Raw genomic sequence first — 70292 nt, 5'->3', positions numbered from 1 at the left:
CACGTAACGTTCAAGGTGACTGTCAGGGGTCTCTGGATGAATGACACAACTCCTGGTGCTAAAAGGGATCGCACAGCTTGTCAGGGCTGTCACCTTCTCCTTGGCATGAGCCCCAAAGATTTAAGATGGATTCTTGTCCTATGGAATTGCTTTTCCAAAGTATGATGAAGGATAAAAAAGATCACCTTGAAACAGGTTAAAGGCAATAAACAATGTCCACTGGCCTTGCAGAGCAGGAACTTCACGGGTTGCATCAAAACAAAGACTGTGAGTTTAGAAATGTAAATTATATGTTCCTTGTAAGATAACCTTCATTTGTAATACTTCTTTTTAAGTTGCATGCTAATTTAAAGTGAGTGTCAAGCTCAGGAATGGTGCTGGACTGACCATTTGGGAACTACACCCCTTTTTTAGCCCTGTAGCACATTTAGCAGAGGCCCAGGCCAGCTTCCACCCTTTGAGATTCTCTGTTGGCCACAAAGCACCTGCACCTCCCCATCCAGTGAAACAGCTCTCGGTGTAAAGAGTTTAACTTAGAGGTGCATAATGATAATTGGGACTTGCATGCCTGGGCTCATATTCCATAACACATGGAATCCCATCACTCCACGTGTTCCCAGAGTGGCACAGAGGTGGTGAATAAGCAGTGCAGAGCTGTGTGTTAGGCTGGGGAAAGGGTTCAGCAGCAGCTCTGCCCCACACAGCCTTGGCTGTCCCAGCTTGTCCCACTCCCTCTGCTGGCTCACACTGGTGCTCAGGCAGCCCAAAGGCCTCCTGCTCCGAGAGAATCACCTTCTCCTGACGTGCAGGAGCCCCCATCCATGGGTGTGGCTCGGGTGAGCTGCTGGGAGTGCTTGGCGAGGGGAAGAGATGGGTTGGCTGAGGCGTGGAGAGGGAGGGACAGCTGGGAATCCACAGGGTTCTGTCTGTCACTTGGCAAGAGCGTCACTTGTCCTGTGGCTTAAGTCAGGTTGTGTTTCAGTTTGTGTCACTTGCCCTGTTGGTTTAAGCCTGGCTGTGTTTCAGTTGCTGTTACCTGTACTGTTTAAGTCTGCCTGTGTTTCAGTCACCTTTCCAGTGAGCAGTTTTCTCCCCTGCCAGCTGCCACCCAGAGTTTGTCAGCAGGGTCTGGATTTGGCAAGAGCTAATGCTGCAAGGTAGTGCTAGAGAGGAATGGGGAGAATTTGAGTGTTTTGCAGAAGGCACTGACAATTGCAGATATCTCTCCTGAGAATTCACCCTAACTGGCTTGCTGAGCCACAGGTTTCCTCCAGCTAAAGTCCAGTTTCTTCCAGAGAGGATCATGTTCAAGAACGAGTCCAATCTATGAGCTTTGCACACTGCTCCTGTTTATAGTTTCATATTTATCAAGGAAATGCTTTCTTCTTTTAGGTTCAGATTTTAAAAGCTCTTTTAGCATCTAAATCCCTCTTCTAGACCTTCATCTGAGACCTACTTGCAATCACTTAGATCTGAAATCCCAACCATGACCTTAAGTTATGATCCCTAATGCAGGAAACAACAGTTTGCATTTAGTCAAGAAAGTGTTTAAGTACCTGCAAGTGATTAAATGTTGTCCTAAACTGGAGTGTGTAATTATAATCACCTATTCTGACTTCATATTCCAGATTCATATTCCTGCAATCTGTATGACTTGAACATGAACTTTTTCTGCGTGCACAGGTTCCTGTGCCAGGGTTTGAACTGCCCCTGTGACATCACTGGCTTCCTAAACCAGCCTAGTTGACCAAATAGTTCATAATTCTTTTCTTCAGGTGCCCATCCTGATCTTCCTACTCTGATGAATGTCTCAGGTTTCTGTCTGGACTATCTTTCAGTTTTTCTTTTTGAAGCCCCGTCAAGTTAGTGAGTCAGCTCAACTTTAAGGGTAAATCTCAATAAATTCCTTCCTGGAAAGCTTGAGTTCAGTTCAATTCAGAGGAAAAAGCCATCACAAGAAATTGTATACTTACCATGGGTATTGTATCAAAAGGGTGTAATTGCCAGTGCCTGATGACAGGAGAGTTTAGGAAGTCAGGCAAGTCCCATTTGTATGCAGTGCCCAGGGAGCTATTCCCAGAGGACAAATCATTAACCACTATTCCCTAAACTCCCTTTTTTCCCCCACTAAGTTCAGATGCAGCAGAAGGTGACCCCATCCATGTATTCTAATAAAATCTCATGATTTCTAAGCATTATTTCTAAAAATACCGCACATTAAAATATTACTACAGTAAAAATGTCACATCTACTGCTTCTTTCAGCCATTGAGCCATTTGCTCTGTCAGAAAAGGAAATTGGATTGGTTTGACATGAAATTGTTCTTGCCAAATATGAGTTGGCTTTGTTTTCTATACTAGATTGGAGGTGGCTTAGAAATTGATTACCTAATAAAGTGTCCATATTCTTTTTAAGAGCACTGGAGGTGTCTTGGTTTGAAAAGACAGGTATTTGCTAAGGGAAGCAGGAGCCTTCCTTGAAATGGAAATGTCGACCCCTCCCTTTGAATTATTATAATTTTGAAATTAAAAGGCTCTCAGGTAAAAATATGGGAATAGGAATAACAGTTCTTTACTGGGAAAAATAAAAATTCAAATGTAATAGTACATTACAAAAATCCAAAACCCACTGCCAGAGTCAGACCATGCCCTGACCCCTGTGTGTCAGGGAGGTGGCACAGCCCCATCCCATGGGGGCTCAGCCCTCCTGCAGTGCCAGCTGTGGCTCTGCTGGAGCAGGGATCCTGCACAAGGGGGGAGTTTTCCTCTGCAGCTCCAGGGCTGCTGGAGATGGGCCTGGGCTCCCTCTGGCAATGCAGTGGAGAAGAAAGCTGCTCCTCTGGGAATGCAGTTGGAAAAAGGCTGCTATGCTGTTCCTAATCTCTGATTCTATATGGATAGGAATGCTTGGCTCCTCCCCTGGGCAGAGCTTCTCCCTATGGGATGATGGAATTTGATCAGCCATGAAGGGACACTCACTGGCCCATGAACAGAAAATATCTCCTGGAAGAGATAAAGAAAACTGCCCCATGAACAGCAGATACCTGCCCCACCTCTGACAGATGGCAAATAGAATACCCACTTATCTTACAACCAGGACAGGGAGGCACCTCCAGCTCTCTTGTCCAGCAGCACCATCAGGACACTGAGTTGCCAGTGTCCAGGGAGGTTTTGCTGTCACCCTGAGGGACACCACTGGTCACTGACATCCATCGGGCCTCTGAGCCATTGACCACAACCCCCTGGATGTGACCAGCCAGGCAATTCCTCATTCTCCAAACTGTGCCTCCATCAGATCCACAGCTCACCAAAGGAGGGACAAGGATGCTGGGCAGGGCTGATGTGTCCAGGGCATTACACAAGTCCAGAGTGGTGGCATCTCCAGCTCTCACCTTGTGCACTGAGGCAGCCGCTCCATCATGGAAGGCCTCTGGCTTGGTCAGGCAGCACAGACCCACCCTGTGCTCCTCAAGGTTTCCTTTGGCATATCCAAACATTGAAGAGGTTGGGTGGTTTTACCCCCCTGTTTTATTGACTGTGTTCTTTGAGGACCACAAGAGGAAGCAGAGCCTTAAATTGCACATGAAGAGCAAATGGTGAAGTAAAGGTTCCACCTTTCCTATGAAACCAAAGGGCTGTGCTAGCCATGGCCTCCCCAAGGTGCCAAACTTCCAGCTGGGAAGCTGCTGACAGGAGGGAATGTGGCACTTGTTTCCAGCCAGAGATCACTCACTCCCCAGCATCCTGGGCTGTGGCTGACTGTTGTGTTGTGTTATTATGCTCCCCCGGTTTAAGCTGGAATGTTCTGTTACCCCCTTTTTCTGTATAGTGGTTCTGTCTGGAATTCCCCCTCTTTCCCAGTTATCTGTCCATCACTGGTTACCCTGGAAACCCGTGCCCTTTCTGTCACCCCCAAATACCCCCCTTTTATCCAGAATCTTCGATGCTATACATGGAATTATTGGGTCGGGGACCGGGGTCCCACCTTTGAGCTCTCTCGCTTGGCTACCGGTTCTGTCACTCTGATAAAACCCGCGCTCACGGTGGGCCCCCATTCGCTGCCTGTCTGAGCTCTCCCCATCCCGTTTCTCCTATGTAACACGTGTATTCCCTCCCCCCGGGCCCTTCTGTCCGGCGGCTTCCCCTGGGTGTTACCCTGCGTTCTGGAATAAAACTTGGACTGGCCCCGGTGAGGGGAGGCTCTCCCCATCCCTGTCTGTGGTCCCGTGCCTTTTTGTCCACCTCTGGCAGAGCGAGCCGCCGAGCCAGCGCGCCACTGTCGACGGAGCGGCTCCCGCGCGCCGAGGCGAAGAGAAACCACGCACTCCTCCCGCTCCGTCTGCTGGCTGGCGGGGACGGCGGCTCAGGCGGGACTTTTAAAGCCACGGCTACCACAGCTGACAGTGCCTGAGGAGCCCAGAAATCCTTGGATGTGATCTCCTGTGCCAGTGCCCAGATCACAGAGCAGTGAGCTCAACTTGGGGACGCAGGCCCAGCCCTTGGGCACAACTACCAGGCAGGACGAGCTCACTCCGCAAGAAGGAAAATTCCAGCCATGAGGTCACAGCAGGATTGTGAGGTCATAGCAAGCTCTGGGGTCACAGCAGGATTGTGAGGTCAAAGGAGGCTCTGGGGTCACAGAGCCCTGTGGTTCTACAGCATCACAATGTCCAGCCCCTAAGTCCTGTCGCTGGCATTGGGACAGCAGTGTCAGGACAGCGGTGGCAGCAAGAGCTGTGGGACTGGCAGAGGGCAAGGCACCATGGCCCTTGCTCTGCGCCTCTTCCTCCTGCTCCTCCTGGCCGTGGCCCTGCCTGCCAGGGCTGCCCAGGCTGCTCCGCTGCAAGTGCGGCGAGCAGGTGAGCCAGCAGCCTGGCTCCCCTTTGCCGGGACAGCGCTCCCTGCTCCCCAGGAAGCGCTGGGGATGGTTTTCCCCAGGCCTTTAGGGAGGGTTTCCTCTGGGGGAGGGAGAGAGCCCCCATGGGCCCTGGGCAGCCCCTGTTTCCTCTCCAGGGATGTGTCACAGGGCTTGCAAAGAGGGTGGAGAGTGACCAGGAGCCAGCCCAGAGCTCTCCAGGCCCCTGTGCAGCTTTGGCCTTCTCCATTCACATCTGGCCCCAACGGTCTTATCTGAACCAGTCTCATTAAGAGAACTACCTTGCTTTAAGGTCCTCTAAGAGCTTAGTGTCACGATCCATCCTTACGAACGGGGCTTGTCATGGTTCGTGGATTTGATCTCAGGAAGCAAAAATCCGACACGGCACAGGGGGTTTGCAGTAGTAATCAAAACAAATGCACCTTTATTGAGTGACCGCAGCAAAATGCGATAGAGGGGTTAAGGGAGAGAAAAATATAGAGAAAGAGAGAGAAAAGAGAGAGAGAAAGAGGAGGATATAGCTACCAAACCTAGAGACAAAGTCCTTTGGTCCAGTGCAGTCGAGGATCCGCCTATTACTTTGGGAATCTCTAGCTAACTCAGAGGTTTTTATTATGATAATTCTATTGAAAATTGTGAGGCGGGGGGGAAGAAATACATTAAGGAATAGATGTAACAGGTAGTCCATGTTCTCAGCAGTAAACGAGAACCATTGTTTTCGTGGTTCAGTGGTCACAACCTGCAGGCAAACATCTCGCTTTGGTCAGCTTGCCTCCCCCACACACCTCCCCCGACTGGGGGTTTCTGTCCCAGTCTTTGGAAGGAGGAGAGGGGACTTTTCACATAGAGGTTTCATGTCTCAGTCCTTGATGGAGAGGCTTCTTACATCTCAGTCTGTCTGTCACGGTGGTTGTAAAACAGGTGAGGGTCTTCTGTGGGAGACCACCCGAAACTCAGGAGAAGTCCAGCCAGGCCGAGAGGTGGGAGAGCTTCCAAAGCTATTGTTGCAAAAAGGGCACGGTGCCCCCTTCTTTGGGCTCAGTGTAGCATACAGCAAACAACACCTGTCAAAACAGTAACTTAGCACTGTGCTCTCAGGTCTCAGGGCCTTTGGTGTGTGACATTCTCCTACACCGCTAGACAAGGGGGGGGGTCTTCTCTTCAGTGGTCCTCAAATGACGATCGTGAGGCAGATGAGGGAAAATTCAGACAGACTCGCACACCTAGAAGGAAGTCACAGAAGACAAGAAATCCTTGGAGGCAGCCAAACCCATGGACAGGATGCTGAGTGACCTGGAGAGGCGCCGTGGTGGGTGCATTCCCTCAGCCTTGTCCTGGGGCTCAGCAGCCGGGGCCTTTGGCTGCACATCTGGACACGCCGTGCCCGGCACAGCGGGAAGGGATCCATGGCAGCCTGGCTGCCCCGCTGCTGCTTCCACGCCCTGCAGGGCTGTTTCCCAGCCTGGCCTGGCTGCAGCTTCTGCCCAGCTTCTGCAGGAAGGCATTGGGCATCAGCTGACAGGGAGTCCAAACTGCACCACGGGCCTGAGATCCCCTGCAATTTCCCCTGCAATTTTCTCTGGGTAGATCAGGAGTGGTGGCGGTTTGGAGAAGGGAGGGGACTGGCCAATCCCAAAAGCTCATCTGATTTCCTGATCTTTGTCCATGATTTTCACCAGTATTAGCTTCTGAAGGTGGCACCTCCCTGATGGGGAATGCGGAACTGCATTAAATTCGAGGGTTTTGGGAAAGCTGCAAAAGGCAGGCCTCAGAGACAGCAGAACTGTGATTAGAGCTAAGCAGTAGCCATAAGATTGGTCAGCAGAAAAATTATGTAAAGTAGAAAAGTAAGGACAAATAGAACAATGGTTTGTGTATTAACGCTTGTCTAGAATAACTCCCTAAGATGCTGAAAAGTATATCTAACAAAATAGTAGGAAGTTCTAAGCATCATAATGGAGCTCTGTGCATTGTGTTTTCAGGCTTACAAGTGGTTATTGCATTAGAAATAAGCAAGTATTGTTTTAACCAAAGGTACGTGTGCTTATAGCGGCTGGATGGAACTACTGTCAGTATGCTTTTGCTTTGTGTGATTGGTCAAAAAGCTTTTAAAGTAAGTTTGTGGGAATCCATAAAATCAGAGGGTTTTAGGAAGGTGATAAAAAGACAGGCCTCAGATACAGTGGAATTGTCAACAGTGCTAAAACAGCAGAAAAAATATCTAAGCTGTAGAGAAGACATGAGAAATAGAACAACAGAGGTGTGTAGTTTGGCTTTCTAAGTTGCAAAAAGTTTATCTAATGGATACTAAGAAGGTTAAGTTTATGAATAGTGCTCTATGAGTTGTCTCTTATAAACAAGCATCGTATTCGAGAATAAGCAACCATTGTTTTAACCAAAGCTATGTGTGTTTAAGATGATTAGATAGAACTACTTGTCAGAATGCTTTTGCTCTATGGAATTGGCAAAGACGGCTATATTGTATGTTGTAACACTAAGATTTTTTGGCCTGCCGCCTGAACAGTGAGCTGTTAGCATCACTCCATTGCCATAACCATGTAATGAGACTGATGCTGAAAAATAAAGAGCTCAAGACACTTGTCACAGTAGCCCCGTCCATTCATGTCTGTATATAAATTGCTGGAGCACATAAGTTGTAACATTAAGTTCTTTCTCAGCAGCCTGGAATATGCAATGATGGCATCTTCCCACTGTCATAACCATGTAATGAGGCTGATGCTGGAAAATAAAACAGCTCAAGACACATTGCTAACAGTCCCGTCCTGTTCATAATTTCTACATAGCCCCTGGCCAACGATGGGGAACAGTCCCATCTGATGCAGCTGTGGCTTTTCCTTCTTAAGCGATGAACCAAAAGTCTGTACAGAAGTTGGCTGTTCCAGGAAGAAGCAGTGGCTCTACTGCAGGAGGGCAGGCAGTTCCAGGCACTGGCACAGGAGGTGATCGCTCCAGTGTGTCCTGACAGGGCCTGACTCTGTCCCCTGGGGCTGGGGGAGCTGTCACGGGGCAGGGAGGGCCAGGGCTGGCAGTGGCTGCTCAGGGATGGGTTTGGCCCGTGTCCCTCCAAGCAGCGACTGCCCAAGCAGCTGCGCTGCCCCCGGGCTCCCCTCCCGGCCTGCTGGGCTTTGTTGGGTGGCACAGCCTGTGCCAAGGGGCGGCAAGGTGCCTGCAGGCCCCAGCTCTGGGGGAAAGGGAGAACGTCCTGCCCGCATGCACCGTGCTGCCAGCTCAGCAGTGCAGCTCAGCACGGGGTCACGCTCCCCAATGCTCACACAGGTGCAGCCGGCCCAACCACACGTGTTCCTGATTCCCAGAAGGGCCCTGGAAGGGGTTTCTGTAAGGGAACAGGCTGCTGGATAGGATTAATTGAGGGCCTGCTTGTTTTGGAGCTTATCTTCATCTTATGCTGTGTCCAAATTTGGACGTACTGGAAGAGAAAAGGGTGAGTGTTTTGTTCATCTTTCCCTCAAACAGCTTCTTTTAAAAGTCTAATGTTGTAGACAGGAAATGTTCCCAGAGAAGGTGCAGTGGAGTTGTTGCCAGTCTGTGATTGTCCAGAGAACTCTGCTGAGGGTTCTGCTGCTGCCCAGAGCTTTCCTTGGGCTCTTAATTGCTGGGCCTTGTCCTGGGGGGCCTGCTGGGGCTGCAGCCAGTGCTGGCTCCCACTGAGGCTGCCTGGCCCAGAGCAGCCAAGAAGCACAGGGCAGAGGCAAAGCAAGATGGGGAGGAGAAAGAGCAGGGACGAGATTGCCCTTGGAAGGCAGAGGCGCTCTGGGGCCCGCTCCTGGCCAGGGAGCCTGCCCAGAGCCGTCCCCTGCTCGCTGGGGCCTTGAGGGACAGCTGTGCAGCTGGGCCAAGCTGCGCCAGCAGCTCCAGCCGTGCTGGGGAGCCTTGCCAGCCCTGGGCCCTGCTGTGCACGAGGCTCCCTGTGTGCCACTGGCAGCTGGGGCCTCAGCCACCTCCTCTCTCCACAGTCGCGCTGCTGCACCTCTGGAAAGCAGTTGAAGGACAGTGGCAGAAGCTCACACCCAGACAACTTGAACAGCTCCTCGAGCAGTGATGAGAACCTGGGTAGCCCCATCAGAAGCCCTCAGAGGACAACCACAGAACAGCTACAATCTAGGAGGAAACAGCCTGTGGAAATCCCAGTGACACCTCCGCTCCCTGCAGGAATCCCTGAGCCTCCTCCGCTCCCCAGTGAGATCTTCAATATGACTCCACCCCCTCCCAGTCCATCCTAACCTGTGCCACAACCGTAAAACCAGTTCAGCACCTTCCATACCCAGCTGAGTCCACCACGTCCCACTCCTCCCAAAATCATCTGACCTGTCCTCCAAATGACACTGAAGGTGCTTCCCTCTGCCACCTCCTGTCTCCATTCCAGAGCTTTGCCCAGGTCTTCTGTTGCAATAAAGAGATGGAGCTGTCAGCCCAGTGTCCTGGTGGTAGCAGCAGCAAAGCCCCCCCGGCAGCAGCACAGGCTGAGCTCCATGGCCAGGAGCAGCCGTGGATGGCCACGGTGTGGGCAGGCAGGAGCCAGGCAGGGGCTGCTGTGAGCAGCGGCGGGGCCCCGAGGGCTGGGGGAGCCCATGCTGAGCGTGCCTGGGCTGAGGGCACATTTCCTTGCCTGGCATCATCTGGGCCTGGAGCTCCTCCAGTGGCATGCCCAGGAAAAGAGGGAAGTCATCAAGAGCATCTCCAGTGACACAGTCTGACCAGCAATGCCAGCAGGCAAAACAAAGTTTTTACTGAGAAGTGGCTCTTTGATGAAGCAAAATATTTACAATAAGGTCAGTCACATTTGTTCAGATGGGGGTACACTCTTGGGAAACAGCTGAGGCCATGAGGTCACAGCAGGCTCAAGGGTCACAGCAGGCTGAGGTCACAGTTGGCTCTGAGGTCACAGAGGTGCCAGAGCCCCGTGGTTGCACAGCAGCACGAGGAGCGAGCAGTCAGTCCTTGAGCACAACTGTTGCGGCAGCAGTGGCGGTGGCAGCAGTGGTGCTGGCAGCAGTGGTGCTGGCATTGGGACAGCGGTGTCAGGACAGCGGTGGCAGCAAGAGCTGCGGGACTGGCAGAGGGCAAGGCACCATGGCCCTTGCTCTGCGCCTCTTCCTCCTGCTCCTCCTGGCCGTGGCCCTGCCTGCCAGGGCTGCCCAGGCTGCTCCGCTGCAAGCGCGGCGAGCAGGTGAGCCGGCAGCCTGGCTCCCCTTTGCCGGGACAGCGCTCCCTGCTCCCCGGGAAGCGCTGGGGATGGTTTTCCCCAGGCCTTTAGGGAGGGTTTCCTCTGGGGGAGGGAGAGAGCCCCCATGGGCTGGGGCTGGCCCTGTTTCCTCTCCAGGGATGTGTCACAGGGCCTGCAAAGAGGGTGGAGAGTGACCAGGAGCCAGCCCAGAGCTCTCCAGGCCCCTGTGCAGCTTTGGCCTTCTCCATTGACATCTGGCTCCCATGGCCTTCCCGACCCCCTTGCAGGGCCCATTTCCCAGAGGCAGAAGGGGATGCCAGCACATCATGGAAATAGCTTGGGTCTTTGCTCCCTTCTAGATTTGGATCATGACTTTGATGATTTGGAAGTCTTGTTGAATGATACTTTGAATGTCTTGAAGAATTCTGGAGGCAAGTTCTGAATTTCCCTTTTTACTGACATAATAATCACTGTCCAAGTGGCAAGAGCTCACTCATCTGCCATTTTCCTTAAGGTTAATTCAGGACTGAAGAATTCTGAAAATCTTGCTCTGCTCCCTTTTGGAGCCCCTAGTGACCCCACAGGATCGCTGTCAGTGGGAGGAAGGAGCATTTAGCTGTCCATCCTCCTCCCGTGTGCAATGGCCATGTGTCCTTCCGTGTGCTCTGTGCAGCCATGGAGAACAGCAGAGAGGGCCGGGGCCAGACCCAGAGCTGTGCCCCGGGGCTGAGCCTTGCCTGCAGCCTCAGGATCTCCCGCAGTGCCACAGGAGCTGTTTTGTCCTGCCTTTCTTTGCAGCTGAACCTGTGGGTGAAGGTGGTGCAGCTTCCCAAACCACGTCCAGGATTGAGCCTCTGGGACATGGTGAGGGTAGGTCAAGGCCTTTCCCCCTTTGAGAGCTGCCACCTCAGAGCCCAAAGCTGGGCCAGGGGGCCATGGCTGCAGGTGCCAGGACAGAGCCATGCACGTGTGTGCCCTCGCCCTGCACGATCCCCTCACCGCTCCTGCGGCTCAGTGGTGCAGCTGAGCAGAGATGGCAGAAGCTTCTGTGGCTGTTGAGTTACAGGAGTGTCTGCAGGGAGGACTTTTCTTGCTCCTTTGCTGATTCCGACAGAGAAGCCGGTCTCCCATCAAAGGGGTGAGAAGTATGTCCCTGCTGACCCCACAGGCTGAGCCCAGCTTTTGTGAGATCCATTCATGGGAAATGGAAATATTTCTCTTAAGGTTCCCTGAGAAGGAAGAACAAACCTGGAGGAGCTAGTAAGTCCCTGAAGGAATCCCAACATCTGGAACGAAAAGGGAGTGATGTGGACAGGCAGCGTGGTAGCTGCATTTCCCTCAGCCTTGTCCTTGGGCTCAGCAGCCGGGGGCTTTGGCTGCACATCTGGACACGCCGTGCCCGGCACAGCGGGAAGGGATCCATGGCAGCCTGGCTGCCCCGCTGCTGATTCCACGCCCTGCAGGGCTGTTTCCCAGCCTGGCCTGGCTGCAGCTTCTCCCCGGCCTCTGCAGGAAGGCATTTGGCATCAGCTGACAGGGAGCCCCAGCTGCAACATGGGCCTCAGATCCCCTGCGGTTTCCCTGTCCCCATGCACATCTGAATGGGAGCTGTTTGGAGTACCGAGGGCCCTGGCCTACCGAAAATGCTGATAGAGATTTCCTGATTGTTAACCATGTCTTTGACAAGCATTGACTCCTGAAGCTGCCACATCCCCAATGGGGAACAGCCCCACCTGATCCAGCTGTCCCTTTTCCTTTCTGCAGAGATAGAAAGAGAGGCTGTGCAGAAGGAACAGTTTCCCAGAGGAAGCAGTGGCTCATTGTCAGCCTCTGCTGCAGGAAGGGAGGTGATGCCAGGCCCAGTCCCAGGAGGTAATTGCTGTGCCTCGTACCTGAGTCCTGCTGAGGCTTGAGCTGCCCTCTCTGTTGCTTGGCACTGCGGGCACAGCCCGGACAAGACGGGCACAGCTCAGAGGAATTATCCCGAGCAGCCTCAGGGCACTCAGCTACTGAGCTGTCCTGCTGGACTCCCTCTGTGGGAGACACGTCCCGAAACCTGGGAGCGGCTGCACGGGGTGCCCATGGTGGGGAAAGGGCAGAGGGGGAGAGCAAGGCTCCAGTGGGTCTTGAGAGGGTCTGGCTATGTGCCCTTGGGCTGGGGGATTTGTGCCAGGGCAAAGAGGGATGCAGAGATAGAAGAAGGTAGGCAAGGGGGGAGAAAGGGCAGGAGGGTCAGAGGGACAGGGGGATAGCTGTGGCACTGCCTGCTGCAGTTTTCCCAGTGCTATAGCAAGAGTTGCAGCTGTGGGAGTGAGAGCACCCAGAGTCCAGGGCAGCTTCAGCTCCCCCAACCAGGAATGTTTGGGTCACACAGGGCATGGAAAGAGGGTGGAGAGTGGCCAGGAGCCAGCCCAGAGCTCCCCAGGCCCCTGTGCAGCTTTGACCTTGTCCACTGACATCTGGCTCCCACAGCCTTACCCAACCCCCTTGCAGGGCCCATTTCCCAGAGGCAGAAGGGGATCCCAGCACACCCTGAAATTGTTCTCATCTGTGCTCTGTTCTAGATGAGCTTGCTGCAAAGGCTTCTCCATTAGATTGGTTGAATATAGTTTTGAAGCCGTTGGAGCCTCCTGCAGGTATTTTCTCACTGTCCCACCACGGAATAATTGTTGACAACCTGGCAGGAACCTGGTAACAGAAGCTTCTGTGGCTGTTGTGTTACAGATGTGTCTGCAGGGAGGACTTTTCCTGTTCCTTTACTGATTCCTACACAGATGCCTGGCTCCTATCACAGGGGTGAGCAGTGTGTCCCTGCTGACCCCACAGGCTGAGCCCTGCTTTTGTGACATCCATTCATGGGAAATGGAAATGTGTTTTTCAAAGGTCCTCCAACAGAAAAGAACAAAGCCCCAGGACACAAGAAACCCCATGAGCCAAAGAACATCCTGAAACAAATGGTGACAGAACTGCAGAAAGGGAATGGTGAGAGCATTTCCCTCAGCCTTGTCCTGGGGCTCAGCAGCCGGGGGCTTTGGCTGCACATCTGGACACGCCGTGCCCGGCACAGCAGGAAGGGATCCATGGCAGCCTGGCTGCCCCGCTGCTGCTTCCATGCCCTGCAGGGCTGTTTCCCAGCCTGGCCTGGCTGCAGCTTCTGCCCAGACTCTGCAGGAAGGCATTTGGCATCAGCTCACATGGAGTCCAAACCGCAGCGTGGGCCTCAGATCCCCTGCGGTTTCCCTGTCCGCAGGCAAATCAGAAGGGGCAGCTGTTTGGAGTGCCGAGGGCCCTGGCCTACCCAAAATGTTGATAGGGATTTCCTGATTGTTAACCATGTCTTTGACAAGCATTGACTCCTGAAGCTGCCACATCCCCAATGGGAAACAGCCCCACCTGATCCAGCTGTACCTCATCCTTTCTCCAGAAGCAGCTGGAGAGGCTGGGCAGAAGGAACAGTTTCCCAGAGGAAGCAGGGGCTCATTGTCAGCCTCTGCTGCAGGAAGGGAGGCGATGCCAGGCCCAGTCCCAGGAGGTAATTGCTGTGCCTCTGGGCCTGAGCCCTGCTGAGGCTTGAGCTGCCCTCTCTGCTGCTTGGCGCTGCGGGCACAGCCCGGACAAGACGGGCACAGCCCAGAGGAATTATCCCGAGCAGCCTCAGGGCACTCGGGTACTGAGCTGTCCTGCTGGGCTCCCTCCGTGGGAGACATGTCCCGAAACCTGGGAGCGGCTGCACGGGGTGCCCATGGTGGGGAAAGGGCAGAGGGGGAGAGCAAGGCTCCAGTGGGTCTTGAGAGGGTCTGGCTATGTGCCCTTGGGCTGGGGGATTTGTGCCAGGGCAAAGAGGGATGCAGAGATAGAAGAAGGTAGGCAAGGGGGGAGAAAGGGCAGGAGGGTCAGAGGGACAGGGGGATAGCTGTGGCACTGCCTGCTGCAGTTTTCCCAGTGCTATAGCAAGAATTGCAGCTGTGGGAGTGAGAGCACCCAGAGTCCAGGTCAGCTTCAGCTCCCCCAACCAGGGATGTCACCCAGGGCATGGAAAGAGGGTGGAGAGTGACCAGGAGCCAGCCCAGAGCTCCCCAGGCCCCTGTGTAGCTTTGGCCTTGTCCATTGACATCTGGCTCCCACAGTGTTACCCGACCCCCTTGCAATGCTCATTTCCCAGAGGCAGAAGGGGATCCCAGCACACCCTGAAATTGTTCTCATCTGTGCTCTGTTCTAGATGAGCTTGCTGCAAAGGCTTCTCCATTAGATTGGTTGAATATAGTTTTGAAGCCGTTGGAGCCTCCTGCAGGTATGTTCTCACTGTCCCACCACGGAATAATTGTTGACAACCTGGCAGGAACCAGGTGACAGAAGCTTCTGTGGCTGTTGTGTTACAGATGTGTCTGCAGGCAGGACTTTTCCTGACCCTTTGCTGATTCCAACACAGATGCCTGGCTCCCATCACAGGGGTGAGTAGTGTTTCCCTGCTGACCCCACAGGCTAAGCCCTGCCTTTGTGGCATCCATTCATGGGAAAGGGAACCACTTTCTGTTAAGGTCCTCTGAGAGGGAAGAACAAAGCCCCAGGACACAAGAAACCCCATGAGCCAAAGAACGTCCTGAAACAAATGGTGACGGAACTGCAGAAAGGGAATGGTGAGAGCATTTCCCTCAGCCTTGTCCTGGGGCTCAGCAGCCGGGGGCTTTGGCTGCACATCTGGACACGCCGTGCCCGGCACAGCGGGAAGGGATCCATGGCAGCCTGGCTGCCCTGCTGCTGCTTCCACGCCCTGCAGGGCTGTTTCCCAGCCTGGCCTGGCTGCAGCTTCTGCCCAGCCTCTGCAGGAAGGCATTGGGCATCAGCTGCCCCGTAGCCCAAACTGCACCAGGGATCCCCTGCAATTTCCTGGTCCCCAGGCACATCCTGAGGTGTGGCTGCTTTGAGGAGGGAGGGCCACAGGCAGCCCCAAGGGCCTGGGGGATCAGGATTTCCCTTATCCTTATCCATGTCGTGGACAAGTATTGCCTCCTGAAAGGCCACCTCCTGGATGTGCAATGATTCCATTTGATCCCACTGAGCCTCTTCCTTTCTCAAGGGATGGACAGAGGGGCTCTATGGAAGGCGGCATTTCCTGCAGGAAGGGAGGCGATGCCAGGCCCAGTCCCAGGAGGTAATTGCTGTGCCTCTGGGCCTGAGCTCTGCTGAGGCTTGAGCTGCCCTCTCTGCTGCTTGGCACTGCGGGCACAGCCCGGACAAGATGGGCACAGCCCAGAGGAATTATCCCGGGCAGGCTCAGGGCACTCGGGTACTGAGCTGTCCTGCTGGGCTCCCTCCGTGGGAGACACGTCCCAAAACCTGGGAGCAGCTGCACGGGGTGCCCATGGTGGGGAAAGGGCAGAGGGGGAGAGCAAGGCTCCGGTAGGTCCTGAGAGGGCTTGGCCATGTGCCCTTGGGCCGTGGGAGCTGTTCCATGGGCAGGTGGGCAAGCAGGAGGGAGGGACAGAGGTTGGGGGCAATAGCTGTGGCACTGCAGATTTCCCCAAGCATTTAGTGAGTGTTTCCTGTGTGCGAGTGAGAGAGCCCCAGGGCTCTGGGCTGCTCCAGCTGCCCCCTCCAGGGATGTTGCACAGGGACTGCAAAGTGTCTGGAGGGTGACCAGGAGCCACAGGCTCCCACAGCCTTACCCACGCCCTTGCAGATCCCAATACCCCAAGGCAGAAGGGGATCCCCGCACACCATGGAAATGGTTCTGTAGGATCTGTGCTCCCTTCTCGATTGGGATCATGTCTTGGATTATTTGGAAATGCTGGTAAATGGTGGTTTGAAGGCCTTGCCAGATGCTGGAGAGAAGTTCTCAATGTATCCTTCCTGACAGAATAATCAGTGTCTATGTGGCAAGAGCTCACTCATGTGGCATTTCATTTAAGTTCCTCTGAAGGTTGATCAGTTCTGGAAAACTTGGCCTGCTCCCTTCTGCAGCCCTGAATGATCCCACAGGATCGCTGTCAGTGGGAGGAAGGAGCATTTAGCTGTCCATCCTCCTTCTGTGTGCTCTGTGCAGCCATGGAGAAGAGCAGAGAGGGAAGGGGCCAGGGCCAGGGCTGTGCCCCGGGGCTGAGCCTTGCCTGCAGCCTGAGGATCTCCTGCAGTGCCACGGGAGCTCTTCTGTCCTGCCTTTCTTTGCAGCTGAACCTGTGGGTGAAGGTGATCTGAATTCCCAACCCACGTTCAGGATTGAGCCTCTGGGACATGGTGAGGGTAGGTCAAGGCCTTTCTCCTGGGAGAGCTGCCAGCTCAGAGCCCAAAGCTGGGCCGGGGGGCATCACTGCAGGTGCCAGGACAGAGCCATGCACGTGTGTGCCCTCACCCTGCGCGATCCCCTTACACCTTCAGCTCAGGCCCTGCAGCTATGTGGAGGAGGTTGGGTCCTGGCCCAGCCCCAAAAGGCCAGATGGATTTTTAATCTTATCCACATTTTTGATAAGCATGATGTCCTGAAGATGCCACCAAAAGAAATCAGGAATTGTTCCATCTGATCCAGCTGTCCTTTTTCCTTTCGCAAGTGATGGAGCAAAAGGGAGGACAGAAGGAGGTGTTTCCCCAAGGAAGCAGAGGCCGATTGGCAGCCCCTGCTGCAGGAAAGGAGATGCCAGACATGGGCACAGGTACAGGAGATAATTGCTGTGCCAGGCTCATCCCTTGGCGGGGCATTGTGGCAGCAGCTCTTCCCACAGGGCCTGCCCTTGCACGGCCCGGCAGCAGCCAAAGCTGGAGGCGCCTCTGGAGACTTGGAGGCCTCCGGAGCTTGTTCACAGCCCCGGGGAAAGGGGACTCGTGCACCAACGTCCCTCCCGCTGCAGCTGCTCCGGAGCCAGCCCTGAGTGCCCAGAGGCCCAAGGCACAGGAGCAGCCCCGAGCGGGAGCCCTGCCGCGAGCCCAGGGCCAGAGGCAGCCTTGGCTCCCGACTGGGCAGGGGCTGCACTGGGTCCTGACAGGGCCTGACTCTGTCCCCTGGGGCTGGGGGAGCTGTCACGGGGAAGGGAGGGCCAGGGCTGGCACTGGCTGCTCAGGGATGGGTTTGGCCCGTGTCCCTCCAAGCAGCGACTGCCCAAGCAGCTGCGCTCCCCCTGGGCTCTCCTCCCGGCCTGCTGGGCTTTGTTGGGTTGCACAGCCTGTGCCCAGGGGCGGCAAGGTGCCTGCAGGCCCCAGCTCTGGGGGAAAGGGAGAACGTCCTGCCCACATGCACCATGCTGCCAGCTCAGCAGTGCAGCACAGCACGGGCTTACCCTCCCCATTGCTTGCACAGGTGCAGCCGGCCCCACCACACGTGTTCCTGATTCCCAGATGGGCCTTGGAAGGGGTTTCTGTAAGGGAACAGGCTGCTGGATAGGAGTAATTGCAGGCCTGCTTGTTTTGGAGCTTATCTTCATCTTATGCTGTGTCCAAATTTGGACTTATTGGAAGAGAAAAGGGTGAGTGTTTTGTTCATCTTTCCCTCAAAAAGCTGATTTTGAAAGTCTAATGTTGTAGACAGGAAATGTTCCCAGAGAAGCTGCAGTGGAGTTGTTGCCAGTCTGTGATTATCCAGAGAACTCTGCTGAGGGTTCTGCTGCTGCCCAGAGCTTTCCTTGGGCTCTTAATTGCTGGGCCTTGTCCTGGAGGCCCCGCTGGGGCTGCCGCCAGTGCTGGCTCCCACTGAGGCTGCCTGGCCCAGAGCAGCCAAGAAGCACAGGGCAGAGGCAAAGCAAGATGGGGAGGAGAAAGAGCAGGGACGAGATTGCCCTTGGAAGGCAGAGGCGCTCTGGGGCCCGCTCCTGGCCAGGGAGCCTGCCCAGAGCCGTCCCCTGCTGGCCGGGGCCTTGAGGGACAGCTGTGCAGCTGGGCCAAGCTGCGCCAGCAGCTCCAGCCGTGCTGGGGAGCCTTGCCAGCTCTGGGCCCTGCTGTGCACGAGGCTCCCTGTGTGCCACTGGCAGCTGGGGCCTCAGCCACCTCCTCTCTCCACAGGTGCAGCCATGCATCTTCAGAAGAGGAGCCTAAAAACTTAGACAAAGTGCTCCTTACCAGTTATTCCAGCTGTCCACGTCTGCCCCTATCTGCCCTGCCGTGGCTGCAGCACCGTTACGAGGCCTTCCCAAAACCCACGCCTCCTAAACGAGACCCTCTGCCCCTGAGCCCCCTGGTCCTGTTCCCTGGCCAGGAGTGAAGCTGAGCTGCCCCTGTCTGCCAGGGCAGGGCTTGGCCCACATTTTATTTCTCAATAAAGAAATGGAGTTGTCAACAGCTGTGTCTGGGTGGTAGCAGCAGCAAAGCCCACCCAGCAGCAGCACAGGCTGAGCTCCATGGCCAGGAGCAGCCGTGGATGGCCACGGTGTGGGCAGGCAGGAGCCAGGCAGGGGCTGCTGTGAGCAGCGGCGGGGCCCTGAGGGCTGGGGGAGCCCATGCTGAGTGTCCCTGGGCTGAGGGCACATTTCCTTCCCTGGGGTCATCTGGGCCTGGAGCTCATGAGACACACAGGGATATTTTGGGGTCCCTGATGAGGGGTGCAGGGATCCCTCATGAAGCACAAAGGAGTATTGCTGGCCTCTCCTAAGGTGTGCAGGGATCCCTCATGAGCTGTGCAGCGGGGTTACATTTGATGCGGTGTTTTACTCTTGTGAGCAGAGCAAAGGGTCACTCAGTCGAGGTTTTGCAAAGCTGGCAGAAAGCCTCTTGCAAAGCCTTGGGCCCGGTCTGTGGGCACAGTGGGCGGGCGGAGCCCATCCCCTGGGGCCAGGTTGGGCTGCTCAGGCCGGGCCGGGCTGGGCCAGGCTCGGCCCCGGCAGGGAAGGGTCGCGGCCCTGGGCTCTGATGAGGCTGCTGAGCTCCACCCTGGCCCTGTGCTGCAGCCCAAGACATTTACAGCCAGGGCCGTGCAACGGGGCTGGCTCTTGAATGAAATGGGCCCTCAGCAAGGAGCTGCTGGGCCTCCTGGCTGTGTCCCTTTGTGCTCCCAGTGCTTCTGGTCTGCTTGGGCTGGGAAACTTGTCCATCATGCCTCTGTGTCTGTTTCCTGTCATTCCAATGCACAGCCCTTTCCCGCTGCTTGGCATTTAAATACTCGGATTATTTTATTGGATAACTTACATCTTGCACTTCATGATGGTATCGGTAATAAATGAAAAAGCCAAATCAATAATAATAATGTAATTTTTTTATTTTCGGGACTGAAATACGGTCTGAGCCACAATCAAAGGGACAGCGTCGAGCCGGGTATTGGTGATGGGTGAACCCTGATCCAACCTCTATCGCATGGGATCCCCTCCATTCACGAATGTCATCTCCGTTGGGCAGGTTTTATACAGTTTTTTCTGCCTGAGGCAGAGGTTCCTCTATCCTTTCCCTTGCTTCCCATATGCATGCAGTCTCCTTTCTCTGTGCAGGGCTGGTCAATGCCTTTTCTGGGAAGAGATGAATGCTGATGCTGGGTTAGGGGAACCTGGATTGCTATCATGTTTGAAGATACTTATGGAGTATTCATTGCTTTTGGGTGTTTCCTGGATAGTCCAGGGAATGGCTCATCTCCATACTAGCAACATCCTTTCGCTTGCTAATTAGGCTCTCTACACTTGCTGCCATCTGGGGTTTCACAATTTTGTGTGGCAGTCTATATCTTAACTGTCTGTGGTTTTAGGCTTTAAAGATTTTTGTTACAGGCACAACTTTATTCACAATTTTTTTTCATGTATATTTTATATAAGCATGAATTATCTTATACCACGTATTACAATGACATTAAATTGTGCTAATTAGACTCTGTCCTATCATGAGTTTCTGGAACACATTTCCAAGCCTTCCAGCTGCAGAACAAGGGGAGTTGTCTCTGGCTTGCATGACAAAATTGGCAGGTTTTTTGCAATGCCAGCCCTTTAGAAACAACTTTTTGTGTGCATTAACATTCGAGGGGCTGCTTTCAAAGACAGATAAAAAACCCACAAAGAATCAGCTTACCTACCAAACAACATATTAAAAAAAAAGTACTTTTTCCCCGCAGCTGAGAGAAGCTGCAGCCAGGCCAGGCTGGGAAACAGCCCTGCAGGGCGTGGAAGCAGCAGCGGGGCAGCCAGGCTGCCATGGATCCCTTCCCACTGTGCCGGGCACGGCGTGTCCAGATGTGCAGCCAAAGGCCCTGGCTGCTGAGCCCCAGGACAAGGCTGAGGGAAATGCTCCCACCAAGCCCCCCTCCAGGTCACTCAGCATCCTGTCCATGGGTTTGGATGCCTCTAGGGACTTATGTCTCCTCTATGTTTGTTCTTCCTGCTCAGGGGACCTTAAGAGAAATATTTCCATTTCCCATGAATGGATGCCACAAAAGCAGGGCTCAGCCTGTGGGGTCAGCAGGGACACACTTCTCACCCCTGCGATGGGAGCTCGGCTTGCGTGCAACATCCACCAAAGGGCCTGGGAAAGTCCTCCCTGCAGACACTCCTGTAACTCAACAGCCACAGAAGCTTCTGTCATCTCTGCTGATCTGCACGGGCACCACTGAGCCGCAGGAGCTGTGAGGGGATCACGCAGGCCGAGGGCACACACGTGCATGGCTCTGTCCTGGCACCTGCAGCCATGCCCCCCTGGCCCAGCTTTGGGCTCTGAGGTGGCAGCTCTCAAAGGGGGAAAGGCCTTGACCTACCCTCACCATCTTCCAGAAGCCCAGTAATAGGTATGGGTTGGGAATCCAGATCATCTTCATCAACAGGATCATCTTCATCAACAGAATCATCTTCACCATAAGGTTCATCTGCAAAGAAAGGCAGGACAGAACAGCTCCTGTGACACTGCTGAAGATTCTCCTTCAGGCCCAAGTGGCAGTGAGGGCACCTGGGTGATTGGTGCCCTCCCAGGCACTCCCTCGGCTCTGCCTTCCACTCAGTATCTGCAGATGTGGCACCTCCTTAGTTCTCACTTCCAGCTCCTTCACTTTGCCAAGACTGTTCAGGACAGCGTGTCTGGCCTCTTCCACCTTCCTCCTCATCTCTGCCTGCTCCCTCTTCAGGTTACGGTTGCAATCTTCCAGGCTGACCAGAGCTTCCTGAGAGCTCTTCAGCTCCTTCTCCAGCTCCTGGCTGAACCTGATGGCTTCTTCAATCTGCCCATCCCTGGAGCTCCGCATGCGCTCCATTTCCTCCAGGACATCTTGGAGGCACTTGGTCTGGGAGTGCTTCTGTGTTAATGGTCTCTTCCTCCCTATGAAGCAGGGTCCTTCTCCTGTATGGCTGGCATGGCTCTCCTGCAGTCCCACCTGTAATGACCAGGAGCACAAAGCAGGGAGAAATTGATGGGTTTTAATGAAGACTGAAAGTGGCTGGATTGTGCTTTGTTGGTTTGGTTTTTTTTCAATCCCATAGAGTTGATCAGCAACTAAAGCTACTTGACCTTTGCCAAATACAGAGAGAAGGAAACAATCTCTGGAAAGTTGTTTTTAATACCTAGCTATGCATTTAATTTTCAAACTACACCCTTCTCATGTTATTGCACAAGTTTCTGTGTAGCTTTCATGTCATTACTATGGGTCTGTATTCAGGAGTCAGACAGTGTGCTGAAAAAGATATTTCCAATGAAGTTGTGTTCAGGGGAAGAGAGCAGGGAGGAGCTGGGGGTGTTCTGCAGCTCTCCTCTTAGTCATCTTCATTCTTCCTGGGACTTCTGAGTGGTGACTTTGTGTTTGCTGCTGATTTCCTTTGCCTTTTTTAGATGAAAATGGTAAAAGTGTCTCTGACCTGCCTTGCTGGACATTGTGAAGGCAAAAGTCATCTACTGCAGGTGGAAGTGTCACAGGTGGAGCAGAGTTCTGGGAGTGCTGTGTTAGTATCAAATCACACCTGGTGAGCCCTGCCAGCACAATGGGTCCATGCTGCCCTTCCCTGCTCTGCCTGTTCCAAGCTATTTCATGCCAGAGGAATTGAACTGCTGTTAAGTGTGTATGTGAGTCACTCGAGCCAGTACGGCAGAACCAGCAGAATCCAGCCCTGGAATTAATGGGGCTGTGCAGAGGAGCCCCAGACTATTCATCAGCCTGCCTGCAGAACTGGCTCCAACTCTGAACTCTCGTGACCACACTCTGAGGAAAACATCCTTCTAATATTTCCTACAGGCACTTCTGACTGAGACACTGCTTGTGCTTGTGCAGGTGGCAATCCAAAAGTTCTTTCTCACTTCAGGAAAAACCCTGCACTGGTGCACATCCAGCATGTGGTATCAGCACATGCTGACTGCACATGCAGTAGAAGCAGCAGCATTGTACGCGTGGGTTTGTTAAGGTGAACTCCCCTACACTTTTAACAGGAGTGCTCATCACAGCTATATTTAATGGTAGACCGGTGCCATACATTTCTCCTTAAAGCCTCCCTGTAACTAAGCTTTGCTAAAAAGTTAATGCCGAGGATGAAGGAGCAGCTTCGGTCTCAGTCTGGCAGTGGAGGGGTTACAAACACAGACTCTCCGGGAGCAGCATCTCTCCTGAAGCACTCGGGGCAGCCGAGCCGCCCCCGGGAGGCCGGTGCAGAGGCCGGCCCGGACTCACCTGCAGCGCCAGGCACCGCGCATCGCTGCTCTGCAGGGCGGCGCGCATGTCCTCCACCAGCTCCCGCAGGCTGCCGTTCTCCTCCTCCAGTGTGGCGATGCGGTCCTCGGCCCGCTCCAGCGCCACGATCTCCTCGCAGCACTCTCGGGAGCAGGGCTCAGGTGGCCGCCGCTCGGCGCTGCCCGCGGCTCCGCGGCCGGCGGGGTCGGTGCGGCGGCGGCGTCGGGGGCTGCGCAGGCGGATCTGGGTCTCGATGTGCTCGCTCTCCCGGCCCAGCGGCAGCCGCGGCCCCGCGCGGGTGCTGAAGTGGCCGCAGAGCCGCGCGTGGAACTGGCGGAAGGTGAGCTCGGCCGAGAGCCCGTCCCACAGCCCCGTGCACTCCTCGGGCTCCGCCGCCTCCTCCAGCCCCAGCACCTGGCACAGCGTGCGGAAGTCCTCGCCGGGGATGCGGCCCGAACCGTCGCAGTCCAAGTGGTGGAAGATCTCCTGCAGGTACTGGTCCAGGCCGGTGGCCAGCACGACGATCTCGTTCTCCACGCCGTGGTCCAGCCCGTAGTGGTAGGCGAGGGCGCTGACCAGCCACTGCGTGCGCCGGGCCGGCCGCCCGTAGGGGTCCCAGCCCTCAGCCGGCTCCATCGCGCCCGCCCGGCCCGCGGTGCTGCCCGAGCATCCTGAGCTCCCGCCCGGCTGAGCGCTCGGCCCCGGCCCGTGGCGGGGCGGGACGGGCGGGGCGGGGCCGCCGCCGCTCCAGCGCCGCTCGCCGAGCGCCCGGCTCGCCCCGCAGCGGAGCCGCATCCACCTTTGTCCCGCACGAAAAGGGATTCCGGCAAAGCGGCCGGGTGCCACCCTGCTCCGTTGGTCTGCCAAGCCTGCGCCCCAAGTGTGTTTCTCATTTCTTAACTCATTTCTCCCTTCCGCTTTCTCTTTAGCACAAGCAACACAATAACATCGTACAATCCACTTTGACAAGTCAGGCTTGTGAACCGAGTCCGTGCCTCCACTAAATTAAAACCCCAATGTGCGTGAAAGCCGACCTTCTGTTCGCTCAGACCCGCTCACCTCTGCAGATGAGGTGACTTTATGGTCTTGCTGGGTGGGTTTTAAGAGGTCTGGGATAGAGGTGAGTAAGCGTTAAACTCGTTCACATGAGCTGCCCAAAGCAGTGACTTTAGTCTCTCTTTGGCTGGGGAGTAGGACTGGCGTTGCTGAACGCAGGCAGCAGCACCGAGCAGGGCTCCTCCACCAGCAGGGACATGCCACGAGCCAGGAGGGGACCGTGGCACCAGAGGGGACCGTGGCACCAGCCGTGTCCAAGGGCTGAACAGGGTGGCAAAGTCAGGTGCTGCTAACAGGCTGCTTTGAGAGCCCAGGCAAGGCGTGGTGAGCAGCCACCAGTTTGGGAGCCATCCAAGGAGTCCTGTCAAGAGCAAATTGTTCTAATGTTCTCTCTAGGACAAAAAAGGAGCAAATCCAACTGATAGGTGAGGAAAGAGAATTCCAGTTGACTTAAAGCGCTGCTCAGTTCAGGGTTGCCTTTCTTTTGAGTGAACTGATGCTAAGAACTATTTTCTCACATATGGTGGGGTTTCTCTGCAAACAGGCTTTGATGAGAAATTTCTGATGAGCACATTTGCTTTTGCTCTTTAAGAGAAGTCAAGAACATGAGTAGCTTTGTTGAGGAATGGAGAATTGTTTGTAGCTCAGGAGGAGCCTTACATTTTAGCACAGGAGGAAGGTAAGGCACAGGTTTAAAGGCTTTCCCCTCCTAGAGTGACACACTTTCAGAGGAGTCTGTGAGGAAAAGTCCCCTCAGCCACTGCCAGGGCTGTCTGCCTCCTCTGCAGGCTCAGTATTCTGGGAGGTCCACGAGCCTCAGCTGCCACTGTATTTTCCTCTGAATATTTCTTGTTGTGCAGTACACAGGGAGAATATTCTGTGCTAGATTCCCCTCTGGGCTTTGAGGTAAATCTCAGTAATTCTGGTGATTTTTATGTCCAGATGAACTTTTTATGGATAGTGAGGAAAAGGGAAGAAGTACTATGGAAAATTAATTGCTCAAAATGTGAGAGGCCAAACCACACTAAAAAGGAAATCTAAACTGAAGAATTTTTTTTATTTTTTTTTTTCCCTGACAGGTAAGTTAAGCATGCAGTGCTGATAAAGTCTTTAAGAGATGCAACCAGCTCCCAACTGTATGAAAATCAAATCTCATCAAAGGATGAGAAAGGGCATGGGAAGGATCTTCAGCCCTTCCTGTTGAAGGCCCAAGAGTATGAAAACTGACTCTGGCTGTTGCCCATAGGTAACACGTGCTAATTGTAGAGCAGAGCAGGTGCCCAAGCTGTTGGTGGGCCAAGCCCTACGTGGCTGGCCCAGTTGCAGTCCTAGCTGGACCAGGGTGGCGGGCTCGGGAGGGGAGGAGGTGGGGGGATCTCGGAAGGCTTCCGCTTCACGGCCGGGCTGGGGGGCCGTGGGGGAGGCACGGAGGGCTGGTGCTCTGCTTTCTTGGGCAACAGCTGCTGCCGAGGTCTCGCGTGAGAGCTGTCAAAGCCGACGGTCTCTGGGCTCTCTGGGGGCGAGGGAGAGGCACGCCTTCTTGGCTGGGATGCTGGAGCGGCAGCAGCGCGACTGTGGAGAGAGGAGGTGGCTGAGGCCCCAGCTGGCAGTGGCACACAGGGAGCCTCGTGCACAGCAGGGCCCAGAGCTGGCAAGGCTCCCCAGCACGGCTGGAGCTGCTGGCACAGCTTGGCCCAGCTGCACAGCTGTCCCTCCAGGCCCCGGCCAGCAGGGGACGGCTCTGGGCAGGCTCCCTGGCCAGGAGCGGGCCCCAGAGCGCCTCTGCCTTTCAAGGGCAATCTCGTCCCTGCTCTTTCTCCTCCCCACCTTGCTTTGCCTCTGCCCTGTGCCCCTGGCGCTGCTCTGGGCCAGGCAGCCTCAGTGGGAGCCAGCACTGGCTGCAGCCCCAGCGGGGCCCCCAGGACAAGGCCCAGCAATTGAGAGGCCAATGAAAGCACTGGGCAGCAGCAGACCCCTCAACAGAGTTCTCTGGACAACCATGGACTGGCCACAAGTCCACTGCAGCCTCTCTGTTTCCTGAATGTTGTCTGACTAAGTGCAGCCTTTAAAGAAGCTGGAGGGTAGAGATAAGTACAACTTACCGTTTCTTTCCCTTCCACCACTGGAACCCAACAAAGCACAGCACCATGGAAATTGGCACAGTGAACAGTGTCACTACCGTGCCTATCATGCAGGACCTGCGCACATCCTGGGGGCAGAAAAGTCTTGGGGTGTTCCGTGGATTCTGGGCGTTTGTGTCTGACTTGCCAAGCACTTCTGTGGGAGCAAAGGGGAGTGTGAGCCCGTGCTGTGCTGCACTGCTGAGCTGGCAGCACGGTGCATGCGGGCAGGACGTTCTCCCTTTCCCCCAGAGCTGGGGCCTGCAGGCACCTTGCCGCCCCTTGGCACAGGCTGTGCCACCCAACAAAGCCCAGCAGGCCAGGAGGGGAGCCCGGGGGCAGCACCGCTGCTTGGGCAGTCGCTGCTTGGAGGGACACGGGCCAAACCCATCCCTGAGCAGCCACTGCCAGCCCTGGCCCTCCCTGCCCCATGACAGCTCCCCCAGCCCCAGGGGACAGAGTCAGGCCCTGTCAGGACCCAGTGCAGCCCCTGCCCAGTCGGGAGCCAAGGCTGGCTCTGGCCCTGGGCTCGCGGCAGGGCTCCCGCTCGGGGCTGCTCCTGTGCCTTGGGCCTCTGGGCACTCAGGGCCGGCTCCGGAGCAGCTGCAGCGGGAGGGACGTTGGTGCACGAGTCCCCTTTCCCCGGGGCTGTGAACGAGCTCCAGAGGCCTCCAAGCCTCCAGAGGCACCTCCAGCTTTGGCTGCTGCCGGGCCATGCAAGGGCAGGCCCTGGGGGAAGAGCTGCTGCCACACAGCCCCGCCAAGGGATGAGAATGGCACAGCAATTATCTCCTGTACCTGTGCCCATGTCTGGCATCTCCAGCTTTCCTGCATCAGAGTCTGGCACAAAGCCATTGCTTCCTATAGGATATGGACCCATCTGCATGGATTTTTGCTCCATCGCTTGAGAAAGGAAAAAGGACAAATGCTTCAAATGGAAACACTCCAGGAGGTGGCAACTTCAGGAGACAATACTTGTCAAGTCATAGATAAGGATAAGGATAAGGCCAGGTTATAGGGGCTGGGCCAGGGCCCTCCCTCACCAAAAAAGCCCCTACACCTGATCTTCCTGGAGACTGGGAAATTGCAGGGGATCTCAGGGTGTGCATGGCCTGTGGTGCAGTTTGGGCTGCCTGTGAGCTGATGCCCAATGCCTTCCTGCAGAGGCTGGGGAGAAGCTGCAGCCAGGCCAGGCTGGGAAACAGCCCTGCAGGGCGTGGAAGCAGCAGCGGGGCAGCCAGGCTGCCATGGATCCCTTCCCGCTGTGCCGGGCACGGCGTGTCCAGATGTGCAGCCAAAGCCCCCGGCTGCTGAGCCCCAGGACAAGGCTGAGGGAAATGCACCCACCATGGCGCCTCTCCAGGTCACTCAGCATCTGGTCCAGATGTTTGGCTGCCTCCAAGGATTTCTTCTGTGATCTGTCTTGGCTGTTCCATCTAAAAGGACCTGAATGGAAAGTTCCATTTCTCCTTCAGGCCTGAGTGGCAGTGAGGGCACCTGGGTGATTGGTGCCCTCCAAGGCACTCTCTCAGCTCTGCCTTCCACTCAGGAGCAGAGCCAGGGCGACCTTGTGCCTGCAGTGGCCCCACACTGGGAGGGAAGGAGCCCCTTGTAGGGCAGTTGGGGCAGAAAGGACTCCCTGGAGCTGCCAGCAGCTCTAAACCCAGCCCCAGGCAGGGCCAGGGCTTGGCAGTGTCAACAGGAGCAGCTCAGGCTCCCTGGGGCCGGCAAACGAGCTGAGAAAGGCTCAGCCTCGGGGCACAGCCCTGGGCCCGGCCCCTTCCCTCTCTGCTCTTCTCCGTGGCTGCACAGAGCAGACGGAAGGAGACACTGCCATTGCACAGGGGAGGAGGATGGACAGCTAAATGCTCCTTCCTCCCACTGACAGCGACCCTGTGGGATCACAGAAGGGAGCAGGGCAAGATTTCCAAACCCTGAGATTATGTTAAGGGACAGGCCTCATGAGTGAGCCCTTGCCACATGGACACTGATTATTCTGGCAGGAAAAGTACACAGAGAACTTGCCTCCACCATGCCCTGGATTCTTCATACTGTCATTCACCAGCTTTTCCATATAAGCCATGTTCTGGTCCCAGTCTAGAAGAGAGCAAAATCAGAACTTTTCCATGGTGTGCTGGGATCCCCCTCTGCCTATGGGAACTGGGCACTGCAATTGGGGCGGGTAAGGCTATGGGAGCCAGATGTGAATGGACAAGGCCAAAGCTGCACAGGGGCCTGGGAAGCTCTGGGCTGGCTCCTGGTCACTCTCCACCCTCTTTGCAGGCCCTGTGACACATCCCTGGAGAGGAAACAGGGGCTGCCCAGGGCCCATGGGGGCTCTCTCCCTCCCCCAGAGGAAACTCTCCCTAAAGGCCTGGGGAAAACCATCCCCAGCGCTTCCCGGGGAGCAGGGAGCGCTGTCCCGGCAAAGGGGAGCCAGGCTGCCGGCTCACCTGCTCGCCGCGCTTGCAGCGGAGCAGCCTGGGCAGCCCTGGCAGGCAGGGCCACGGCCAGGAGGAGCAGGAGGAAGAGGCGCAGAGCAAGGGCCATGGTGCCTTGCCCTCTGCCAGTCCCGCAGCTCTTGCTGTCACCGCTGTCCTGACACCGCTGTTCCAATGCCAGCACCACTGCTGCCACCGCCACTGCTGCCGCAACAGTTGTGCTCAAGGACTGACTGCTCGCTCCTCGTGCTGCTGTGCAACCATGGGGCTCTGGCACTTCTGTGACCTCAGAGCCTGCAGTGACCTCATGGCCGGGGTGGAGTTGTGTGGGGAGTGGGATCTGCCTTCTTTGGGAGGGAGCTCATCCTGCCCAGCTGCTGTGTCCAAGGGCTGTGACACAGTCCCAGCCCCGCTGATCTCACAGGCTGGGCCATGAAGGGATGGAGAGCAGCCCTGCCAAGAAGGACTTGGGGGTGCTGCTAGATGAGAGGCTGCACATGAGCCAGCCATGTGCATCCAAAGGAGAGTGCCCAGCAGCTTGAAGGAGGTGATTCCACCCCTCTGCTCTGGTGAGACCCCACCTGGAGTACTGTGGAAGAGGTTTTACAGAGACCTCTGGGAGCCATTGAGAAGTTTGACAAGAGGATCCATGTTTACCCCTGAAAGAATTCCCTACCAAGGTTGTTGACATAGAAACCAAGAAGGAAAGCAGGATAAATAAGTGAAACTTGCAACTGCCTATTCCAAGAAGCATTTTGCTTGTCTCTCATGACCAGTGAGTAAAGTGTAAACTTAGGAGCTTTGTAAGAATGTAGAACAAGCATGCATGCTAGAATAAAAACAGGGTTTGAAGCCTTCTGGAAATGGAATGTGTTGCTTTGTTTTGTCTCCGTCTCTACCATGACAGAGTACTGCATCCAGCCCTGGGTTCCCCACACAGGAAGGACATGGTCCTGTTGGATCTGGTCCAGAGGAGGGACAAAATGCTCTGAGGGCTGGAGCCCTTCTGCTTTGGAGACAGGCTGGGAGAGCGGGCGGTGTTCAGCCTGGCAGAGAGCAGACTCCAGGGAGACCTGATTGCTGCCTTTAGTACCTTAAGGGGGCTTGTAAAAGAGATGGGACAGAACTTTAATAGAACCTTCTGTGAGCAGAACGAGGGCGAATGGCTTTAATCTAAAAGACGGTTGATTCAGACCAGACAAAAGAAACCCATTTTTTTCACTGGAGGTTTTGAAAGCCTGGCACAGGTTGCCCAGAGAGGTGAACATCCATCCCTGCAGACATTCAAGCTCATGCTCTGAACAACCTGACCTACTTAAAGGTGTCCCTGCTCACTGCAGGGCATTGGACTAGATGGCCTTTAAATGTCCCTTCCAAGCCAAGCCATTCTGTGCTCCTGTGCATCATCAAAGCAGTGCTGGATTAGTGCTGGGGTGATGATGTGGCACCTGTATTTTGGTAGTTGTGTCATTTAGCAATTGGCCCTGAGAGGATTCATGGGCTGGGCAGTGAAGTCTGCAAATAACAGACAGTGTGCTCTTGAAGAAAGAGGAGAGGAACACGACTTCCAGTTCAGATAAATGCCAGCATTTGGCTGCCCATTCCTGGTTAAGAAATAAAGGAATGTCCTGAAGATCCCTTCATGTGGATGCATTATTGGCTGTATCAGTACTTGTGTTCTGTAAAACAGGTAAGTTGTTAACGCTTCTTGCCCCATTTATCACTGGATGAAACCCAAATACTGCATTGCTCCTTTTCTGCTTGCTTCCAAGTCAAGGCAAATTTTGTTCATGGTTGAGTGGGACATATTCATCTGTTCACAAGCAAATTCTTCTTGCTATTCACACAGTGGCAAGATTGCTTTGTGGATTCGCTCTAATCGGACTGGAATTAAGGCCTACCTCTCACTAGAATTAAACCTGATGCATTGAGAGGCAAAGTTTTGAGTAATTTGTCCTGGTGTCTGGCACTGTAGAGAGTTGTTCTGGAATTAAATGACACTTGAAGAGACACGTGTACCATACTTCTGTCATACTAGAAGTGACAAAACAGCCTTTGAAACACGATTTTATCCTTTCTTCCTCCTCCTCCTCCTCCCAGGAATTTCAGTCTCTGAGGTCTTAGCTATTCAGCTGCCTCACAAACATTGTTTTAATTCAGACAGGCGTCCATGCCTTGAGCCACAAATCAGGACTGTGTCTGTGAAGCTTGAAGCAATGTAGGTTTATAGCACTAAAAGTAATAATCCATTCGCAAGGTAAGCCAAGCATTTCCCAAGTAACTCTACCTATCGTCAGGGATGTTTCAAAAAGGATCATTGTAAAAGCTGGGAAGGGGGAGAAAGAGTGTCATCAAAATTAAAAAGACAGCTTTCTGAGATCTTTCTATTCCTATAAAAAGAGAGTCAAAATTGTTCGTATATGGAACATTGACTAAGATGTGAACAACAGATTGTCAAATAATTGGGGAACAAAAAAAACATAAATAAAAATAAGTTTTCATGTAGATAATAAGTAAACCATCATGCTAAGAAAAAAACCAGACCTGCCAAAACTAAAACAAATAAGGCTGTTTCATCTGTCTCAATACAAAAGAATTGCTGAAAAGAATCAGAGATCCTCAAGACCATTACTATATACAGGAACGTCCAGGTATTGGGAAAAAATGGAGGAAACTGCAGTGTGCAATTCACAGAGGAAACCTGGAATTTACTGGTGGATTTGTTGCAAAATTTCTGAGAGCAGACTGGAAAAGCGTAGGGGCTGCTCAGCCCATGTGTGGGTATTTACAGCAGTGTGAGGGATGTTTCTGGGACCAACTGCAGGGAAGAAGAGCATCACACAATCACTGGGACAATGTCTTTGCTGGCTGTAGACTTTTTGTCAGTCAGTTCCCTGGGGCTGGGGGAGCTGTCACGGGGCAGGGAGGGCCAGGGCTGGCAGTGGCTGCTCAGAGATGGGTTTGGCCCGTGTCCCTCCAAGCAGCGACTGCCCAAGCAGCTGTGCTGGCCCTGGGCTCCCCTCCCGGCCTGCTGGGCTTTGTTGGGGGCACAGCCTGTGCCCAGGGGTGGCAAGGTGCCTGCAGGCCACAGCTCTGGGGGAAGGGGAGGATGTCCTGCCCGCATGCACCGTGCTGCCAGCTCAGCAGTGCAGCACAGCACGGGCTCACGCTCCCCATTGCTCCCACTGGTGCAGCTGGAACCACAGCACATGCTCCTGATTCCTAGAAGGGGTGCGAAAAATGGCAATCACTTGTTTTTCATATTTTAAATATTTAAATAGTGAGACCATGGTTATAAAAATAGCGATATCATTAGAGTGATAAAAATTTTGGACAATTTGGATTAGGACAATAGGAGACAGTAGAAAGAAAGAGTTACGGTCATCTGGGTACCTATTTTCTGGGCAGCATGAGCCCGAAAAAGAACATATGTTAACGGAGGATTAACCCTTAAAAACAATAACCAATTGCATATTCATACATCTCATACATGATGCATAAATTCGATTCAAACACAGGATTCTGTCCGGTCATCGTCAACTTCTCCCTCTTAATCCTAACCGGCTTCGTGAGGGCTGAGCGAGGCAGGAAGAAGTTAGTTTCTTCTGATAGGAGAGCAATAAATTCCTCCTCTGTGAAAGACTTCGATGTCCTGTGGCAACTATATTTACAAAAAGCCAATCATAAAATACGAATTTTTCAGAGGAGCTCAGAATGGGTTGCTGTTGGGGAACACTCTGTTTGCTTGTGTGATAAGGACAAGTTTGGCCTTCTACTGATGCCAGGAAAGGATTTGGAAGTGCTCAAAAGAGCCCTGACTGCGAGCTTCCCTGTTGCATTGCATGTTTTTGACTGTGTTTTGGTCCTAATAGTCAGTTTGATAACTCCCCCTTATTTGGTATTGTTATAGCATATTTTATTAGCAATGGGTTGCTCCTATCCCCCCTGTGTTGTTGGTTTTGCCCTAGTTGTCCATCTCCCCAAAGACCTGCCCTTTTGTTCCCTGTTCCGCCTCCCATTGAATGTCAATCCCTCCCCAAGCCTGCCCCTTTCTCTAGAAACTTCCCTATCCATTTGGTATCCTTTGTAACCCTATTGGTTTTTTTAAGTTGTCCTCCTCCCCTGTAATCCTCTATTGGTTTAAACATTGTATTCCCCGCCTTGTGTTCCACCCTCAGTTTGTCCCAATTGGCTAAAAATTGTATCCTCCCCAGGGACCTCTTCAGTTTAGGAATCGGTGTATGCCTTTAATTCAGTGTCTTTGTGTCGCTGACTCTGCAGGGACTAAACCTACAGAATACGTCTCCCTGTTCCTTGTCCCTACCCCCAAGGCAGTCCACCCGTGCTGTCAAGCAGCTGTGCCCTACAGCCAAAGCCCAGAGCTGACAGTTTGCTGGGGGCGGCCCACTCTGGGTGTTGGTGTTGGCAGCCAGTCGGGCTGAAGAAATCGGCAGTGCAGCACTTCCCGAATCAGCTCTTGTGTTGCAATAAAGAGATGGAGCTGTCAGCCCAGTGTCTGGGTGGTAGCAGCAGCAAAGCCCACCCAGCAGCAGCACAGGCTGAGCTCCATGGCCAGGAGCAGCCGTGGATGGCCACGGTGTGGGCAGGCAGGGGCCAGGCAGGGGCTGCTGTGAGCAGCGGCGGGGCCCCGAGGGCTGGGGGAGCCCATGCTGAGCGTGCCTGGGCTGAGGGCACATTCCCTTCCCTGGCATCATCTGGGACTGGAGCTCATGAGACACACAGGGATATTTTGGGGTCCCTGCTGAGGGGTGCAGGGATCCCACATGAAGCACAAAGGAGTATTGCTGGCCTCTCCTAAGGTGTGCAGGGATCCCTCATGAGCTGTGCAGCGGGGTTACATTTGATGGGGCGTTTTACTCTTCTCAGCACAGCAAAGGGTTACTCGGTGGAGGTTTTGCAAAGCTGGCAGAAAGCCTCTTGCAAAGCCTTGGGCCTGGTCTGTGGGCACAGTGGGCAGGCGGAGCCCATCCCCTGGGGCCAGGCTGGGCTGCTCAGGCCGGGCCGGGCTGGGCCAGGCTCGGCCCCGGCAGGGAAGGGCCGCGGCCCTGGGCTCTGATGAGGCTGCTGAGCTCCACCCTGGCCCTGTGCTGCAGCCCAAGACATTTACAGCCAGGGCCGTGCAACGGGGCTGGCTCTTGAATGAAATGGGCCCTCAGCCCTCAGGAGCTGCTGGGCCTCCTGGCTGTGTCCCTTTGTGCTCCCAGTGCTTCTGGTCTGCTTGGGCTGGGAAACTTGTCCATCATGCCTCTGTGTCTGTTTCCTGTCATTCCAATGCACAGCCCTTTCCCGCTGCTTGGCATTTATATACTCGGATTATTTTATTGGATAACTTACATCTTGCACTTCATGATGGTATCGGTAATAAATGAAAAGGCCAAATCAATAATAAAAATGTTAATTTTTTATTTTCGGGACCGAAATATGGTCTCAGCCACAATCAAAGGGACAGCGTCAAGCCCGGTATTGGTGATGGGTGAACCCTGATCCAACCTCTATCGCATGGGATCCCCTCCATTCACGAATGTCATCTCTGTTGGGCAGGTTTTATACAGTTTTTTCCGCCTGAGGCAGAGGTTCCTCTATCCTTTCCCTTGCTTCACATATGCATGCAGTCTCCTTTTTCTGTGCAGGGCTGGTCAATGCTTTTTCTGGGAAGAGATGAATGCTGATACTGAGTTAGGGGTACCTGGATTGCTATCATGTTTGAAGATACTTACCAAGTATTCATCGCTTTTTGGTGTTTTCTGGATAGTCCAGGGAATGGCTCATCTCCATACTAGCAACATCCTTTCGCTTGCTAAGTAGGCTCTCTTCCCTTGCTGCCATCTGGAGTTTCGCAACTTTGTGTAGCAGTCTATATCTTAACTGTCTGTTGTTTCAGGCTTTAAACATTTTTGTTACAGACACAATTTTATTCACACCTTTTTTTAAATGTATATTTTATATAAGCATGAATTATCTTATACCACATATTACAATGACATTAAATTGTGCTAATTAGACTCTGTCCTATCATGAGTTTCTGGAACACATTTCCAAGCCTTCCAGCTGCAGCCCAAGGGGAGCTGTCTCTGGCTTTCATGACAAAATTGGCAGGTTTTTTGCAACGCCAGCCCTTTAGAAACCACTTTTTGTGTGCATTAACATTCGAGGGGCTGCTTTCAAAGACAGATAAAAAACCCACAAAGAACCAGCAAACCTACCAAACAACATACTAAAAAAAAGGACTTTTTCATGCAGCTGGGAGAAGCTGCAGCCAGGCCAGGCTGGGAAACAGCCCTGCTGGGCGTGTCCAGATGTGCAGCCAAAGCCCCCAGCTGCTGAGCCCCAGGACAAGGCTGAGGGAAATGCACCCACCACGCTGCCTGTCCACATTACACCATTTTCGTTCCAGATGTTGGGATTCCTTCAGGGACTTATTAGCTCCTAAAGGTTTGTTCTTCTTTCCCAGGGGGCCTTAAGAGAAGTGTTATAAATGATCAAATTGAGAGCCAAACTTCTAAGAAAATTTAGCAATGATTTTTTACTTTGTCAGTGAGACCGATTTTCGATAATCAAAAAACACCACAGCCAAGCGTCAGCGTCGGGCCCTGGTTCGGCGCTGGGTGGACACACAGATCTGACCCCCGAATGTCAGAGTCTCCCCTGTTCAGAAAAGCTTCCTCGAGCAGCAAGTTCATTCGCTTTCTTGGGTAAAACTGCCCATTGCCGAGTGCCCATTGCTATCCTGAGGGAAAGTTTGGAGGGGACCAGCTACTAGGTGGTTCGATGAGTCTTTCGCCCCCAGACCTGGGTGGGACGACCAATTTGCACGTCAGGGCCGCTACGGACCTCCACCAGAGTTTCCTCTGGCTTTGCCCTGCCCAGGCATAGTTCACCATCTTTCGGGTCCCAGCACGGACGCTCACGCTCCACCTGCCCGGCCCCGCGAGGGGTCGGTGGGCGAGACGGGCCGGTGGTGCGCCCGGGGCTGCCAGGCGCGACCCGCGCCCCGGGATCCCATCTCAGCCGGCGCCGCCAGCCCTCACCTTCATTGCGCTGCAGGCTTTCGACAAGGGCCCGACTGGCACACGTGCTAGACTCCTTGGTCTGTGTTTCAAGACGGGTCGGGTGGGTAGCCGACATTGCAGTGGACCTTTGGGCGCCCGGACCTCTAATATTCTGTCCGAGGCAGAGATGACCTGTTGCTGTTTGTTTTGGGTTTGTTCTGTTCTCCCCCATTGTTATGCTAAAGGGTCCTGTCCCGATTCAGGTAAATGTCAATCTCCGAACCCCTCCCCAGTTTCCATAGTTGCGGTATGTATCCTTTTAGTTCTCCACCCTCGGTTGCCTGTCTGTCACCCCTGCCTCTTTTTCCAGAAACTTCTGGCCAGGTTGTCGGGAGATTGGCTTAGGGACCGGGGCCCCTCCCTTAGTTATGTATGATTGGTTTTGTCATTATGTCAATCTTCAATGTATCCTTCCCTTCTCGCTCCTGATTTGTTAGCACCCTCCCCTCCCACTTTCCTTATAAACCGAGGTTTTCCCCTCCTCGGGGCTCTCAGCCTCGGGACTCGTTGGGGATGTTTGGTCCCTCTGGGGCCTAATAAACCCGATTGCACCTAGAGACTGAGAGATGCCTCTTCTTTCTCCTGCGTGTTGGAGTTTCAGCGGCCAACGTCCACAAGGCAGTTTATTGCCTTAGGCGTGGTACCTGGCGTCGAGTTGGGGAAGCGCCCCATCGGCTGGAGACGGGCTGGTCACCTAGCCTGGGCGTGCTCTACTGGCCACACCGCTCCAATGACTGAATGTTCCTTTGTGTCTCTTCACTTGCAGAACAGGGGTTTTACATGTGCAGAGGTAGACCAAAGTCCAATCCAGGTGTCTAGATGTTGTCAGGGAACTTCATGGAAGCCGGCATTCACATGTAACAGGGTGGCGCCCGCCAATCATCGTGGTAGATATAATCTTCAAAGTGATAATCAATCTTAGGTGGTCCTGGCGACCCAGGGAAGCCGGTGATTATAACTCTGGAAGTGTCCATTCTTACATTAAAGAACCAGATGTTATCTAAATGTTCTCTGGGAACTAGATGAATATTAATGAGACACTGCTCCCTGCCAAAGGGGTCAAAGACATAGTTTGGATCTTAGAATATTTTATACATTAATAGCATGAATTATCTCTATCATATACTACAGAAGTATTTCTGTTTCCCAGGAATGGATCCCACAGAAGCAGGGCTCAGCCTGTGGGGTCAGCAAGGACACACTACTCACCACTGCGATGGGAGCTGGGCTTGTGAGCAGCAACCAGGAAAGGAGCCTGAAAAGGCCTCCCTGCAGACACACCTGTAACCCAACAGCCACAGAAGCTTCTGTCACCTGGTTCCTGCCAGGTTGTCAATGATTATTCTCTGAGGGGAAAATTGACAACATACCTGCAGGAGGCTTAAGAGGCTGGAAGTCCTCATGGAGCCAAGCTGCTGGAGAAACCTTCCTAGCATGCTCATTTAGAGGGGAGCAAACATCCAAGCCCATTTCCATGGTGTGCTGGGATCCCCCTCTGCCTTTGGAAAGTGGGCCCTGCAGGGGAGTCGGGTAAGGCCATGAGAGCCAGATGTGAATGGACAAGGCCAAAGCTGCACAGGGGCCTGGGGAGCTCTGGGCTGGCTCCTGGTCACTCTTCACCCTCCTTCCCTGCCCCTGGAGAGAAAACAGGGCCGGGCCCAGGGCCCATGGGAGTTCTCCCCCTCTCTGCACGATGCCCTCACCACTCCTGCGGCTCAGTGATGCCCGTGCAGCTGAGCAGAGATGACAGAAGCTTCTGTGGCTGTTGAGTTACAGGAGTGTCTCCAGAGAGGACTTCTCCAGCTCCTTTCCTGGTTGCTGCACACAAGCCCAGCTCCCATCACAGGGGTGAGTAGTGTGTCCCTGCTGACCCCACAGGCTGAGCCCTGCTCTTGTAGCATCCATTCATGGGAAATGGAACTATGTTGCTCTAAGGTCCTCCAATGGGAAAGAACAAAGCTACAGGACACAAGAAACCCCATGAGCCATGCAAAATCATGCAGCAAATACTGAAGAAAATGCTTCAGGCAGGACAAGGTGCATTCCCTCAGCCTTGTCCTGGGGCTCAGCAGCTGGGGCCTTTGGCTGCACATCTGGACACGCCGTGCCCGGCACAATGGGAAGGGATCCATGGCAGCCTGGCTGCCCCGCTGCTGCTTCCACGCCCTGCAGGGCTGTTTCCCAGCCTGGCCTGGCTGCAGCTTCTGCCCAGCCTCTGCAGGAAGGCATTGGGCATCAGCTCACAGGCAGCCCAAACTGCACCAAGGGCATGAGATGCCCTGCAATTTCCCAGTCTCCAGGCTGATCAGTAAGGGTGGGTGTTTTGATGAAAGTGTGCCCTGGCCTCTCCAGAAATTTTGTATGATTTCCTGATACTAAACCATTTCTTTCACAAGTTCTGGGTGCTGAAGATGCCACCTTCCCATTGTGGAACAGTCCCACCTGATCCAGCTGTGCCTCCTCCTTTCTCCAGAAGCAGATGAAGAGGCTGCACTGAAGGAACTATTTCCCAGTGGAAGCAGTGGCTCATTGTCAGCCTCTGCTGCAGGAAGGGAGGCGATGCCAGGCCCCGTGCCAGGAGGTAATTGCTGTGCCTCTGGGCCTGAGCCCTGCTGAGGCTTGAGCTGCCCTCTCTGCTGCTTGGCACTGCGGGCACAGCCCGGACAAGACGGGCACAGCCCAGAGGAATTATCCCGAGCAGGCTCAGGGCACTCGGGTACTGAGCTGTCCTGCTGGGCTCCCTCTGTGGGAGACACGTCCCGAAACCTGGGAGCGGCTGCACGGGGTGCCCATGGTGGGGAAAGGGCAGAGGGGGAGAACAAGGCTCCAGTGAGTCCTGGGAGCGCCTGGCTATGTCCCCGTGGGCTGGTGGAAGTGTCCCAGAAGAAGGAGGCACAGAGGTTGGGAGGAGTGGAGGGAGGGAGTTTGCGTGGAATAGTTGCAGCACTGCCTGCTTCAGGTTTCCCCAGGGATGAAAGGAGGGTTTCCTTTGTACAACTGAGAGAACCAAAACGGGCCCTTGGCTGCTCCAGCCACCACACCAGGGATGTTACAAAGGGCCTGCAAAGAGGGTGGAGAGTGACCAGGAACCAGCCCAGAGCTCCCCAGTCCCCTGTGCACTATGGCCTTGTCCATTCACATCTGGATCCCATGGACTTATCTGACCCCATTGCAGTGGCCAGTTCCCTGAGGCAGAAAGGGATCCCAGCACACCATGGAAATGGGGCTTATCTGTGTTAATTTCTAGACTGGGAGCAGGATATGGATTATGTGGAAGCCCTGCTGGATTATGGCTCGAATCTCTTGGGAAATGCTGAAGGCAAGTTCTCAATGTACCTTTCCTGACAGAATTTGCAGAGATCAGGTGGCAAGAGCTCATACCTTTGCCCTTTCGCTTAAGACCATCTCAAGGTTGACGGATTCAGGAAAATATGTCCAGCTGCCTTCTGGAGCCCTGAGGGATCCCACAGGATTGCTGTCAGTCGAGGAAGGAGCATGTAGCTGTCCATCCTCCTCCCGTGTGCAATGGCAGTGTCTCCATCCGTGCGCTCTGTGCAGCCATGGAGAGGAGCAGAGAGGGCAGGGGCCAGGCCCAGGGCTGTGCCCCGGGGCTGAGCCTTGCCTGCAGCCTCAGGATCTCCTGCAGTGCCACAGGAGCTGTTCTGTCCTGCCTTTCTTTGCAGCTGAACCTGTTGCTGAAGGTGATCTGGCTTCCCAACACATGTCCAGGACTGAGCCTCTGGGAGATGGTGAGGATAGGTCAAGGCCTTTCCCCCTTTGAGAGCTGCCACCTCAGAGCCCAAAGCTGGGCCAGGGGGGCATGGCTGCAGGTGCCAGGACAGCAGACAAAGCTGGAGGCGCCTCTGGAGGCTTGGAGGCCTCTGGAGCTGGTTCACAGCCCCGGGGAAAGGGGACTCAGGCACCAACGTCCCTCCCGCTGCAGCTGCTCCGGAGCCGGCCCTGAGTGCCCAGAGGCCCAAGGCACAGGAGCAGCCCCGAGCGGGAGCCCTGCCGCGAGCCCAGGGCCAGAGCCAGCCTTGGCTCCCGACTGGGCAGGGGCTGCACTGGGTCCTGGCAGGGCCTGACTCTGTCCCCTGGGGCTGGGGGAGCTGTCATGGGGCAGGGAGGGCCAGGGCTGGCAGTGGCTGCTCAGGGATGGGTTTGGCCCGTGTCCCTCCAAGCAGCGACTGCCCAAGCAGCGGTGCTGCCCCCGGGCTCTCCTCCCGGCCTGCTGGGCTTTGTTGGGTGGCACAGCCTGTGCCCAGGGGCGGCAAGGTGCCTGCAGGCCCCAGCTCTGGGGGAAAGGGAGAACGTCCTGCCCGCACGCACCGTGCTGCCAGCTCAGCAGTGCAGCACAGCACGGGCTCACACTGCCCATTGCTCACACAGGTGCAGCTGGCCCCACAGCACGTGTTCCTGATTCCCAGAAGGGGTGTGAAAAATGGCAATCACATTTTTTTATATTTCAAAAGCTTAATAGTAATACAATAGTTATAAAAATAGCAATATCATTAGAGTGATAAAAATTTTGGACAATTTGGATTAGGACAATAGGAGACCGTAGAAAGAAAGAGTTATGGTCATCTGGGTACCTATTTTCTGGGCAGCATGAGCCCGAAAAAGGAAACACGTTAATGGAGGATTAACCCTTAAAAACAATAACCAGTTGCATATTGATCCATCTCATTTATGATGCAAAAATTCCGTTCAAACTCAGGATTCTCTCTGGACATCGTCAACTTCTCCCTCTTAATCCTAACGGGCTTCGTGAGGGCTGAGCGAGGCAGGAAGAAGTTAGTTTCTTCTGATAGGTCAGCAATAAATTCTTTCTCTGTGAGAGATTTTGGTGTCCTGTGGCAACTATATTTGCAAAAAGCCAATCATAAAATACGCATTTTTCAGAGGAGCTCAGAATGGGTTGCTGTTGGGGAACACTCTGTTTGCTTGTGTGATAAGGGCAAGTTTGGCCTTCTACTGATGCCAGGAAAGGATTTGGAAGTGCTCAAAAGAGCCCTGACTGCGAGCTTCCCGGTTGCGTTGCCTGTTTTTGACTGTATTTTGGTCCTAATAGTCAGTTTCATAACTCCCCCTTATTTGGTATTGTTATACTATATTTTATTAGAAATGGGTTGCTCCTATCCCCCCTGCATTGTTGGTTTTGCCCTAGTTGTCCATCTCCCCAAAGAGCTGCCCTTTTGTTCCCTGTTCCGCCTCCCATTGAATGTCAATCCCTCCCCACACCTGCCCCTTTCTCTAGAAACTTCCCTATCCATTGGGTATCCTTTGAAACCCTATTGGTTTAAGTTGACCTCCTCCCCTGTAATCCTCTATTGGTTTAAACATTGTATTCCCCGCCTTGTGTTCCACCCTCAGTTTGTCCCAATTGGCTAAAGACTGTATCTTCCCCAGGGACCTCTTCAGTTTAGGAATCGGTGTATGCCTTTAATTCAGTGTCTTTGTGTCGCTGACTCTGCAGGGACTAAACCTACAGAATATGTCCCCTGTTCCTTGTCCCTACCCCCAAGGCAGTCCACCCGTGCTGTCAAGCAGCTGTGCCCTACAGCCAAAGCCCAGAGCTGACAGTTTGCTGGGGGCGGCCCACTCTGGGTGTTGGTGTTGGCAGCCAGTCGGGCTGAAGAAATCGGCAGTGCAGCACTTCCCGAATCAGCTCTTGTGTTGCAATAAAGAGATGGAGCTGTCAGCCCAGTGTCTGGGTGGTAGCAGCAGCAAAGCCCACCCAGCAGCAGCACAGGCTGAGCTCCGTGGCCAGGAGCAGCCGTGGATGGCCACGGTGTGGGCAGGCAGGGGCCAGGCAGGGGCTGCTGTGAGCAGCGGCGGGGCCCCGAGGGCTGGGGGAGCCCATGCTGAGCGTGCCTGGGCTGAGGGCACATTCCCTTCCCTGGGGTCATCTGGGCCTGGAGCTCCTCCAGTGTCATGCCCGGGAAAAGAGGGAAGCCATCAGTAGGTGCTTGCCTTGAGAGCAATGGAAAGAGGCTGGGCTCTGAAGGAATTCCTTCATAGCCTGAGGGATGAGCTCAGAGCCTGACAGAGACTGGGCCTGTGGCAGCCCAGGATCTCTTATGAGCAGAGTGGGGTTTTCCCCCCAGGCCTCATCTGTTCACCCAGGGACACATGGTGAACTCACACACACAGAAGATGGCTCAGCACTGTTGCTGCTCCCTGAATGTTATGTTTGCATCCCTCTAAAGGCATGCAGGGGCCTTGGGTAACCTCTGTGCTGTGCAGGGGACTGGGGACACCAAGAAGTTGTGCAAGGAATTTAATGGATGTCCAAAGGTGTGCAGGGGCATCTGTAAATTGAGCAGGGCTTGGGGGGGTCTCTTGTGAGGCACACAGGGGGATTTTAGGGTGGCTGAGGACACCCATATGATGTGCAGTGGGTTTGGGTGTCCCCTAAAGCCTGCAGCTATCCTGATGTCCTGTGTTGCATTATTTTTGTAAGTTTTGGAATCAAGGTCTTCACTTTTTAAAAATGGACCAAGGGGCAGCATAGTGCACAGCAGGGACTCGATGTCAGCGTGGCAGGGCAGCTGCTGCCTGCAATAGTGGGAATCACCAATGTGAGTTGAATTTTTAACTTGACATTGCTGTTCTATGTATTACCACGAAAAGTCTCACTTGTCCAATATCGTATAATTCACTTCTTGTGAATAAAAAATACCAAGATTGCAAAGAGGTACAGGGGGGGACATCCTCTCCTCGCTGGAAGGGCACCTCTTGAGATCCATTCCAAAAAATCCTGCCCCAGCCGTGAGGTCACAGCAGGCTCTGAGGTCACAGAAGTGCCAGAGCCCCATGGTTGCACAGCAGCACGAGGAGTGAGCAGTCAGTCCTTGAGCACAACTGTTGCGGCAGCAGCGGCGGTGGCAGCAGTGGTGCTGGCATTGGGACAGCGGTGTCAGGACAGCGGTGGCAGCAAGAGCTGCGGGACTGGCAGAGGGCAAGGCACCATGGCCCTTGCTCTGCGCCTCTTCCTCCTGCTCCTCCTGGCCGTGGCCCTGCCTGCCAGGGCTGCCCAGGCTGCTCCGCTGCAAGCGCGGCGAGCAGGTGAGCCGGCAGCCTGGCTCCCCTTTGCCGGGACAGCGCTCCCTGCTCCCCGGGAAGCGCTGGGGATGGTTTTCCCCAGGCCTTTAGGGAGAGTTTCCTCTGGGGGAGGGAGAGAGCCCCCTTGGGCCCTGGGCAGTCCCTGTTTCCTCTCCAGGGATGTGTCACAGGGCCTGCAAAGAGGGTGGAGAGTGACCAGGAGCCAGCCCAGAGCTCCCCAGGCCCCTGTGCAGCTTTGGCCTTGTCCATTGACATCTGGCTCCCATGGCCTTACCCGACCCCCTTGCAGGGCCCAGTTCCCATAGGCAGAAGGGGATCCCATGGAAATGGGTTTGAGTGTTTGCTTCCCTCTAGATGATCTTGCTTGGAAGGTTTCTCCAGCAGCATGGATCCATGAAGATTTGCAGTCCCATAAGCCTCCTGTAGGTATGTTGTCAATGTTGCCCTCAGAGAATAATCATTGACAACCTGGCAGGAACCAGGTGACAGAAGCTTCTGTGGCTGTTGTGTTACAGGAGTGTCTGCAGGGAGGCCTTTTCAGGCTCCTTTCCTGGTTGCTGCTCACAAGCCCAGCTCCCATCGCAGTGGTGAGTAGTGTGTCCTTGCTGACCCCACAGGCTGAGCCCTGCTTCTGTGGGATCCACTCTTCTGACATGCAAACACTTCTCTTAAGGTCCTCCAAGAGGGAGGAACAAGCCTGGGGGAGACAGTAAGTCTCTAGAGGCATCCAAACCCATGGACAAGATGCTGAGTGACCTGGAGAGACACCATGGTGGGTGCATTCCCTCAGCCTTGTCCTGGTGCTCAGCAGCCGGGGGCTTTGGCTGCACATCTGGACACGCCGTGCCCGGCACGGCGGGGAGGGATCCATGGCAGCCTCACTGCCCCGCTGCGGCTTCCACGCCCTGCAGGGCTGTTTCCCAGCCTGGCCTGGCTGCAGCTTCTCCCCAGCCTCTGCAGGAAGGCATTGGGCTTCAGCTGACAGAGAGCCCCAACAGCACCATGGGCCTGAGATCTCCTGCAATTTCCCGGTCTCTTAGCACATCTGGAGGGGCAGCTATTTGGAGGGGGGAAGGCCCTTGAGCAGCCCCAATAACCTGATCTTTGTGCTGCATCTTATCCATTACTATGACAAGTATTGCCTCCTGAAGATGCTACCTTCTCATTGGGAACAGCCCCACCTGATCCAGCTGTCCCTTTTCCGTTCTGCAGAGATGGAAGGACAGGCTGTGCTGAAGCCTCAGTTTCCCAGAAGAAGCAGGGGCTCATTGGCAGCCTCTGCTGCAGGAAGGGAGGCGATGCCAGGCCCAGTGCCAGGAGGTAATTGCTGTGCCTCTGGGCCTGAGCCCTGCTGAGGCTTGAGCTGCCCTCTCTGCTGCTTGGCACTCCTGGCACACAGCATTACCTGAACCCCTCTCAGTGCTGGGTTCCCTATAGAAGGGGATCCCAGCGCAGCATGGAACCGTTCCCATCTCTTCTCCTTTCTAGACTGGGATCGTGACTTGCATCATTTGGAAAGGCTGGTAAAGCAGGGCTTAAGGATATTGGAGCTTGGTGAAGGTAGGCTATCAGCAACCCTTTCCTAACAGGGTAATCACTGTCCAAGTAATATTACTGCATCATTTCCCTTAAGATCCTCTGAAGTTTGATGGATTCTGGAAATCCTGGCCTCCAAATTTCTGCTCTTGTGCCCATCAGTGGGAGGAATCCATCCTCCTCCCGTGTGCAATGGCAGTGTGTCCTTCCGTGTGCTCTGTGCAGCCACGGAGAAGAGCAGAGAGGGAAGGGGCTGGGCCCAGGGCTGTGCCCCGGGGCTGAGCCTTTCTCAGCTCCTTTGCCAGCCCCAGGGAGCCTGAGCTACTCCTGCTGCCACTGCCAAGCCCTGGCCCTGCCTGGGGCTGGGTTTGGAGCTGCTGGCAGCTCCAGGGAGTCCTTTCTGCCCTGATTGCCCCGCAAGGGGCTCCTTCCCTCCCAGTGTGGGGCCACTGCAGGCACAAGGTCGCCCTGGCTCTGCTCCTGAGTGGAAGGCAGAGCCGAGGGAGTGCCTTGGAGGGAACCAATCACCCAGGTGCCCTCACTACCACTCAGGCCTGAAGGAGAATCTTCAGCAGTGTCACAGGAGCTGTTCTGTCCTGCCTTTCTTTGCAGATAATCCTGTTGATGAAGATAATCCTGTTGATGAAGATGATCCTGTTGATGAAGATGATCTGGATTCCCAACCCATACCCATTAGTGTGTATCTCGGAGATGGTGAGGGTAGGTCAAGGCCTTTCCCCTGGGAGAGCTGCCAGCTCAGAGCCCAAAGCTGGGCTAGGGGGGCATGGCTGCAGGTGCCAGGACAGAGCCATGCACGTGTGTGCCCTCGCCCTGCGTGATCCCCTCACTGCTCCTGCGGCTCAGTGGTGCCTGTGCAGCTGAGCAGAGATGGCAGAAGCTTCTGTGGCTGTTGAGTTACAGGAGTGTCTGCAGGCAGGACTTTCCCAGGCCCTTTGGTGGATGTTGCACGCAAGCCCAGCTCCCATGGCAGGGGTGAGTAGTGTGTCCCTGCTGACCCCACAGGCTGAGCCCTGCTTTTGTGGCATCCATTCATGGGAAATGGAAATATTTCTCTTAAGGTCCCCTGAGAAAGAAGGAGAAACCTGGAAGAGCTAGTAAGTCCCTGAAGAAATCCCAACATCTGGAACAAAAACGGAGTGATGTGGACAGCCAGCGTGGTGGGTGCATTTCCCTCAGCCTTGTCCTGGGGCTCAGCAGCCGGGGCTTTGGCTGCACATCTGGACACGCCATGCCCGGCACAGCGGGAAGGGATCCATGGCAGCCTGGCTGCCCCGCTGCTGCTTCCACGCCCTGCAGGGCTGTTTCCCAGCCTGGCCTGGCTGCAGCTTCTGCCCAGCCTCTGCAGGAAGGCATTGGGCAGCAGCTGACAGGCAGCCCAAACTGCACCACGGGCCTCAGATCCCCTGGGATTTCCCAGTCTCTGGGTAGATGCAGAGAGGCAGCTGTTTGCAGGAGGGAGGGCCCTGGAGCTGGTCCAAACCCAGGGCATTTTCCTTGTCCTTTTCCATGTCTTTGTCAAGTATTGCCTGGAGCAGAAGGGCACAGCCCAGAGGAATTCTGGCATGCAGGCTCAGGGCTTCGGGTACTGAGCAGTCCTGTGCCAAGGGGCAGCAAGGTGCCTGCAGGCCCCAGCTCAGGGGGAAAGAGGAAGCGAGAACGTCCTGGCCGTATCCACCGTGCTGCCAGCTCAGCAGTGCAGCACAGCACGGGCTCACGCTCCCCATTGCTCCCACAGATGCAGCTGGCACCTCAACACGTACTGATAACATCTGGAGAAGAGTTTTCTGCTGGGAAAGAGCTTGTTTGATTAAGTTGATGGCCATTGTGGCTGGTGCAGCACTTTGCGTGGTGATTTGCTGTGCAGGAATCTGGTATTGCTGGAAGAGAAAATGGTGAGTGTTTTGTGATTCTCTACCTGAAACAGCTTCTTTAAAGGCTGCTCATAGGCAGGGAACATTCCCAGTGAGTCTGCTGTGGATTTGTGGTCAGTCCATGGTTGTCCAAAGAACTCTGCTAAGGGTTCTGCTGCTGCCCAGTGCTTTCATTGGCCTCTTAATTGCTGGGCCTTGTTCTGGGGGGCCCGCTGGGGCTGCAGCCAGTGCTGGCTCCCACTGAGGCTGCCTGGCCCAGAGCAGCGCCAGGGGCACAGGGCAGAGGCACAGCAAGGTGGGGAGGAGAAAGAGCAGGGACGAGATTGCCCTTGGAAGGCAGAGGCGCTCTGGGGCCCGCTCCTGGCCAGGGAGCCTGCCCAGAGCCATCCCCTGCTGGCTGGGGCCTTGAGGGACAGCTGTGCAGCTGGGCCAAGCTGTGCCAGCAGCTCCAGCCGTGCTGGGGAGCCTTGCCAGCTCTGGGCCCTGCTGTGCATGAGGCTTCCTGTGTGCCACTGGCAGCTGGGGCCTCAGCCACCTCCTCTCTCCACAGGAGCACCTCTGCAGCTTCAGAAGAGGAGCCTAAAAACTCAGACAAAGTGCTCCCTACGAGTTATTCCAGCTGTCCACGTCTGCCCCTATCTGCCCTGCCGTGGCTGCAGCACCGTTACGAGGCCTTCCCAAAACCCACCCCTCCTAAACGAGACCCTCTGCCCCTGAGCCCCCTGGTCCTGTTCCCAGGCCAGGAGTGAAGCTGGGCAGCCCCTGTCTGTGCCAGGGCAGAACTTGGCCCATATTTTATTTTTCAATAAAGAACTGGAGTCGTCAACAGATGTGTCTGGGTGGTAGCAGCAGCAAAGCCCACCCAGCAGCAGCACAGGCTGAGCACCGTGGCCAGGAGCAGCTGTGGATGGCCACGGTGTGGGCAGGCAGGAGCCAGGCAGGGGCTGCTGTGAGCAGCGGTGGGGCCCTGAGGGCTGGGGTAGCCCATGTTGAGCGTCCCTGGGCTGAGGGCACATTCCCTTCCCTGGAATCATCTGGGACTGGAGCTCATGAGACACACAGGGATATTTTGGGGTCCCTGCTGAGGGGTGCAGGGATCCCTCATGAAACACAAGGAGTATTACTGGCCTCTCCTAAGGTGTGCAGGGATCCCTCATGAGCTGTGCAGCGGGGTTACATTTGAGGGGGTGTTTTACTCTTGTCAGCACAGCAAAGGGTCACTCGGTCGAGGTTTTGCAAAGCTGGCAGAAAGCCTCTTGCAAAGCCTTGGGCCTGGTCTGTGGGCACAGTGGGCGGGCGGAGCCCATCCCCTGGGGCCAGGCTGGGCTGCTCAGGCCGGGCCGGGCTGGGCCAGGCTCGGCCCCGGCAGGGAAGGGCCGCGGCCCTGGGCTCTGATGAGGCTGCTGAGCTCCACCCTGGCCCTGTGCTGCAGCCCAAGACATTTACAGCCAGGGCCGTGCCCTGGCCCACAGGAGGCACCCGGGGCTGCAACTGAGGCCGCGCCCTCTCCCACTCAACGGGGCTGGCTCTTGCATGAAATGGGCCCTCAGCAAGGAGCTGCTGGGCCTCCTGGCTGTGTCCCTTTGTGCTCCCAGTGCTTCTGGTCTGCTTGGGCTGGGAAACTTGTCCATCATGCCTCTGTGTCTGTTTCCTGTCATTCCAATGCACAGCCCTTTCCCGCTGCTTGGCATTTATATACTCGGATTATTTTATTGGATAACTTACATCTTGCACTTCATGATGGTATCGGTAATAAATGAAAAGGCCAAATCAATAATAATAATGTAATTTTTTATTTTCGGGACTGAAATATGGTCTCAGCCACAATCAAAGGGACAGCGTCAAGCCCGGTATTGGTGATGGGTGAACCCTGATCCAACCTCTATCGCATGGGATCCCCTCCATTCACGAATGTCATCTCTGTTGGGCAGGTTTTATACAGCTTTTTCCACCTGAGGCAGAGGTTCCTCTATCCTTTCCCTTGCTTCACATATGCATGCAGTCTCCTTTTTCTGTGCAGGGCTGGTCAATGCTTTTTCTGGGAAGTGATGAATGCTGATGCTGGGTTAGGGGTACCTGGATTGCTATCATGTTTGAAGATACTTACCAAGTATTCATCGCTTTTTGGTGTTTTCTGGATAGTCCAGGGAATGGCTCATCTCCATACTAGCAACATCCTTTCGCTTGCTAAGTAGGCTCTCTTCCCTTGCTGCCATCTGGAGTTTCGCAACTTTGTGTAGCAGTCTATACCTTAACTCTCTGTGGTTTTAGGCTTTAAACATTTTTGTTACAGACACAATTTTATTCACAACTTTTTTAAAATGTATATTTTATATAAGCATGAATTATCTTATACCACATACTACAATGACATTAAATTGTGCTAATTAGACTGTCCTATCATGAGTTTCTGGAACGCATTTCCAAGCCTTCCAGCTGCAGAACAAGGGGAGCTGTCTCTGGCTTGCATGACAAAGTTGGCAGGTTTTTTGCAATTCCAGTCCTTAAGAAACAACTTTTTGTGTGCATTAACATTCGAGGGGCTGCTTTCAAAGACAGATAAAAAACCCACAAAGAACCAGCAAACCTACAAAACAACATATTAAAAAAAAAGTACTTTTTCTTCAGCTGGGAGAAGCTGCAGCCAGGCCAGGCTGGGAAACAGTCCTGCAGGGTGTGTCCAGATGTGCAGCCAAAGCCGCCGGCTGCTGAGCCCCAGGACAAGGCTGAGGGAAATGCACCCACCTTGTCCTGCCTGAGGCATTTCCTTCAGTATTTGCTGCATGATTTTGCATGGCTCATGGGGTTTCTTGTTTCCTGTAGCTTTGTTCTTTCCCATTGGAGGAACTTAGAGCAACATGGTTCCATTTCCCATGAATGGAGCCACAAAAGCAGGGCTCAGCCTGTGGAGTCAGCAGGGACACACTACTCACCCCTGTGATGGGAGCTGGGCCTGTATGCAACATCCAACAACGGGCCTGGGAAAGTCCTCCCTGCAGACACTCCTGTAACACAACAGCCACAGAAGCTTCTGTCATCTCTGCTCAGCTGCTGATCTGCACGGGCGCCACTGAGCCGCAGGAGCATTGAGGGCATCGCGCAGAGCGAGGGCACACACGTGCATGGCTCTGTCCTGGCACCTGCAGCAATGCTAGGATATTGACACTGTTAGGAAAGGCACAAGGAGAACTTGCCTCCAGCATTCTCCAAGAGTTTCAAGCCATCATCCAGCATGGCATCCAGAAAATGCAATTTGCGATCCCAATCTAGAAGGGAGCACATATCAGACCCAGTTCCATGGTGTGCTGGAGTCCCCCTGTACCTCTGGGAACTGGGCATTGAAGGGGGTCGGGTAAGGCCAGGGGAGCCAGATGTCAATGGACAAGGCCAAAGCTGCACAGGGGCCTGGGGAGCTCTGGGCTGGCTCCTGGTCCCCCCATTCTCTTTGTAGGTCCTGTACAACAACCCCGGAGAGGTGCCTGAACCAGCCCAGGTTGCACTGGGGCTCTCTCCCTGCCAGAGCTGCAACTCTTTCTAAAGCACTAGGGGAAAAATGCAGCAGGCAGTGCCACAATCATCCCTCCCTTCGTCCTGCCCTCTCTTCCTCCCTTCCTGTCATCCTCTCTCTCTCTATACCTTTTTCTTCTGGATTTGCTCTCCCAACAGAAGAGGACATAGCCAAGGCCTCTCAGGATCCACTGGAGCCTTGCTCTCCCCCTCTGCCCTTTCCCCACCATGGGCACCCCGTGCAGCCGCTCCCAGGTTTCGGGACATGTCTCCCACAGAGGGAGCCCAGCAGGACAGCTCAGTACCCGAGTGCCCTGAGCCTGCTCGGGATAATTCCTCTGGGCTGTGCCCGTCTTGTCCGGGCTGTGCCCGCAGTGCCAAGCAGAGGAGAGGGCAGCTCAAGCCTCAGCAGGGCTCAGGCCCAGAGGCACAGCAATTACCTCCTGGCACTGGGCCTGGCATCGCCTCGCTTCCTGCAGCAGAGGCTGCCAATGAGCCCCTGCTTCCTCTGGGAAATGCTTCCTTCACTGTAGCCTCTACATCCACTTCTGGAGAAAGGAGGAGGCACAGCTGGATCAGGTGGGGCTGTTCCCCAATGGGAAGGTGGCAGCTTCAGGAGGCAATGCTTGACAAAGACACAAACTTGCTGGGTAGGCCAGGGCCCACTTTCATCAAAACACCCGCCCTTACTGATCAGCCTGGAGACTGGGAAATTGCAGGGGATCTCAGGGTGTGCATGGCCTGTGGTGCAGTTTGGGCTGCCTGTGAGCTGATGCCCAATGCCTTCCTGCAGAGGCTGGGCAGAAGCTGCAGCCAGGCCAGGCTGGGAAACAGCCCTGCAGGGCGTGGAAGCAGCAGCGGGGCAGCCAGGCTGCCATGGATCCCTTCCCGCTGTGCCGGGCACGGCGTGTCCAGATGTGCAGCCAAAGGCCCCGGCTGCTGAGCCCCAGGACAAGGCTGAGGGAAATGCACCCACCACGCTGGCTGTCCACATCACTCCGTTTTTGTTCCAGATGTTGGGATTCCTTCAGGAACTTACTAGCTCCTCCAGGTTTCTTCTTCCTTCTCAGGGGACCTTAAGAGAAATATTTCCATTTCCCATGAATGGATGCCACAAGAGCAGGGCTCAGCCTGTGGGGTCAGCAGGGACACACTACTCACCCCTGCCATGGGAGCTGGGCTTGCGTGCAACATCCACCAAAGGGCCTGGGAAAGTCCTGCCTGCAGACACTCCTGTAACTCAACAGCCACAGAAGCTTCTGCCATCTCTGCTCAGCGGCACGGTCGCCACTGAGCCGCAGGAGCCGTGAGGGGATCACGCAGGCCGAGGGCACACACGCGCATGGCTCTGTCCTGGCACCTGCAGCCATGCCCCCCTGGCCGAGTTTTGGGCTCTGAGCTGGCAGCTCTCCCAGGGGAAAGGCCTTGACCTACCCTCACCATCTCCTAGATACCCACTAATGGGTATGGGTTGGGAATCCAGATCATCTTCATCAACAGGATCATCTTCATCAACAGGATTATCTTCATCAACAGGATTATCTGCAAAGAAAGGCAGGACAGAACAGCTCCTGTGACACTGCTGAAGATTCTCCTTCAGGCCTGAGTGGTAGTGAGGGCACCTGGGTGATTGGTTCCCTCCAAGGCACTCCCTCGGCTCTGCCTCCCACTCAGTATCTGCAGATGTGGCACCTCCTTAGCTCTCACTTCCAGCTCCCTCACTTTTCCACGACTGTTCAGGACAGCGTGTCTGGCCTCTTCCACCTTCCTCTTCATCTCTGCCTGCTCCCTCTTCAGGTTACAGTTGCAATCTTCCAGGCACACCAGAGCTTCCTGAGAGCTCTTCAGCTCCTTCTCCAGCTCCTGGCTGAACCTGATGGCTTCTTCAATCTGCCCATCCCTGGAGCTCCGCATGCGCTCCATTTCCTCCAGGACATCTTGGAGGCACTTGGTCTGGGAGTGCTTCTGTGTTAATGGTCTCTTCCTCCCTATGAAGCAGGGTCCTTCTCCTGTATGGCTGGCATGGCTCTTCCGCAGTCCCACCTGTAATGACCAGGCGCACAAAGCAGGGAGAAATTGATGGGTTTTAATGAAGACTGAAAGTGGCTGGATTGTGCTTTGTTGGTTTGGTTTTTTTTCAATCCCATAGAGTTGATCAGCAACTAAAGCTACTTGACCTTTGCCAAATACAGAGAGAAGGAAACAATCTCTGGAAAGTTGTTTTTAATACCTAGCCATGCATTTAATTTTCAAACTACACCCTTCTCATGTTATTGCACAAGTTTCTGTGTAGCTTTCATGTCATTACTATGGGTCTGTACTCAGGAGTCAGGCAGTGTGCTGAAAAAGATATTTCCAATGAAGTTGTATTCAGGGGAAGAGAGCAGGGAGCAGCTGGGGGTGTTCTGGAGCTTTCCTCTTAGTCATCTTCATTCTTCCTTGTAGTAGTAAGGGACAGGCGTTCGGAAGATTTGGGGCTGTGACGGAAAATTACAGGAATCCTTCTGCCCCCCTCCCCATAGATAAGGATCACCCTTAGAATGTAGCCAAACAGGTAGCCCCCCTAACCTATGGATGCCAGTAACTTTCCACTCCATACTAACCCTAGAAAGTATAGCCAAACCCCTGTCTGACGTAGAGAAACCCCTTAGTCCATAAATACCCTTGAGACCCCTCAATAAACGCCTTTAACCGTCCACCAAATTGGTGTTAGGGTCCGTTATTGGCCCCGAAGGATCCCAAGGAGGAGATCGCCGTGCTGGACTCTGAAACCAGGTCATCGCGGCCTTCACAAGAAGGCAACATAGTGGTGCCGAAACCCGGGACGACGCAAGTCCGGGCAACGGGGGTACTCCTGGCCAGGGGACAGCATTCACAGCGCCGGAACGACTGTAACGAAGCAGGGGGACGCCCCGGGACCCGCGATTCGTATGGAAGCAATAGCGAAGGTCGTAAGTTTGATACATATGCAATGGGGAATCAAATGTGAACTCAGGAACTTTAATCTCGCTTTAACGAGACTCCTCGACCTTGGGGTCATTGATCAACCCACAGATATATTGCACTCTGAGCTGTGGCAGAAATGCACTGTCGCGTTAGCAGAGGACACAAAAGCCACAGGCAGCAGCAAAAGCCTGAAAGCGTGGGGGAAGGCAGAATCAGCCCTACGCAAAGCATTAGAAGAACGGGAGACGTGGAACGCTGCGCGTTCCTGTCTGTTAATCACGCCACAGCTGGGGGAGGGGGCGATAACGCGAAACTCCCCTGGTGGCGACCCAATTGAAAGCGGGGAGACGGGGGGGCCGGGCGCATCCCATCCCCCCCCGAGCCCAGAGCCCCTGGAGCCCCCGGGGGACCCCCTGACCCTTTCGGGGGACCCGCCGCGGCCCAAACCCCCCCCGGAACCCCCTGGAATGCCCGCGGGCCCCTCGCCTATCCCTTCCCCGCCGCTAGCCGACTTAGCGCAAGAAGCGGAGGGACTCGCGCAGTCCTTTTGGGAGGGACTGGCGGCAGAAGCCCGAAATATCGAGAAGGCAAGCGCACGGGCGGGTGGCGGAGGGGATCCGCCACCTTTCCCGTTCGAATATGGTGCGGGTGGCCGGGAAGAGGGGTGGAGCCCGTCGGCCCGCGGCGGGAAGAACCCGAACCCAGCAGACACGCATGCGTGGGGGGGCGACAGAGGGCGGGCACTCGCTCGGGAGCCGCGCCCACTGCCGCCACCATATATGGGAGAGATCCCTCCCTGCGGGAGGCAGGGCGAGCCCAGGGGGCGGGAGCGGCACCGCCCCCGAGGGGAGGAGCGGGGCCGTAGCCGAACAAAACGGCAGGGGAGACCGGAAGTTCATTGGCAGTTGACTTCCGACTCTGAAGAGAACCACACCTCCCCAGACCGCTCTGCGGAGCCGACCGAGTCCAGCAGCGACTCGGAAGCAGAGAAAACAGAATCAATGCGGTTTGAGATGAAACCAAATAAAACTTTTAACACAGTCGGGAACCAGCCCCAATACGAACTCACCGACTGGGGTAAAATCAAAATCGAATGCGCAGAATGGGCACCCGCAGCATCGGTGCATGCCTTCCCGGTGAGAATTACGGGACCCCAGGGGAACCAGCAAAGAACGTATACTCCCGTTAATTCCAAAGACGTTCAGACAATAGTAAAAGCTATCTCAGAAAAAGGAATTAACTCAGGGGTGGTTTCCACTCTCGTGGATGGTCTTTTTAGCAATGATGATTTACTCCCTTTCGATATAGTGCAAATAAGCCGTATGCTTTTAGATGGGGCGGGTTTGATAATATTTAAACAGGAATGGACGGACCAATGTGCAACCATGCTCGCTCAGACAGTGGGGGAAGGGCAGCCACTCCACGGGTCGAGTTTATCTAGGTTGTTGGGGAAGCACGACGAAGTAGCCGCACCCCAGCAACAAGCTGCGCAGCTTCGGATCGAGGAAGTCAGGGCGACTTCCCGGGTGGCCAGAGAAGCTATACGCGCCGCATCCAGGGTGGTGGACAGACCGACACCATGGTCGACCATCAAACAGGGGGAGAGTGAAGGCTTTACACAATTTGTCGACCGCCTTCAGGCTGCGGTGGACTCTTCTAATTTACCCGCTGTCGCAAAAGGCCCGGTGATAACCGACTGCCTCCGGCAACAATGTAACACCGTAACCAAAGATATATTGCGTTCCCTACTGGCCGGGGCCAGCCTGGCTGACATGATTAAGCATGTTGTGAGGGAAGAGCAGCTGACCCCACTTCAGGCAACCGTACACACCCTAACCAGTGTGATGGCCTGCGTCAAATGTGGTCAGTCAGGTCATGTCGCGGCAAACTGCCCCCAGCCAGCGCAGCTTCCCCACGCAACACCCCCGCCCCAGCAGCGCCCCAGAGGGGTCTGCTGGAACTGTGGGAAGAGAGGTCACCTCGTTAGGGACTGTAGATCCCGGCCCCGGGGAAACGGGAGAGGGGGGGGCGTGCGGGCCATATTCAGCCCCCTCCCGCTATGGATGCAAGACGGCCCATCTATGCCAACCCACAGTGGGGCAGGGGATCTTCATACCCTAGGCTCCCACAGGAGGCAGTCAGTATCGCACCCCCGCCAGCGATACAATGGCAGAGCTATGCAGTACCACCAACCGTACCCTCACACCCACCACCATCACAAGCCACGCAAGCGCTACAGGACCAGCAGGGAACACCCCAGACCGGGACCCCTGGGTGGCCCTGGCCATGAAAATAGGGAAGGAACCCCTGAGGGTGTGGGGGACATGCCGCCTCTATGGCAGTCAGGACCCCCACATTGTAGGACTTCAGTTTTGGGTAGACACGGGATCAGACTGCACGATTCTCCCCCAGTCGCATTGGCCCAGGCATTGGCAGTTTAAGGAAGTCCCTCCAGTGAACGGGGTGGGGGGACAAACCCGGGCGTGGAAAAGCACCCAGCTGGTGGCTATAACACTTCACACAAACAAGGGACCAGAACAGACAGTAGCGATTTACCCCTACATTTTGCAAAACTCTCCGCCACTAATAGGAAGGGACATCCTTGCTATGCTAGGAGTCAAGATTACAAATTTATCATAAGGGCCACTGCTGTACACCCTCAGCTGCCGATCAAATTGACTTGGAAATCGTCAGATCCTATTTAGAGGGAGCAGTGGCCTTTGTCAGAGCCTCGAGTGGCAGCTTTGCTGGAACTGGTCAACTGTGAACTGCAAAAGGGTCACATAGAACCCTCCACCAGTCCATGGAACACCCCTGTGTTTGTAATCCCCAAAAGGTCCGGAGAGGGTTATCATCTCGTCCACGACCTGAGAGAAGTGAATAAGACGATTCGACCCATGGGTCCAGTCCAGACACTGCTACCCATGAATTCAGCTATCCCCGAAGGACAGCCATGCGCAGTACTGGACATCAAAGACTGTTTCTTCTCGATACCCCTGCATCCGGACGACAGAGAACGCTTTGCCTTTTCCGTTGCGTTTCCAAACGGTAATCGGCCTAACCTCCGTTTCCAATGGAGGGTGCTTCCACAGGGCCTAGTGGACAGTCCTGTTATCTGCCAGGTCACCGTGGACAGAGCACTGATGCCAGTCTGACATTCCTACCCTGCCGCAACCATCATCCAATACATGGACGACATCGTAGTCGCTGCACCATCGACGAGCCAGGTAGATCACCTGGTGTCTACAATCACAGAAACCCTCCGGGCCAACGGCTTCGAGATTGCAAGCGCAAAGGTCAAGAGAGGGCCCTGCGTGACCTTCCTGGGAGTGGGAATCACAAGCTCCTACGTGACTCCTCCCAAGGTAAGGATCAACCGGGATATCAGGACACTTCATGATGTGCAATGCCTGGTGGGATCGCTGCAGTGGGTCCGCAACGTCGTCCTGATCCCCCCCGAGGTCATGGACCCTTTATATGACCTCCTGAAGGGACAACACCCCTGGGAACCCAAGGAGCTGACACCGCAAGCAGCGAGCTCCCTCGATTTCATCGATCAGCAGATGTCCACTAGTACGCTGGCCAGGTGGAACCCGGCCATGCCCCTGGACTTATACGTCCACTTCACGCCAAAGGGCGGAGTGGGGGCACTGGCACAAGGGCCTTCCGAAAAGTCCCGGCCGATCCAATGGGTGGTCCTCGGGAGACCTGCTCGTGCATTCTCCCCAGGAATCGAATGCGTCGCTAACCTCATCAGGAAAGGCAGGAAACTCGCCTTGAGACACCTAGGAACTGAGCCGACAAGAATACACCTTCCCTTTCGCAAGCAACCGTCTGCGGAGTCACCCGCAATTTCAGAGCACCTAGCCCTTGCTCTCACCGGCTTCGGAGGAGAAATCTCCTACTCTGCAAAACCACCCTGGACTCGGCTGCTGACCATCTTCGACATAGACATACTGCCAAAGGTCAAGGACCGACCGCAACCAGGACCAACGGTCTTCACGGACGCTTCCTCCACGACTTCTACTGCAACGGCAGTGTGGCAGGCAGGAGAGCAATGGCATTGCATCAAAGCATGTGACCCCACATTGTCAGTGCAGCAACTGGAAGCAGCAGCAGTGGTCTTAGCGTGTGGACTTTTCAAAGATGAGCACCTCAATATAGTAACGGACTCTATATTCGTGGCAAGGCTTTGCCTAGCCATGGCAGGACCAGGTGTGTCAACATCTACAGCAGCCCTAATGCTGGAAGAAGCGCTCTCCTCACGACAGGGCACCGTATCCATCATTCATGCCAACAGCCACGACCCAATCAAAGGTTACTTCCAGACAGGCAACGACAAGGCGGACGCCGCAGCAAAAGGCAGGAAGCTCGTCAGCTGCATGAATCACTCCATATTGGGGCCAAGGCCCTGGCGAAGAGATGCGGGATTTCAACAGCGGACGCAAGACATGTGGTGGCCACCTGTCCTCACTGCCAGAAGTCACCCCTGTGGACCAGTGGAATTAACCCGAGAGGTCTCAAGCCTTCACAAATCTGGCAGTCGGACTTCACCTTGTGTCAACTGCTGAAGCCCCGAGCATGGCTTGCCGTGACGGTGGACACTTTCAGCGGAATGATCGTGGCCACACAGCACCCCAAAACTAACTCTAAAGCCACAATTCAGCACTGGCTGACGGCCATGGCGTGGCTTGGCATCCCCAAACAAATCAAGACTGACAACGGTTCCAACTTCACCTCCAAACCCGTGCAAGAATTCGCCTCCAAATGGGGCATCACATTAGTACAGGGTATCCCGTATAACAGTACCAGGCACAGTACCAGGGTCTGATTCGAGTGGGCGAATCAGACCCTGAAAACCAGGCTGGAGGTGTTGGCAAAAGCTGAGGGCTTTGCCAATTCTATTCCCCCGGGAGATCAGGCACGCATACTAGCAACCGCTTTGCTAGCACTGAATCAATTTCCTAGGGGGGATGAAACAAACAGCCCCGTCCAAAAACACTGGGCCACCAGAGCGCTGGAGGAAGGCCCGCAGGTTGTAATTAGAAATGAGCTAGGCGAATGGGAACAGGGCTGGAGGTTGATGCTCACGGGACGAGGGTACGCAGCTGTCAAAAAGGACGGCAAAATTAGGTGGTGTCCACTTAGGTCGATCAAGCCCGACCTTCACAGTGGGCAAGACAGGGCTGATGAGAATTGTGAGTTTCTATTTATAGGACATGCTTATGGGTCGTCCCCGGGATGCGTACATTCCCCTTCCGGAGGAAAGTGACAGTCCACCAAGCTGCTGGACAGCGCCCGAGAGACCCGCACGGGTGAGACCCAAGCAACAACGGTGTTTCTGCGTGATTATGCTGTTGGGGCTTGTCGCCAGAGGGCAAGCCAGCCCAGACTACTACCCCCATCAGCCCTTCAGGTGGGTCATGCAACATCTTGCTGGAGACAAGATGCTCAGAGACATCACCATGCCAAACGCCCCGTCCTTCGTGCTTCACGTCACCGACCTGTTTCCAGAACAACCAAAGGTAGACCCCCATTCTTCACACGCCTCACACATGTACCTATCCTACTGGTGCCCAGCCTCAAACCCAGGAAAAAGTTATTGCAATCGCCCAGGGTGGGGACACTGTGGGCACTGGGGCTGTGAAACAATAGTTACAGACGCCAGGCCATCAGGACCTGGGTGGGACCCACAAGAGCCCGACAGATTCCTACAGTTCACCTGGGCACCCGCAGGCTGCAAAACACCCGTCTTCCTTCAGGGAAGTTTCTACCGAAACCAACATAAAGTCCCCAAATGCACTCACTATAACATGACAGTTTTGCAGCCGAATCACCCCAGCTGGGCCGTGGGCAAAGCATGGACAGTAGTCCTTCAAGGGTCAGGAAAGTGGGCGAATGTGCAAATTACCAGACTCCCACCGTCAGCACCCAGAGCAGCTGGGCCCAACAAAGTGATCAAAAGCACACAGAAAGGGAGAAACATGACCTACCCCAAAGCTTTGCCCACAAGGGTCACCGACGTCCCGACTGGCGATGAGGAAGCCTTCCAGATAGGCCGCTCAGCCAGGTCAGGCTCGGACCCAATCCTTCGCATGTTAGAAGCTACCTTTCTATCCCTGAATGAATCTAACCCTAACCTAATCGACTCCTGCTGGCTTTGCTACGATGTTAAACCCCCCTTTTATGAAGGAGTCGCTTTAGATACCCCCTTCAGCTATTCCACAGCCGATGCCCCTCGCCAGTGCAGATGGGACACACCCCGCAAAGGAATTACCCTGAGTCAAGTCACAGGTCAGGGCAGATGCTTCGGCAATGCAACCCTAGCTAAGCGGAAAGGCGACGTCTGCACCGAAGTAGTTGAGCCCGACAGGAAAAATAATAAGTGGGTAGTCCCATCCGCATCTGGGATGTGGGTTTGCCAGAGATCTGGAGTGAGTCCCTGCGTGTTTCTTGCCAAATTCGATAACTCTAACGACTTTTGTGTTCAAGTTCTGATCATCCCTAGAGTCCTGTACCACTCAGACGAAGAGGTGTACCACCTTTTCGAAGAAAACAGCCGGCTCCACAAGAGAGAAATATTAACAGGTATAACTATCGCAATGCTGCTTGGCCTAGGAGCGGCTGGAACGGCAACAGGTGTCTCAGCCCTAGCAACTCAACACCAAGGACTGTCCCAGCTGCAGATGACCATCGATGAGGACCTGCAGAGGATCGAGAAATCCATTTCCTTTCTAGAAAAGTCAGTCTCTTCGCTCTCAGAAGTGGTCCTGCAGAACAGGCGAGGACTGGATCTCCTGTTCATGCAGCAAGGGGGCCTGTGTGCTGCCTTGAAAGAGGAATGCTGTTTCTACGCTGATCACACAGGAGTCGTTAGAGACTCCATGGCAGAACTCCGAAACAGACTGGCTCAGAGACAGAAAGACAAGGAAGCTCAACAGGGCTGGTTCGAATCCTGCTTCAATCAATCACCATGGCTAACCACCCTAATTTCTACCCTAATAGGTCCATTGGCAATGCTGCTTTTAGCTATTACCTTCGGGCCATGCCTGCTGAACAAGCTAGTCTCATTTGTTCAGGCCCGCCTAGAACGGGCTAGCATCCTGTTCGTGGGACAGCAACAATTACTGTGAATTCAACAAGGAACACTGCCAGTCACGAGAGACTTGTCTGGCAGAAACTTACTCAGGTTTCCCAAGACCCTTTTCCCTAGTCAGATCTCAACCTCCTACCTCATTTCAGTGCCTATGTATAGGATTACCTCGTTCATTTGTGAAAGAGGGGGGGGAAGTGTAGTAGTAAGGGACAGGCGTTGGGAAGATTTGGGGCTGTGACGGAAAATTACAGGAATCCTTCTGCCCCCCTCCCCATAGATAAGGATCACCCTTAAAATGTAGCCAAACAGGTAGCCCCCCTAACCTATGGATGCCAGTAACTTTCCACTCCATACTAACCCTAGAAAGTATAGCCAAACCTCTGTCTGATGTAGAGAAACCCCTTAGTCCATAAATACCCTTGAGACCCCTCAATAAACGCCTTTAACCGTCCACCAAATTGGTGTTAGGGTCCGTTATTGGCCCCGAAGGATCCCAAGGAGGAGATCGCCGTGCTGGACTCTGAAACCAGGTCATCGTGGCCTTCGCAAGAAGGCAACACTTCCTGGGACCTTTGAGTGGTGACTTTGTGTTTGCTGCTGATTTCCTTTGCCTTTTTTAGATGAAAATGGTAAAAGTGTCTCTGACCTGCCTTGCTGGACATTGTGAAGACAACAGTCATCTACTGCAGGTGGAAGTGTCACAGGTGGAGCAGAGTTCTGGGAGTGCTGTGTTAGTATCAAATCACACCTGGTGAGCCCTGCCAGCACAATGGGTCCATGCTGCCCTTCCCTGCTCTGCCTGTTCCAAGCTATTTCATGCCAGAGGAATTGAACTGCTGTTAAGTGTGTATGTGAGTCACTCGAGCCAGTACGGCAGAACCAGCAGAATCCAGCCCTGGAATTAATGGGGCTGTGCAGAGGAGCCCCAGACTATTCATCAGCCTGCCTGCAGAACTGGCTCCAACTCTGAACTCTCGTGACCACACTCTGAGGAAAACATCCTTCTAATATTTCCTACAGGCACTTCTGACTGAGACACTGCTTGTGCTTGTGCAGGTGGCAATCCAAAAGTTCTTTCTCACTTCAGGAAAAACCCTGCACTGGTGCACATCCAGCATGTGGTATCAGCACATGCTGACTGCACATGCAGTAGAAGCAGCAGCATTGTACGCGTGGGTTTGTTAAGGTGAACTCCCCGACACTTTTAACAGGAGTGCTCATCACAGCTATATTTAATGGCAGACCGGTGCCATACATTTCTCATTAAGGCCTCCCTGTAACTAAGCTTTGCTAAAAAGTTAATGCCGAGGATGAAGGAGCAGCTTCGGTCTCAGTCTGGCAGTGGAGGGGTTACAAACACAGACCCTCCGGGAGCAGCATCTCTCCTGAAGCACTCGGGGCAGCCGAGCCGCCCCCGGGAGGCCGGTGCAGAGGCCGGCCCGGACTCACCTGCAGCGCCAGGCACCGCGCATCGCTGCTCTGCAGGGCGGCGCGCATGTCCTCCACCAGCTCCCGCAGGCTGCCGTTCTCCTCCTCCAGCGTGGCGATGCGGTCCTCGGCCCGCTCCAGCGCCACGATCTCCTCGCAGCACTCTCGGGAGCAGGGCCCCGGCGGCCGCCGCTCGGCGCTGCCCGCGGCTCCGCGGCCGGCGGGGTCGGTGCGGCGGCGGCGTCAGGGGCTGCGCAGGCGGATCTGGGTCTCGATGTGCTCGCTCTCCCGGCCCAGCGGCAGCCGCGGCCCCGCGCGGGTGCTGAAGTGGCCGCAGAGCCGCGCGTGGAACTGGCGGAAGGTGAGCTCGGCCGAGAGCCCGTCCCACAGCCCCGCGCACTCCTCGGGCTCCGCCGCCTCCTCCAGCCCCAGCACCTGGCACAGCGTGCGGAAGTCCTCGCCGGGGATGCGGCCCGAACCGTCGCAGTCCAAGTGGTGGAAGATCTCCTGCAGGTACTGGTCCAGGCCGGTGGCCAGCACGACGATCTCGTTCTCCACGCCGCGGTCCAGCCTGTAGTGGTAGGTGAGGGCGCTGACCAGCCACTGCGTGCGCCGGGCCGGCCGCCCGTAGGGGTCCCAGCCCTCAGCCGGCTCCATCGCGCCCGCCCGGCCCGCGGCGCTGCCCGAGCATCCTGAGCTCCCGCCCGGCCGAGCGCTCGGCCCCGGCCCGCGGCGGGGCGGGATGGGCGGGGCGGGGCCGCCGACGCTCCAGCGCCGCTCGCCGAGCGCCCGGCTCAACCCACAGCGGAGCCGCATCCACCTTTGTCCCGCACGAAAAGGGATTCCGGCAAAGCGGCCGGGTGCCACCCTGCTCCGTTGGTCTGCCAAGCCTGCGCCCCAAGTGTGTTTCTCATTTCTTAACTCATTTCTCCCTTCCGCTTTCTCTTTAGCACAAGCAACACAATAACATCGTACAATCCACTTTGACAAGTCAGGCTTGTGAACCGAGTCCGTGCCTCCACTAAATTAAAACCCCAATGTGCGTGAAAGCCGACCTTCTGTTCGTTCAGACCTGCTCACCTCTGCAGATGAGGTGACTTTATGGTCTTGCTGGGTGGGTTTTAAGAGGTCTGGGATAGAGGTGAGTAAGCGTTAAACTCGTTCACATGAGCTGCCCAAAGCAGTGACTTTAGTCTCTCTTTGGCTGGGGAGTAGGACTGGCGTTGCTGAACGCAGGCAGCAGCACCGAGCAGGGCTCCTCCACCAGCAGGGACATGCCACAAGCCAGGAGGGGACCGTGGCACCAGAGGGGACCGTGGCACCAGCCGTGTCCAAGGGCTGAACAGGGTGGCAAAGTCAGGTGCTGCTAACAGGCTGCATTGAGAGCCCAGGCAAGGCGTGGTGAGCAGCCACCAGTTTGGGAGCCATCCAAGGAATCCTGTCAAGAGCAAATTGTTCTAATGTTCTCTCTAGGACAAAAAAGGAGCAAATCCAACTGATAGGTGAGGAAAAAGAATTCCAGTTGATTTAAAGCGCTGCTCAGTTCAGGGTTGCCTTTCTTTTGAGTGCACTGATGCTAAGAACTATTTTCTCACATATGGTGGGGTTTCTCTGCAAACAGGCTTTGATGAGAAATTTCTGATGAGCACATTTGCTTTTGCTCTTTAAGAGAAGTCAAGAACATGAGTAGCTTTGTTGAGGAATGGAGAATTGTTTGTAGCTCAGCAGAGCAGGTGCCCAAGCTGTTGGTGGGCCAAGCCCTGCATGGCTGGCCCAGTTGCAGTCCTAGCTGGACCAGGGCGGCGGGCTCGGGAGGGGAGCAGGTGGGGGGATCTCGGAAGGCTTCCGCTTCACGGCCAGGCTGGGGGGCCGTGGGGGAGGCACGGAGGGCTGGTGCTCTGCTTTCTTGGGCAACTGCTGCTGTCGAGGCCTCGCGTGAGAGCTGTCAAAGCCGACGGTCTCTGGGCTCTCTGGGGGTGAGGGAGAGGCACGCCTTCTTGGCCGGGATGCTGGAGCGGCAGCAGCGCGACTGTGGAGAGAGGAGGTGGCTGAGGCCCCAGCTGCCAGTGGCACACAGGGAGCCTCGTGCACAGCAGGGCCCAGAGCTGGCAAGGCTCCCCAGCACGGCTGGAGCTGCTGGCGCAGCTTGGCCCAGCTGCACAGCTGCCCCTCAAGGCCCCGGCCAGCAGGGGACGGCTCTGGGCAGGCTCCCTGGCCCGGAGCGGGCCCCAGAGCGCCTCTGCCTTCCAAGGGCAATCTCGTCCCTGCTCTTTCTCCTCCCAACCTTGCTGTGCCTCTGCCCTGTGCCCCTGGGGCTGCTCTGGGCCAGGCAGCCTCATTGGGAGCCAGCACTGGCTGCAGCCCCAGCAGGTCCTCCAGGACAAGGCCCAGCAATTAAGAGGCCAATGAAAGCTCTGGGCAGCAGCAGAACCCTCAGAAGAGTTCTTTGGACAACCATGGACTGACCACAAATCCATAACAGACTCACTGTTCTCTGAATGTTGTCTGACTAAGTGCAACCTTTAAAGAAGCTGGACTGTAGAGATCAGCAACAACTTACCGTTTCTTTCCCTTCCACCACTGGAACCCAACAAAGCACAGCACCCTGGCAATGGGCACAGTGAACAGCGTCACTACCGTGCCTATCATGCAGGACCTGCGCACATCCTGGGGGCAGATAATTCTTGGGGTGTTCCGTGGGTTCTGGGCGTTTGTGTCTGACTTGCCAAGCACTTCTGTGGGAGCAAAGGGGAGCGTGAGCCCGTGCTGTGCTGCACTGCTGAGCTGGCAGCACGGTGCATGCGGGCAGAACATTCGCCCTTTCCCCCAGAGCTGGGGCCTACAGTCACCTTGCCGCCCCTGGGCACAGGCTGTGCCACCCAACAAAGCCCAGCAGGCCAGGAGGGGAGCCCAGGGGCAGCGCAGCTGCTTGGGCAGTCGCTGCTTGGAGGGACATGGACCAAACCCATCCCTGAGCAGCCACTGCCAGCCCTGGCCCTCCCTGCCCCATGACAGCTCCCCCAGCCCCAGGGGACAGAGTCAGGCCCTGTCAGGACCCAGTGCAGCCCCTGCCCAGTCGGGAGCCAAGGCTGCCTCTGGCCCTGGGCTCGCGGCAGGGCTCCCGCTCGGGGCTGCTCCTGTGCCTTGGGCCTCTGGGCACTCAGGGCCGGCTCCGGAGCAGCTGCAGCGGGAGGGACATTGGTGCACAAGTCCCCTTTCCCCGGGGCTGTGAACGAGCTCCAGAGGCCTCCAAGCCTCCAGAGGCACCTCCAGCTTTGGCTGCTGCTGTGCCGTGCAAGGGCAGGCCATGGGGGAAGAGCTGCTGCCACACAGCCCTGCCAAGGGATGAGCCCAGCACAGCAATTGCCTCCTGTACCTGTGCCCATGTCTGGCATCTCTGGCTTTCCTGCATCAGAGTCTGGCCCAAAGCGATTGCTTCCTATAGGATATGGCCCCATCTGCATGGATTTTTGCTCCATCGCTTGAGAAAGGAAAAAGGACAAATGGATCAAATGGAACCATTCCAAGAGGTGGCAACTTAAGAGACAATACTTGTCAAGTCATGGATAAGGATCAGGAAAATGGCCAGGGTACTGGGGGTGGGCCAGGGCCCTCCCTTACCGAAAAAGCCCCTACACCTGATCTGCCTGGAGACTGGGAAATTGCAGGGGATCTCAGGGTGTGCATGGCCTGTGGTGCAGTTTGGGCTGCCTGTCAGCAGATGCCCAATGCCTTCCTGCAGAGGCTGGGCAGAAGCTGCAGCCAGGCCAGGCTGGGAAACAGCCCTGCAGGGCATGGAAGCAGCAGCGGGGCAGCCAGGCTGCCATGGATCCCTTCCCGCTGTGCCAGGCACGGCGTGTCCAGATGTGCAGCCAAAGCCCCCGGCTGCTGAGCCCCAGGACAAGGCTGAGGGAAATGCACCCACCACGGTGCCTCTCCAGGTCACTCAGCATCTGCTCCAGATGTTTGGCTTCCTCCAAGGATTTCTTGTGTCCTCTGTCTTGGTTGTTCCATCTAAAAGGACCTGAATGGAAAGTTGTTCCATTTCTCCTTCAGGCCCAAGTGGCAGTGAGCGCACCTGGGTGATTGGTGCCCTCCAAGGCACTCCCTCGGCTCTGCCTTCCACTCAGGAGCAGGGCCAGGGGGACCTCGTGCCTGAAGTGGCCCCACACTGGGATGGAAGGAGCCCCTTGTGGGGCAGTCGGGGCAGAAAGGACTCCCTGGAGCTGCCAGCAGCTCCAAACCCAGCCCCAGGCAGGGCCAGGGTTTGGCAGTGGCAGCTGGAGCAGCTCAGGCTCCCTGGGGCTGGCAAAGGAGCTGAGAAAGGCTCAGCCCCGGGGCACAGCCCCGGGCCCAGTCCCTTCCCTCTCTGCTCTTCTCCGTGGCTGCACAGAGCACACGGAAGGACACACTGCCATTGCACACGGGAGGAGGATGGACAGCTAAATGCTCCTTCCTCCCACTGACAGCGACCCTGTGGGATCAACGAAGGGAGCAGGGCAAGAAATCCAGATTCTTTAAACCCTAAGATTATGTTAAGGGAAAGGGCTCATGAGTGAGCCCTTGCCACATGGACACTGATCATTTTGGCAGGAAAGACACACAGAGAACTTGCCTCCACCATGCCCTAGATTCTTCATACTGTCATTCACCAGCTTTTCCATATAAGCCATGTCATGGTCCCAGTCTAGAAGAGAGCAAAGATCAGAACTTTTCCATGGTGTGCTGGGATCCCCCTCTGCCTATGGGAACTGGGTACTGCAATGGGGTTGGGTAAGGCCGTGGGAGCCAGATGTGAATGGACAAGGCCAAACTGCACAGGAGCCTGGGAAGCTCTGGGCTGGCTCCTGGTCACTCTCCACCCTCTTTGCAGGCCCTGTGACACATCCCTGGAGAGGAAACAGGGGCTGCCCAGGGCCCATGGGGGCTCTCTCCCTCCCCCAGAGGAAACTCTCCCTAAAGGCCCGGGGAAAACCATCCCCAGCGCTTCCTGGGGAGCAGGGAGCGCTGTCCCGGCAAAGGGGAGCCAGGCTGCCGGCTCACCTGCTCGCCGCACTTGCAGTGGAGCAGCCTGGGCAGCCCTGGCAGGCAGGGCCACGGCCAGGAGGAGCAGGAGGAAGAGGCGCAGAGCAAGGGCCATGGTGCCTTGCCCTCTGCCAGTCCCGCAGCTCTTGCTGCCACCGCTGTCCTGACACCGCTGTCCCAATGTCAGTACGTGGACATCCATCCCTACAGACATTCAAGCTCATGCTCTGAGCAGCCTGACCTACTTAAAGGTGTCCCTGCTCACTGCAGGGCATTGGACTAGATGGCCTTTAAATGTCCCTTCCAAGCCAAGCCATTCTGTGCTCCTGTGCATCATCAAAGCAGTGCTGGATTAGTGCTGGGGTGATGATGTGGCACCTGTATTTTGGTAGTTGTGTCATTTAGCAATTGGCCACAAGAGGATTCAATGGCTGGGCAGTGAAATCTGGAAATAACAGACAGTGTGCTCTTGAAGAAAGAGGAGAGAAACACAGCTTACAGTTCAGATAAATGCCAGCATTTGGCTGCCCATTCCTGGTTAAGAAATGAAGGAATGTCCTGAAGATCCCTTCATGTGGGTGCATTATTGGCTGTATCAGTACTTGTGTTCTGTAAAACAGGTAAGTTGTTAATGCTTCTTGCCCCATTTATCACCGGATGAAACCCAAATACTGCATTGCTCCTTGTCTACTTTCTTCCAAGTCAAGGCAAATTTTGTTCATGATTGAATGGGACATATTCATGTGTTCACAGGCAAATTCTTCTTGCCATTCACACAGTGGCAAGATTGCTTTGTGGATTCGCTCTAAACGGACTGGAATTAAGGCCTACCTCTCACTAGAATTAAAGCTGATGTATTGAGAGGCAAAGTTTTGCGTAATTTGTCCTGGTGTCTGGCACTGTAGAGAGTTGTTCTGGAATTAAATGACACTTGAAGAGACACATGTAGTCTACCATACTTCTGTCATACTAGAAGTGAAAAAACAGCATTTGAAACATGATTTTATCCTTTCTTCCTCCTCCTCCTCCCGGGAATTTCAATGTCTGAGGTCTTAGCTCTTCAGCTGCCTCACAAACATTGTTTTAATTCAGACAGGCATCCATGCCTTGAGCCACAAATCAGGACTGTGGCTGTGAAGCTTGAAGCAATGTAGGTTTATAGCACTAAAAGTAATAATCCATTCCCAGGTTAAGCCAAGCAATTCCCAAGTAACTCTACCTATCCTCAGGGATGTTTCAAAAAGGATCATTGTAAAAGCTGGGAAGGGGGAGAAAGAGTGTCATCAAAATTAAAAAGACAGCTTTCTGAGATCTTTCTATTCCTATAAAAAGAGATTCAAAATTGTTCATATATGGAACATTCACTAGGAAGTGAATGACAGATTGTTGAAGTAATTGGTGAACAAAAAACCATAAATAAAAACCAGTTTACATGTAGATAATAAGTAAACCATCATGCTAAGAAAAAAACCAGACCTGCCAATACTAAAACAAATAAGGCTGTTTCATCTGTCTCAATACAAAAAAAAAAGACTCAAAAGAATCAGAGGTCATTAGGACAATTAGTATATACAGGAAATTCCAGGCATTGGGAAAAAATGAAGGAAACTGTTGTGTGCAATTCACAGAGGTAACCTGGAATTTATTGGTGGATTTGTTGCAAAATTTCTGAGAGCAGACTGGAAAAGCGTAGGGGCTGCTCAGCCCATGTGTGGGTATTTGCAGCAGTATGAGGGATGTTTCTGGGACCAACAGCAGGGAAGAAGAGCATCACACAATCACTGGGACAATGTCTTTGCTGGCTGTAGACTTTTTGTCAGTCAGTTCCCTGGGGCTGGGGGAGCTGTCACGGGGCAGGGAGGGCCAGGGCTGGCAGTGGCTGCTCAGGGATGGGTTTGGCCCATGTCCCTCCAAGCAGCGACTGCCCAAGCAGCTGCGCTGGCCCCGGGCTCCCCTCCCGGCCTGCTGGGCTTTGTTGGGTGGCACAGCCTGTGTCAAGGGGCGGCAAGGTGCCTGCAGGCCCCAGCTCTGGGGGAAAGGGAGAACGTCCTGCCCGCATGCACCGTGCTGCCAGCTCAGCAGTGCAGCACAGCACGGGCTCACGCTCCCCATTGCTCGCACAGGTGCAGCTGGAACCACAGCACATGCTCCTGATTCCCAGAAGGGGTGCGAAAAATGGCAATCACATGGTTTTAATATTTTAAAAGTTTATTAGTAATACAATGGTTGTAAAAATAGCAATGTCATTAGAATGATAAAAATTTTGGACAATTTGGATTAGGAGAGTAGGAGACAATAGAAACAAAGAGTTACAGACATCTGGGTACCTATTTTCTGGGCAGCATAAGCCCTAAAAAAGAACACATGTTAACGGAGGATTAACCCTTAAAAACAATAACCTGTTGCATATTCATACATCTCATACATGATGCATAAATTCCATTCAAACACAGGATTCTATCTGGTCATCGTCAACTTCTCCCTCTTAATCCTAACCGGCTTCGTCAGGGCTGATCAAGGCAGGAAGAAGTTAGTTTCTTCTGATAGGAGAGCAATAAATTCCTCCTCTGTGAAAGATTTCGATGTCCTGTGGCTACTATATTTGCAAAAAGCCAATCATAAAATATGCATTTTTCAGAGGAGCTCACAATGGGTTGCTGTTGGGGAACACTGTGTTTGCTTGTGATAAGGGCAAGTTTGGCCTTCTATTGATGCCAGGAAAGGATTTGGAAGTGCTCAACAGAGCCCTGACTGAGAGCTTCCCTGTTGCATTGCATGTTTTTGACTGTGTTTTGGTCCTAGTAATCAGTATTACAACGCCCCCTTATTTAGTATTGTTATAGCATATTTTATTAGCAATGGGTTGCTCCTATCCCCCCTGTGTTGTTGGTTTTGCCCTAGTTGTCCATCTCCCCAAAGACCTGCCCATTTGTTCCCTGTTCCGCCTCCCATTGAATGTCAATCCCTCCCCAAGCCTGCCCTTTTCTCTAGAAACTTCCCTATCCATTTGGTATCCTTTGTAACCCTATTGGTTTTTTTAAGTTGTCCTCCTCCGCTGTAATCCTCTATTGGTTTAAACATTGTATTCCCCGCCTTGTGTTCCACCCTCAGTTTGTCCCAATTGGCTAAAGACTGTATCCTCCCCGGGGACCTCTACAGTTTAGGAACCGGTGTATGCCTTTAATTCAGTGTCTTTGTGTCGCTGACTCTGCAGGGACTAAACCTACAGAATACGTCTCCCTGTTCCTTGTCCCTACCCCCAAGGCAGTCCACCCGTGCTGTCAAGCAGCTGTGCCCTACAGCCAAAGCCCAGAGCTGACAGTTTGCTGGGGGCGGCCCACTCTGGGTGTTGGTGTTGGCAGCCAGTCGGGCTGAAGAAATCGGCAGTGCAGCACTTCCCGAATCAGCTCTTGTGTTGCAATAAAGAGATGGAGCTGTCAGCCCAGTGTCCTGGTGGTAGCAGCAGCAAAGCCCCCCCGGCAGCAGCACAGGCTGAGCTCCATGGCCAGGAGCAGCCGTGGATGGCCACGGTGTGGACAGGCAGGAGCCAGGCAGGGGCTGCTGTGAGCAGCGGCGGGGCCCCGAGGGCTGGGGGAGCCCATGCTGAGCGTGCCTGGGCTGAGGGCACATTTCCTTGCCTGGCATCATCTGGGCCTGGAGCTCCTCCAGTGGCATGCCCAGGAAAAGAGGGAAGTCATCAAGAGCATCTCCAGTGACACAGTCTGACCAGCAATGCCAGCAGGCAAAACAAAGTTTTTGCTGAGCAGTGGCCCTTTGATGAAGCAAAATATTTACAATCAGGTCGGTCACATTTGTTCAGATGGGGGTACACTCTTGGGAAACAGCTGAGGCCATGAGGTCACAGCAGGCTCAAGGGTCACAGCAGGCTGAGATCACAGCAGGCTCTGAGGTCACAGAGGTCCCAGACCCAGTGGTTGCACAGCAGCACGAGGAGCAAGCAGTCAGTCCTTGAGCACAACTGTTGCGGCAGCAGTGGCGGTGGCAGCAGTGGTGCTGGCATTGGGACAGCGGTGTCAGGACAGCGGTGGCAGCAAGAGCTGCGGGACTGGCAGAGGGCAAGGCACCATGGCCCTTGCTCTGCGCCTCTTCCTCCTGCTCCTCCTGGCCGTGGCCCTGCCTACCAGGGCTGCCCAGGCTGCTCCGCTGCAAGCGCGGCGAGCAGGTGAGCCGGCAGCCTGGCTCCCCTTTGCCGGGACAGCGCTCCCTGCTCCCCGGGAAGCGCTGGGGATGGTTTTCCCCAGGCCTTTAGGGAGGGTTTTCATCTGGGGGAGGGAGAGAGCCTCCATGGGCTTGGGACTGGCCCTGTTTCCTCTCTAGGGATGTGTCACAGGGCCTGCAAAGAGGGTGGAGAGTGACCAGGAGCCAGCCCGGAGCTCTCCAGGCCCCTGTGCAGCTTTGGCCTTCTCCATTGACATCTAACTCCCATGGCCTTCCCGACCCCCTTGCAGGGCCCATTTCCCAGAGGCAGAA

General features: G+C 54.8%; 2 pseudogenes; both read right to left on the bottom strand.

Annotated features, from left to right (window-relative positions):
- Positions 1-22485: 22485 nt before the first annotated feature.
- On the bottom strand, positions 22486-23448 carry LOC143695010 (EF-hand and coiled-coil domain-containing protein 1 pseudogene; annotated as a pseudogene).
- A 1555-nt stretch (positions 23449-25003) lies between these two features.
- Positions 25004-61492, bottom strand: LOC129125084 (uncharacterized; annotated as a pseudogene).
- Between the last annotated feature and the right edge of the window lie 8800 nt (positions 61493-70292).

This window comes from Agelaius phoeniceus, chromosome 11, assembly GCF_051311805.1.
Source record: "Agelaius phoeniceus isolate bAgePho1 chromosome 11, bAgePho1.hap1, whole genome shotgun sequence".
Classification (NCBI taxonomy): domain Eukaryota; kingdom Metazoa; phylum Chordata; class Aves; order Passeriformes; family Icteridae; genus Agelaius; species Agelaius phoeniceus.
The sequence above is the reverse complement of the archived record's forward strand: the minus strand, read 5'-3'. Positions and strand labels throughout refer to the sequence as shown.